Source organism: Equus quagga, chromosome 13, assembly GCF_021613505.1.
Source record: "Equus quagga isolate Etosha38 chromosome 13, UCLA_HA_Equagga_1.0, whole genome shotgun sequence".
NCBI classification, from domain to species: Eukaryota; Metazoa; Chordata; class Mammalia; order Perissodactyla; family Equidae; genus Equus; species Equus quagga.
Window position 1 is genome coordinate 5,322,132 of NC_060279.1, and position 72,089 is coordinate 5,394,220.

At 40.0% G+C, this 72,089-nt stretch overlaps 1 long non-coding RNA gene across 1 annotated transcript; it reads right to left on the reverse strand.

The window, feature by feature from the left end:
- Positions 1 to 33,515: 33,515 nt before the first annotated feature.
- LOC124249740 (uncharacterized) lies at positions 33,516 to 42,364 on the reverse strand. Its single transcript, XR_006891454.1, has 3 exons — positions 42,284 to 42,364; positions 34,677 to 34,807; positions 33,516 to 33,704 (listed from the first exon to the last, which is right to left on the reverse strand). It is a non-coding gene; the product is annotated as an uncharacterized LOC124249740 (long non-coding RNA).
- Between the last annotated feature and the right edge of the window lie 29,725 nt (positions 42,365 to 72,089).

The following is a 72,089-nucleotide window of genomic DNA, read 5'->3' on the forward strand; positions in this document are numbered from 1 at the left end:
TATGTATTTGACCTCACATGTCCCTTTATAAACTTAATCTAAAATTTAGCACTAAATTAGTTAAACATCAAGTATGACAAATGAAAGCCTTTGAGTAAGGAGACTTCAGGCATCCTTTAAGCTTTAAACTGAGAGGTGATCATGTAGCATTAGATTTAATTTAGTCATTTAGATGGTCAGAAACAGATTAGCCATTCATTTTCCTGTCTGATTGTCTTGGTCACCTCATCTGATGGCTATTTGATGATCCTCTCCATTTCTTTGCAAAGCATCAGCCTGCAGTCCATCCTGGAACTTATTGCAGTGGAATCAAGGTTCAAGTACTGGACTCACGCTTCCATGTGCAACAGAGCACAGCTTAATGAGACCCCAGCTGCTACATGACATCCACCAAATGTTAATTTCAAGTGGAAAAAAATAATCTATATATCGTTTAGTTCTTAGTTAGAAAAGGATTAGGAATAAACAGGATTTTCTAGATCAAATTGTCAAACTAAATGTAAATAAATCACTAAAACTAGATGGAATTCACCCAAGAACTTGAAGAAATTCAAGGGTTACATTGCGAAACTGTGGCCACTCCCCAAAAATCATTACCAACAGCTCCACAGCCAGAGATTGTCTCTCATCTATAGGACATTTTCCAACTAGGGACTGCAGAGTTGTGTCAGTTCCATACTGAGGAAGGATATAGCATTTCTGGTAGATGAAGAAGACTTTGGAGTCTTAAGCAAGCATAACCTCCTGAGAAAAAGGTAGCTGTCTTTTGCCAGGAAAAACCTTGGCTAACTGATTTACTTAAACTTTTTTTGGATGGTAAACTGAAACAGAGAAAAAGAGTAACCAAAAGGCATTTTCTAATGAAATTTTCCACCAAAAAAGTATTTTAATAGTTCTAAATCCTAAAAATCAATAAAATCAGTGGGATTATTGGAGAAGCTTAGGGAAAGTGTCCAGAAACATAGACAGAAATCACCCCAAATCCTCATTTGATCCCCCATGAGAATTGTCTCACTGAAACATGAGTCTGATCATGCCTCATCCCTGATTAAATCCTTTAGTAGTTTTTCATAGTTGACAGAAGAAAGGGTAAATATCTTAGCATGGCATGAAAGGATCTTCAACATTTGAGCTGTGTTTTCCAGCCACATCTCCTGCCACACTTCCAAAGCATTGAAATTGTTGTCTTTTGATAATTTTGCCATTTTCTTTCTTTCCTCCAAGATTTTACACATGTAGTTTCCTCTGCCCAGAATGTTCTCCTTCCCTTTTTCCTACTAACAAATTCCAGGTCATCTTTCAAAATCTGGTTCAGAAGTCAACTTTTTCATCAAGCCTTCACCACCTCGATTCCAGCTTCAGTGACCTTTAGCAAAATCTCCGTAGTCCAGCTGAACATATCTACTTAGAATTACAACATGAACGCTGGTCCGAAGAACCATCTAAAATTAAAATTCTAATAGGAGATTGTAAGAGAAAAGTGACAGAAGTGAGAGAGTCTTATGACCTTTGAAGAGGTCGTATTTTCCAACCATTCACACCCTGATTTATTAACCAACAGATAAGCAGCTTTCCTACAACCCCAGTAAGTGACTTGGGAGACAGAGTAATGCATCAAATCCATGAGCTCTGGAGCCAGGCGGGCCAGGGTTATAAAGACTGAAATATGGAGCAAATTTAATATGCTAACATTTATTTCATATAGTAAATGCATCCCCAAATTTAAAAATAAATTAAAAATCAGCTACATGAAAATTTAATGCATTTTGTGCTGTGTAATCCTCTTTTTTCTAGGTCCATAGATGGTGGCTAGGGGGTGAGAGAAAGTAAGAAAGAATGGGAAAACAAGAAAGGAAGTAATATCTATGGAATACTAGCATATCTATGTGCCACTTCTTCCTATTTGTTTCATTTAATTTTCAAAAGCATATGGTGAGGATAGTCTTGTGATCCTATTCCCATTTTATAGAGAGAGAGACTGAGGCTCAGTGATGATAAGATATTTACTCTCATTCTCGTGGCCAGTAACAAGAAGAGGAGCATGAATTCCAATCCAGGAGTGATTGCAGTACATATTTTTGGTATTGTCGTATACTGGTATCTCACAAAACCCCACTTCCGCCCAATAAGATGAGGGGAAGTCTGCTGCAGAGTGCCGGTGGGGCTTAAGAGAAATGTTTCATGTCATACATTCTTCCCTGGAGCTTTTTCTTCTGAAAATCCTATGTAGCAGACTCAGTTAGCTTCAGGTATCAGGAAATCAGAAAGTGAATCTGATTGGCAAGCCAACTAGGGTAATTCACCTTTCCAAGGATATATAAGAGTGGGCATGTGCCACTATTCTGACCAAAGAGACAGAGGGGAAGTCTGTTTGGAGGGAGCTAATGGTCCAGGGAAAGACTTTGTTTTGCTTTTTTAAAAGGAAGCATAAGGAAAAAACTACTCTTTGCTATTTTTAGATTTGTTATCAGTATGTGATACTTACAGCTGTGGCACCCCTCTTGAGACGAGGAGGTCAGTCACCCTAAGAAGATACACCAGCGTGCTGAGGAAGACATGGTAGAAACATAGAAGATTTTAGGTCCTCAGTGATATCGTTGAGCTGATGAATTCACCAACCTACAACTGTCCTAACCCTGGATTTCTTTTTATGTGAGATAATATATTTCCTTGTTTAAACCATTTGGATTTGGCCTTTTATTATCTCTGCCTGAAATGTTCTAACCAGTAAACCTCTTTATTGTCATATTTGCTGATAGTGGTGTCTTTTCCTTAATGTAATACATGTGTGCATGTATGTGTTGAAAGGACAATGAAGGAAGGAGAAATGCGTCTCTATTCATCAAGAATCAAGTTCCCTACAGGAATTCTTAGAAACTTAGTGGTTTCAGTGCAAATTTTAAAAGCATAGAGAAAACTTCAAATGAGTTTTGGGGACCAGAAGTTCAAAACAGAGAAAGGACAAGGACTATATAGTAGAATGGACATATTCTCATATGGAGTGTGTGTGTGTAAGTCTGTGTGTGCCCATGTGTGTGTGTTTTCTCCTTCTTTATATGTTTCATTTTCATTAACTGTCCAAAGACCAAAAGACCTTGAACCAAAAGGTTTTGGGGTAGTTTCCTGTCAGGGTTATGGTTAGGGCAAAATGCAAAGGCAGTAGGAACTTCCACGTGCAACTATCTTCAAATGATATCTCCTTTCATGCTCAAAGTCAACTTGCTTCTCGCAGAAAATGAAAATAGAATATGTCAGAACTGGAGAGACCCCAAAGTAGACATTTGTTGATTGTCTCCTCAGAATTCCCCACACCCCTTTCTCGGCTGTCTCTAATTTCCATTTAGAGATCCGTGTATTGCCAGGGAAAATGAATCCTGGCTCTGTCCCAGTTTTGGAGCATGTATGATCTACATTAAGTCAATAAGGACATTTTCTCCCCCAGGCCACTGTGATTGCTAAGGGGGTGGATTTGCTAGCTGAGCTGGTTCAACCAGGGTAAATTTCAGATTGCCTGTTGGGAATCCAGTGCAAATGCATCCCCTCTTTCCTGCCACGTGAGGTAACATGTGGGCCTAAGACTTTTGTCTGCCATCTTGGAACCAGCCTCAGGATGAACTGATATCAAAACTGGGTTCTTGGTGACGTTGCTGAGACATTACATTAAACCTTATCTGAAGCCAGCCCCACTTCTGGAATTTTCCACTTCATAATCCAATACATTTTCTTTATTTTTAAGCCAAGTTGAATTTTTTTTGTCATTTACAATATAAAAACTGCTAAGTGATGCAGTCTGTTAGAATTATCCAGTGCTCTCTTCTCATTTCACAAAGAGAAATGAGAGAATGAGGGCCCTAGAGGGGAACTGACTTACCCAAGCTCAAACAGGTACATAGTTGCCAATGTGATGCTAGGAGACAGACTTCCTATCTCTTGATCTGTTCTTTACTCATAAACTTCTTGGCCCACAAAACTATACATTGTTTGATGTTGTTTTCTAGCTAAAGTAGGATGCCAGGCAGACTTTCACTTATGAAACTAGCGAAAACAATCTATTCTTCTCTGTGGCTACCTGGACTCTTTGGATGTGTAGCATTAAGAATTTTTTGAGTCTGTGGCATGACATCATAATGGGCCATCCTGCTTTTCTGAGGAAGATTGTTCCTGAGCTAACATCTGTGCCAATCTTCCTTTATGTTATATGTGGGACACTGCCATAGCGTGGCTTGAAGAGCGGTGTACAGGTCTGTACCTGGGATCCGAACCTGTGAACCCCAGCCCCCGAAGTGGAGCACACATACTTAACCACTACACCACCAGCCATGCCCCTCATCCTGCTTTTCTAATCTCTTAAACTTGCATGCTATTCGCATTACTGAGTGTCTCCCTCGTGGGGCTAGACATAGGCATGTGGCAAGCTCCTCAGAGTATTTCCAAGCAACCAGCAGGCAAAAAGAATACTTTGCTGAAACACAGGGTTTAAGAGCCGGTACAAGGTCACAAATCTGATTTCCCCCTTCTGATTGCATGTTTTCCTTACTTGTACACCTGTGTGTGTGTGTACATGCGTGTACGGTGTGTGTGTGCGCGTGAGAGCGGTATGTATAGAGGAATATAATTTGGGCAGCTCTGTGACTAATCCAATTTTACTTATCCTGCCTTTTTCTTTTTTCTTTTTCATTGAGAAGACTCTTTGTACCTCTCACTCACATTCTTTCCCTCCCCACGCTTCCTTCCCTTTCTCTGTCCCTCTCATGCATCACTCTACCATGGAAAGATATGTTCAAGTCCCTCCTACTTGAAATATGTCACCATTATTTGAGAGGAGAAAATCCTCTGTTTCACCTAAGCTTGTGTGATACGTAGTGGTTGCTATGGAAATACTCAAAGAAAGTACTTGAAAAGAAATATCGAAGTGAAAACTAATCTTTTCTCCAAGCAAGGAGTATGAAATGAAATGGGTTACTCTATGAAACAATGCATTACCTGTCACTGAGGTGAATACCAGAAAACTTGCATTTTCTACCCAAAAGCTGAGATTTTATAACCATGCCAGAAAAATGCCTGCAGATTGGCACTCCACTTCCTGAAGCCCCAAAGACTCATCCGTGGTCCTGCTCTTTTCACAAGGAGCCATTTCCCCAGATAGCTTATCTTCCCCCACCTTATTCTCAGAAAAATAATAGCCTTCCCCATTTCCTCAAAGCACTTAAATGTAAACTATTTGGTGTTTTTTCGTTAATTTATTTCTTCAACAATATCTGTTGAGCACCTGTGTTCTGGGCACGGTACTAGGCCCTGGAGATACCGTGGTGAGCTGCACACAAACAGAGAGGCTGTATCTTAAATTCCTGATAATGCCTGCCCTGCGGACGGGAAGGAAGGGAATGGGACTGTGATGTTAGCAACAGCAATGTTTTATTTTTTGACAAAGTAGTTCTGAAGTAAATGTGAAAAATGTTGGCATTTTAAAAATTTTAGTTGATCACACAAGTATTTGTTGTAGTGTCGTTGGTTCTCTTTTGTATTCTTCAATATTAAAATGTTTGTAAAAATAAATAAGAGGAATTCTGAGTGGACGTCAGACTGAAGTGTGCTGAGCAGTGAGGTGAAGGAGAGAAAAGGTGGAGGGTGAGTTTGGACCATTGTTTCAAGACACTTGGCAGGAAAAGGGAGGAGAAAGATAGACTGGAAGATGGATGAGGGTTGAGTCAAGTGCTCTTTACCAGGAAAGACTTGAGCATGTTTAAAGGCTAATGGGAAAGATCAAACTGAGAGGGAAAGTCTAAATATGCAAGAGACAGAAGGGGAAATTGTTCATAAGAAGATAAAGTGAAAGCATCCGAAGCAGAGAAGGGCCTGTGTTAAGATGGATAGCTTCTCTTCTACAGGCAGAAAGGAAACGTGGGGAGATGCTGATGTAGGTAACTTTGTAGTCTTCATGGTTGAAAATTGAGGGTGTTCTTATTGATGGTTTCTTAAGGCAAACACACATACACACACATTCATACATATATAAAACTTCACAGGGGTCAGAGGTCATTGTGGTGGTTGGGTTAATTAGCTCCTCATTGCTAGGCCCACAGAAAAATGCCATCACACTACTGAAGTCCAGTTTTTCTTGACTTCTGCTCACCCCAGGAAAGCTACCTGCTGCTGTGCCCTACTTTCTCAAGGCCACTAGAATCCAAATTTGTTTTCATCTCTACAACCAACGTTGTGATTCAAGACATTTTCATCCCTTATTTAGATTATTCCAACAGCTTCCTAACTGACCTTCCTAGTTCCAACCCAGTTTCCACAGTGAAACAAGAATTCTATTGCTAAAACACAATTCTATTTTTAAAATTCTTGTGGTTAAAACCCCTCCATAGTTTTTCACTTTCTTTGAGATGAAAGTCAGCCTCCTACAGCCCACCTACAAGAAGCTTCATAATCTGGACCCAGCCTGACTCTCATCTCTCCTCATTGCATACTCTGTCTCTAAATCATACGGAAATGCTTATAGTTCCTCAAATTTCACCAATTCCTCTCTTGTCTGTGAGCTTTTGCCTTTGTTGTCTCCTCTGTCCTGTTCGCTTCCTCCCACTTCCTAACCTTTACCTGGATAACTGCGAATTTATTCCTCAGGTCTCCTCTTAGATGTCATTCTTCCAGAGAACTCTCCTGATCCTCCAGGACTTGAGTGATGGCCTCTCAAAAGGGCACCAAAACCATCCTGGCAGCATCCTGTCGCAGCATTCATCTATCTCTCTCTCACTCTGGGTTGTAGTTATATTTTAAGACAAAATCTGCATCGTGTTTACCACTGTATCCCCGACATCTTGCACAGTGTCTGGCTTATAGCAAGGATTTTAAAAACTATTTTCAACTGAATTAATGAGTGAATTTTTCACAGAAAGTAAAATTGTCACTCAGGATGATCAAAGGCCTTGCCTGAAGTCCCTCACCAAGTAAATAAACAGTAAATCTGTGTTTGGGCCCTCCTCTCTTCCCTTGCCTCTCTTCTCTTCTCCTGTCTTCTCTTCTTTTCTCCTCTCTCCTCCCCGTAATCTCTTACCCTGGAAGATGTCATCCACGTGGCTGACTATCTATATGATGATAATTCACAAATGTACATCTTTAGCCCACAGCGCTTTTCATCCAGTAGTCTAGTCAACATTTCCTCTTGAAGAAATTATGGGGATTTCAAGTTTAACATTACCTGACCAGTTCAGTTTCAATGTTCAAAGCCTTGTTGAAAGTCTGATTGGCCCGACATGGATCAGGTGACTATTCTTGTTCCCAAACAGTGTGTTACGTGCTAGGCAGAGATGAGCACAGAATGATGGGAACACAGAGGGACAGTGCCCAACCCTACCAGGAGGGTCAGATAAGACCTAAAGAAGGTATATAAAAGGAGAATATTTACGGCAGAATTCTCAACATTATTCCTCCATCTTTGGATCCAGGAAGTCAATTGGTCAATTAAGAGCACCATCTCTCCTTGGTTGGAAGATGTCCCTGACTTTTAATATAAACATCTGACATCCCAATTTAGACTCCTCCACAAGAGCTGGCCTGTCATCCTCTCTTGGCTCCCAGCTCAGCCCCTCTGCTCCAAGTTCTGACTCCAAAACCCTGTGGGATAATAAAGTATAAAATCAGAGCTTGAAAATAGAGCGTGCATCTGGTGTAGATTGTTGTTTTGGTTTAATTAGGACTTGCTGTTTCCTGAATTCCTATAATCTCATTTGATGAATTGTGTTAGTTACTTGCTGTGCAGACTTTGAACATGTGGCATTTATCAGGGGAAATGACTCCCTCTTTCCCCTTTGAAAATCATCTTTTGGTGTATAAAAAAAGGCAAATGTGGGTTTTTTTTCTTTTTGTCTTTTTTGGCTATCTATAGAAGTACAAATGCTGTGATAGACATTTGCTTCTCTGTAGCAAGAAGGGCCTGGCTCCAATACGCCTTCAGCACATTTGGTTCAACACATTCTAATGTGCACCTATGTGCGCACAGCGCAGTGGGAGTTACAAAGATGAGTAAAACCATCTTTACTCTCCCAAGATTTCTCAAACCAGTTCAGGTCACAGATCCAGGGACAAGTAACTACAATGCAAAGCAGAGCAAGATAAGAGCCATAATAGAGATAATTACCCCTTTCATTTGTTTATTCCAGCTCAGTTTACAAAGAAATTCCACATACATCCCCTCATTTGATCCTCACTAGGCTCTATGAGATAGGTGTCATTATCCTCATTTTAGAGATAACCAAGGCTCAGAGAGATTAAATGTCTGGCCCATGTTCCCACAGCTAGCAACTGACGTGTGAGTCTTTTAAATCCCAGTCCAGAACAACGGGCAGACAGGGGAGGGAGAGAGTAACTCGAGCTGAAGCAATAAGAGAAAGTCTCATGGAGGAGGTTCGTCTAAACTGAGCCTCCTCCTTCCGGAACAGAAGCGAGAGAAGGAAAGGAACTCCGAGAGAGAGGAGAAATCTATACGTAAAGAAACCTGTGGGGGTGGGGAACAGGAGGCAGTCTGGGTATCTATGACCTTCTGGGGGATACCACCAAAATTAATGGAACAAATATAAATTGAACACTGTTTTAAAAATTTTACATAATTCAGAAGAAAACTGCTCTTACCCTCAATGACTATGTAGCTTAATTACAAAACAAATGATATTAATACAAGCGAACACTTACATAGTAGCCTTGCTGTGAGGTCCACGTAATAAGTATGATAGGAGTAGGGCTTTCACCTTTATTTATTTGTATTGTATTTTATTGATGTATTGATTGGCTGCTGGGAAGGTTGTTTTAAAAAAAAGTGTGTGGAGATTAAATTGCTTTAAAGAAATCAATCTTTTAGGAAGATATTAGACATTGGGTTGGGATTTGAAAATGAGAAAATATTTAAAAGCTCTCAGTAAGCCGGGCTGCCATGCCTGGTGCCTGGCGGGTGTTCTGGGGGAGGATGTGGGGTGAGGGTGCTGCCCAGAAGAGAGATGGGCAGATTTAAGGAAAATGAGGTGAGCTCTCTGTGTGAGGTGCTGAGCTGTGCTGACTCATCTCACCTTGGAGCAAACTAACCCCTTGGAAGAAAGGGGAAGAGAGAAACTGGAGGAGGAGTGGGTCTCTGGAGCCAACACAGGCAGAAGTGCAGCAACTGGATATCGACTGAGTCTGATGCATTCCTGGCAGGATGCTGGCACACACAGAAGCATGATTTCACTGAATCCTTGCATCATGTTTTGAAATAGATCAAACAGCTCTCATAAAGGCATTTTACAGGTAGTCACCATTCTTAAGGGAGTTAAACAACCTACTCAAAATCACATTATTAGGCTGCAGCAGAGCTGGAATTCAAAACTAGGTCGATTTGATCTCTAAGTCCACCCCAATTGTGTATACCAGAGTAACCACTGTATATTTACTTTCCTCACGGTTCATTAGTTTAATAAGCTGCATGGCAGAGGTATCATGTCCAGACTCACGAAATCTGGAGAAAATATAAAGTGGGTTGTGATCAGATTTGGGTGACTGTGTGTGTACGTGTGTCTATGGGGCAGTTGCTAGCGGGATATATTTAGTTAAAGAAGGCTTTTATTTTGTTTTTAAAATGAAAGATAACAAGAGCATATTTGTGTTCTGGTGGGAATAAAATAAAAGCTTGGTGACAAGAAAAGCAGTGAAGGCTAAGAAGCCAAGTGCTGACAAAGGTCAAAGGGTGGGACTCGGAGCACGAGAAGGAGTCACTTCTTCCATCACAGAGGAGGGAACAAGGTGACGAGAGGGAGCTGCAGTCCCCTCTTTGTGACACTGCCAGTCTGCCTTTAATAATGTTTGTTGTTACTGTTGGTGTCTTTTTGTCTGTTTGCCACCACCTAACCTATTTTTGTTTGTCTTTACAGCTTTGTTGAGGCATACTTGACATACAATAAATTGTACATATTTAGTGTACAATTTGATAAGTTTTGACTTATATATACACCTCTCAAACCATCACTATAAGCAAGACAATGAACATAACCATCAACCATCTGAGTTGCTTTGTGCCCCTTTGTAATTTCTCCCTTCAGCCCCTCCCCACACCCCACCTACTCCGGCAAACACCCATCTGCTTTCTGTCACTATGAATTAGTTTGCATTTTCTAGACTTTTATATAAATGAAACCATATTACATGTACCATTTTTTGTCTGGCTTCTTTCACTTAGCGTACTTATTTTGAGGTTCATCCATTGCGTGTATCATTCCTTTTTATGGCTGCATAGTATTCTAATGTACGGATTTACCAAAATTCATTTATGCATTCACCTGTTGAAAGACATTTGAGCTATTTCCAGTTTGGGGCTATTACAAATAAAGCTGCTCTGAAGATATTCATGTACAACTCTTAGTCTGGATATAAGTTTTATTTCTCTTGAATAAGTACCTGAGAATGAAAGGACTGGAACAGATGATAGGGCTATGTTTAACTTTTTATGAAACTGCCAATTGTTTTCCAAAGTGGTTGTACAATTTTATACTTCCACCAGCCACATCCCCATTCTTCCACTCCTTGTGAACACATGATATGGACAGGTTTTTTTTTTTTTTTTTTTGAGGAAGATTAGCCCTGAGCTAACATCTGCCGCCAATCCTCCTCTTTGTGCTGAGGAAGCCTGGCCCTGAGCTAACATCCATGCCCATCTTCCTCTACTTTATATGTGGGACACCTACCACAGCTTGACTTGCCAAGTGGTGCCATGTCCACACCCAGGATTCAAACTGGCAAACCCTGGGCCGCCAAAGCGGAACGTGCACACTTAACCGCTGCGCCACCGAGCCGGCCCCAATATGGACAGTTTTTAAGAATTGTAACCGTTCTAACACATGTGCAGTGGGGTCTCACTGTGCTTTTAATTTGTAATTCCCAAGTGACTAATGATGTTGAACACATTTCGTGTGCTTTTTTGCCATCCACATATCTTTTGTGGTGAAATTTTGTTCAACTCTTTTGCCCATGGTTTTTATTTTCCCTATGACTGGGTTTTAAAATTTCTTTATACATTCTGAACACAAGGCCATTATCAAATATTTTATATGTAACTATTTGCTCTCAGATTGTGGCTTGTCTCTTTATTCTCTTAATAGTATCTTTCACAGAGTAAGAGGTTTTCATTTTTATGAAGCCTAAGGTATCAATTTTTTTCTCTTATGAATTGTGCTTTTGGTGTCATATATAAGAAAGCTTTGCCTAATCTATGTTCACAAAGATTTTCTCTTGTTTTCTTATAGAAGTTTTTATAGATTTGTTTATTTAGTTCTATAACCCAGTTTGAGTTGATTTTTGTATATGTTATGAGATGTGGATCTAAGTTCTTATTTTTACATTTGGATAAGCAATTGTTCCACTACAATTTATAGAAAAGATTACCCCTTTTCCATTGAACTATGTTTGTACTTTTGGCAACAATCAATTGACCATACATAAGTGGGTTTATTTCTGGACTCTGTTTCATTGATCTATTTATTTATCCTTTCATCAATACTCCTTTTTCTGGATGACTGTAGCTTTACAATAAGTCTTCAAACAAAGTATCAAGGTTCCGCCATGTCCTTTCGCAGCTTGACAGATCATTTCTTTTTAGCAATGAATAATATTCCATTGTTTGGTTGTGTCACAGTTTATCAATTCACCTACTGAAGGGCAATCTTCATGGTTTCCAAGATTTGGCAACTGTGAGTAAAGCTGCTATACACATCCATGTGCAGGTTTTCTTGTAGACAAGTTTTCAGCTCCTTTCGATAAGTACCAAGCAGCATGACTGCTGAGTCATACGGTATAGTATGTTTAGCTTTGGGAGAAACTGCCAAATTGTCTTCCAAAGTGGCTGTGCCATTTTGCATTCCCACAAGCAATGAATGAGAGTCGTTGCCACTCTGCATCCTTGTCAGCATTTGATGCTGTCAGTGTTCCAGATTTTGGCCATTCTAACAGACATATAGGGGTATCTCCTTCTTGTTATAATTTGCATTTCCCTGATGACATATGATGTGGAACATGTTTTCCTATGCTTATTTTCCATCTATATGTCTTTTTTGGGAGGTGTCTGTTCAGGTCTTTGGCCCATTTTACTTCATTCATTTTGAATCTCTGTTATTAGGTGCATAAATATTCACCATTTTTATGTCCTCTTGATAAACTGACTCTTTTACTATGAAATGGAACTTGTCATCTCAAGTAATAGTCTTTGCTCTGAAATCTAGTTTGTCTTATGTTACTATAGCCACTCCAGTTTCTTTTGAGCAGAGTTTGTAAGATATATTTTTATACATCCCTTTACTTTTAATCTAGTCATGTCTTTATATCTAAAGAGGATTTCTTATAGGAAGCATATGGTTGAGTTTTGCTTTTTAATACAACCTGAGAACCTCTGGTGTCTAGTTCGTTCACATTTACTGTAACTATTGACATAGTTGGTTTTAATTCTAACACAAAGTTATTTGATTTCTTTTTGTCTCCTTTGGTTTCTTCTCCTTTTCTCTCTTTTCTTACTTTCCTTTGGATTAATTTTTTGTGATTCTATCTTATCTCATTTATTGGCTTATTAGCTACAACTATTTGCTATTTTCTTAGTTGGTTGCTTTAGGTTTTTTAGTACCTATATTTAAATTGTCAGAGTAAACATTCAAGTAAACACCATTTCATGTAGAGTCTTAGAAGTGGAAGCATCCTCCCACTTCCCTCCCAGTCTTTGTTCTATTTTCACTTTGTACAATAAAGATCAACCATACTGCCTTCTCACTTGCATTCTTTCCGGATGGAAGTCAGCTGTTCTTATCTTTGTTTCTCTGCATATAATATGCCCCCTTTCCCCTCATGGGTGTTTCTACATTGTTCTCTATACCACAGGTTTGAAGCAATTTGATTACGATGTGCAGAGGGAAAGCCTGCACCTTATCAGAGAAACCTGCTAAGAGGCTGTGCATGATGTAGTCCACTTGTGACGCAGTGAAGGCCACATCGGTCATACAGAAGCATGATGGGAAATGCTGCCAGCAACGAGCTGGCATGAAGATAAAGAGAAGGAAGACAGAAGAAGGAAAACGGAGAATTATTTTTCCCCTCCAAAACATAGAAAAGATTGATACTGTGGTTCTCCATTGTATCAGAAGTGCAAACATGAGAAAACAGTCATAAATCAGAGTGGATTTTTATTTTACATAGAGAATAACTTTTTAATAAGGTATGACTAAAATATGTTAATCAAGAACTCAATACCTAAAACCCTCAATAAGGAAATGAGTCGCTTTGACAGGCTTGCAAATATTCACCTTCGCAGAGGTTGTAGATTACAGCAGATTATCCCCCAAACTCTTCTCTCTGGAATCTATATATTTATGAAGACAAATACATACGAAAAATATTTCTCACGGTGACGTAAAGGTTGTTAAAACTTGATATAAAGTAATAATGCAAATGAATTTCAAGAGAGTACAATCACAGTCATCATACTCCAAAGACAAGATTTTCATTTCAGCCCAGCTACATTCTATCTGTGTGACCTTGAGCAAGTCACTTAACCATTGAAGCCTTAATTTCTTCAACTATAAAATGAATGTAATAAAATTACTGTTCCTTATCCAACTAATTGGAGTATTACAAGGATTGGATAGCACAGTGATTGTGAAAATACTTTGTCAACTATAAAAGATTATGCAAATATTAATTCTAATGTTTCATAAATAATTTAATGTAGCTTAACGGGAAGTGGAGGTTCATAAATACACGGAATTTATAGCATACCACAGATATATAACTAAAATAAAATAGAAAAGAAATTAAATCAGAACTGGAAAGGATTGAATTCACCTGCAGCTTTCAAGTGGCAACCTATATAAACCATTTCACGAATGGGTATAGTCTTTGAATTGCCAGTGCTACGGCCAGCCATTTCTGGTAAGAGTGGAAACAGGACATAGGGCAAGAGAAAAACCACTCTCTTTAAAAACTTTGATTTACTCCTATTCCTCAAATTATAGTAGGAGATTGGTTGACTGCAATCCACACACAGAGAACAGCAATTTTCACTCAAGCCAAGAAGGAAGTGAAATTTTTCCCCTAGGCCTGCAATACTATTGCAATGAAATACGCTGTATATAAAAGTTTGACCCCTAGTGGATATATCAGGCATAAAATCTCAGTCATAAACTGAAGGAAGACTTTATGAATGCCAACGAGTTAGAAAGGAGATCCACCTTGAAGCAATGTCAGTATATCTTTTTCTTTGTATACTGAAAGAGCTTTCATGGAACCATTTGGTGAGACTGTCTGATTCTTCTGCAGTTCACTCTGAGTACTCTCTGTGAGCCCAATATAAAATATTCCTACTCTTGAAGATTCTTCATGAGGAGTTGCCCAAATCAGAGTTTTCCCCAATTCCTCTGGCAAATTCCAGCAATCATCCACCTACCATCTGACTCTTATTGAAGCATGATGTTCACCAGTCAGAAGAACACAGGATGGGGGCAGATCTTAAAGTTTATTTATTCATTCATTTCTTGGCATTCTTCATGTTCTGTACGCCAAGCACTGTTCTGTGCACTTCACACATATTAACTCATTTGATAATTAATTTAATCATCTAACGATTAATCATTTTATCATCCCAATAATATTCATCAAACTTTTGCAGAGCTCTTACCATATATCAGATCCTATGGTTGCTGTAACATAGTCCTTCCCTCAAGGAACTCACAGAAAATTAGGTGAAATAGACATAACACAATGTGTTATAATTATCTGTCTAAAGGCAGTGATTAAATATGCAGAGAGAAGTACAGAATCATGGAGAAAGGGTACCTAATCCAGGGGATAAGGAGCAGGGGAGGTGTCAGGGAGAGCCTCCTGAAGGAGTGCCCTGAGTGCCGAGCCTCAGTCGCAAGCCAGGCGATGGAGTGGGGCTGAGGACGGGGCAGGTGAGCCAATAGAGTGGAGTGGGGCTGAGGTGGCCGTGACGATGACAGTTCAGGCCCAGGGGAGAGCGGGAACAAATGCATAGAAGCGACAAGTAATATGAGATGTGTGGAAGCCACAACCAGCTCAAGGTTGCTGGAAGAAAAAGACCAAGACAGGTAGTGCGAAAGGTGAGGCTGAAGATCTGGGCAGGAGTAAGTGCCCCGCGTAGAAAAAGGAAGGCCGCTGAGAATTTCAATCGAGGCCGTAAAAGGTCAGATTTCTATTTTATATAATTCATGTAACTTAAATTACCTGGCAGCAATAGGGGGGACATGACTGGGAATGTACAACCACTTAGGCCATCTGCACTATTAGAATAAATACAAGCCCGATGGAGTGACTGTATTATCAGTGGAATAAACTACCGCAAAGTGTCCTATAGCTCATTTGAGTATGCAAATAGGGCATCAACTATGCTAAAGAAATCTTAACTTTTTTTTAACCTTCGTTAAACTTTAAAATGTCCTCCTTTGTTACATACTTGAAGGAAGCCATGGTTAGGCCTATTCTGGTTAAAGACTAAAGAGAATTGGAAAGAGTCAGACCTTCTCTCTCCAATTTTGTCTTGGCCATTGACTGGCTATGAATCACTGGAAAAAGCCTCAGGTTCCTCAATCATAAAATAAATGGATTGGAATAAATACTACTTGAGTTCTGTTTGAACTCAAAAGTTCTACGAAGCAATTTCTATTCTTTTTTACATTGTCTTAGTCTTCAAAGGGAATTGGAGACAAATATATAAGAACCTTCATATATCTTCTCTCTCCGTGCTTGTGAGTAGGACAAGTAGCGTGAATATGTATGACAATTAAACCTCACAGATCTGCAACACGAACACTGAAGATTTAAACACACATACGGTGCTCATACTAAATAGTACATAATACATTTCTGTCTATGCCAGGACACTAAACTAACTATCCGGGATACCCTTATGTGCCAACATAGTGAGTCAAGTCTAATTTTCTTAACTTGTGAGATTTTTTTGAATTCCTTCTTTATTTATCCTTGAAAGATGTTCTGATTGAATCTGTAATTTGGAAAGGATGAATACTGGCTAAAGGCTTTAGTCAAGAAAACAATTCAAATAGTTTTTAACTAAAATACTATCAATATATAAATTGTCAATAATCTCAGTAATAGGGGCAAGCCTGGTAGCGCAGCGGCTAAGTTCGCACATTCCACTTTGGTGCCTGGGGGTTCGCTGGTTCAGATCCTGGGTGCAGACATGGCACCGCTTGGCACACCATGCTGTGGTACGCATCCCACATATAAAGCAGAGGAAGATAGGCACGGATGTTAGCTCAGGGCCAGTCTTCCTCAGCAAAAAGAGGAGGATTGGTGGCAGATGTTAGCTCAGAGCTAATCTTCCTCAAAAAAAAAAATTTTGCCAATAATAATAATTTCCTAAAATGTTCTATTGGAATAGAAAACAAGCGGTCATTGCTATAAAATGACCGTGTGTTTCAGGAGCGTATCTAATTGTTATGACTACAAATTATCATAGCAGGTCGTAAGAGTGAGCATGCACTTTGCTTTGCTGAAATCTGGTAATAACGCAGAGACTTGCTTAAGCCAACAAATGATTATCCTCCATATTTGAATGCAAACGAGAGCCTGGTTTATGATGTGGATTGTTCTTTCTCTTCAAGGGTGTTCATAGAGGGGCTCTATTTACTTTACCTGGGAACTGAACCATCTGCAACAGTTCATTTTTATGATCTTTGGTCCTGCTATTGGATGATTTCAGCTCAGCTGACCAGATCTACTATCTATCACCCAAATCATTAAAATGGACAAAATAAATGACTAACCATAGCACTGTCCGATGATCAGGAATGTGAAGATTTGTCAATAACTTGGTGTATATGTTAGTCTTATAAAGAGGAATTCAATTATTCCATCACCAATTATCTAGACTGTCCCTTGTTTAAAATAAAGACATAATTATTTATTTCCTTCTCCAGGTGTCACCCCAACCTTTAAAGCAGTTTTCCTTGAACTGTATGTGGGCTCATATGGACTGAAATACACACACGCTCTCTCCATGAGAAAAGAGAGCAAATTCTATGTGAGGAAGCCATGGCGGGAAACCACCAAGTAGCGTGGACCCAGACGTGTGTACAGGCAGTCATAAGATCGCCTGTGGCTGGCCCAAGGCCGAGGCGAAATGCCTGCTGGAAGAGAGAATGCCTTGTGCAAACATCAAAGTGTTGCTTCTGAGAGGGACAATTTTTATATTAATCTTGGCAGGGATGGATACTCATTCAAATCGTTCAAAGGCCCTACAAAAGGCTTGGCATATTCTGAACTTGGGAGCTGTTTCAGACTGTGGCATTTATTCGCTTCCAGTCCTTTAAACTGACATGACGCCTCCCTGTCTCCAATCTCAGACTGACTGCTTGTGATGGTCGCTTTCAGGCCCCTGGAGTAGGAGTAGATGCAGTGGTTTTGCACTTGGTGAGGCGAGGCAGCAATCTGGAGCTGAAACACAGTGGAGACTAAGACAGAGAGGTGCCTTTAGCTGAAAAGTTCCTACAGCACTCAACAACTATGTTCAGTGGTCTGTCAAGTGGGGTACCTGCACTCCAGGGGTAAAGACGATCCATTAGGGTGAAGGATGAAATTAGTAGGATGCTATTTACATTAATTTACATTTAATTTCTGTTTTATGATATTTTATGATACATAATATATTAGTACAATTGCATATGTATTATAAACAAATACATACATTTATTGAAGGAAGAACCTAAAACATTTTTATTAATAAGGTTGCATAGTCAAATAAGGTTGCAGATCACTGGGGCTGTTTCTTAGGTTAATGTATGCATTTCTTTTTGTTTTTCTTTTTTTGCTGAGGAAGATTCACCCTGAACTAACATCTGTGCCAATCTTCCTCTATTTTGTACGTGGGTCATCACCTCAGCATGGCCACTGATGAGTGGTGGAGGTCGGCACCCAGGAGCTAAACCCAGGCCACTGAAGCCAAGAGCACCAAACTTAACCACGAGGGCACACGGCCAGCCCTGCATTTCTTGAAGAGAGTCTGTCTTTGCCTCTGAGGGTTCCTCAGATTCCAGATTCCTGTTTTTTGGACACTCTGTCTCATTGTTATTAGTCATATTTTTGTAAAAATACCACCTATATCTATAGTTATCTATAGTTATCAATTTGTTGCTGTTTTTCTAGGAGCTAGCTCTTCAAATATTCAGTTTTTAAAAATATAGAGAAAGGTACAATTTATCTGAGCCTTTAACCAATTTGAGCAATGTCAGGAATTTGTAGGGGAAGTGAAGAATGATAGGTATTGCAAGATCCAGATATCCAGGGCTATTTTAAGGGTTTTATTTTATCTATATATGCTATAAATATAAATCAAGAATGAAATGAGAATGTGTATGTACGAAGTCCTCAGAACAAAAAAGTAAACAAAGCTAAAGAGCAAAAATAAACAAAACAAACACCCAAAGCACATACACACAAACCCTCATTAACAGGTGCTATTATTGGAAGAAGTAATACTCAGGACAATAGATCTGCCGTCTACTTTTGAAAATTATTAAAACAGAATAATGTTTCAGTGGAATTCAGTTCTATTCATCTGCAGTGTTCACTCCAACTGCCCCGGTCACTGTGCTGGATCCTGCCACATTGTCCCCCAAAGGCCTCTCTGACTTCCCAGCGCAGTGAGGAGAGCCCTGTGCTTGAAAACTATCCTAATCGATGACTATACAAAATTGGAAAGGAATGGAAAAGGATGTGAAAACAAAATAAATAAAAAAGATGCCTTCGTAATAGAGGGACAAGATTATACATTATTTTTCCCTTAATAGTTTTCTTTGAATGTGCTGTCATAATAGTCTAACCAAATATAAAAAGCAAGTAAAACTGAGATCTTTGAGGTACTAATTGCGGTATTCTGACGGTCAGTAAACACCCACATGTGCATTTAACTGCAGCAGAGGCAAGACATTCCTCCCGTGACTACGTCATTGCACGTATTCTATGCAGACCTCTGTCTACAGTTGTTATAAGTGATCCTTAATGCCTTTTGCGGAATACCCAAGTCCCTTGTTCTTTCTGTTTACTGAGATTTCTTCTGGGAGTGAAACCAGAAACTAGAAGGTTTTAGAAGTGGGGAAAATTGCTATCTTTCATCAGGAGTAACTGTGCTGCGCACACTGGAGTAACTTGGCAGAGCTGATCCACTGTATGTGAGACACAGGAATACACGAGGAGGCTCTGAAGTCTCTCTTGGGATTATTGACTCAACATCTTGTATGTCAATAGATATCTCCAACTCAACGTGCCCAGAAAGGAACTTCCAATCTTCCCCACTCCTACCCCCAAACCTGCTGTACCCACGACCTTCCTCATTTAGGTTTTGACAACTCTCCTTCCAGTTGGGTAGACCAAACCTTGGAGTCATCTTGACTCCTCTTTGTCTCTCACACTTAAATAATTCATTAGGGAGCCCTGCGGACTCAACTGTCAAAGCACATCCAGACTCTGACCCTTTCTCACTCCCTCCAGTGCTGCTGCCCACCTGAGCCACCATCATCAATTGCCAGGAATATTATAATTAACTGCTAGCAGTTCTCGCTCCTTCTATTGTCTCTGTATAATCTCAACAGAGCAGTAGCAGTAAGTCTTTAAAAATGTCAATCAGATCGTGTGACTCCCCTGATCAAACTCTGCACTGGCTCCCCTTTCACTCAGAGCGAGAGTCTAAATCCTCGTCACAGCCTGCAGGCCCAGATGAGCTGCTCCACCATCACCTCATGGACTTTTCTCCTGGGACTTTTCTCCTTTGCTGTCCCTGTTCCAACAACTCTCACGTTCTTGCTTTCCTCAAAAACACAGGCACACTTGCTCCCTCCTTAGGGATTTGTGCTGGTTCTTCTATGTGCGGGAACCTTCTTTCCTGAGATGCCTACTTGGCCCACTCCTTTGTCTCACCTGCTCCATAAACCGTGATTTAGCCACCTTGTTAATACCACAACCTGCCACCCACACTCCCACACCCCTCTATACATTCAAGCCCCTTTACCTTGCTGTTATTTTTCTTCTTGTGTATGGTAAATTTATTTATTTATTTAGTGTATTGTATACAGTTTTCCCTCAGTATCCACAGAGAATTGGTCCCAGGAACCCGGGGACACCAAAAACCCAGATGCTCAAGTTCCTTATATAAATAAAATGGCATAGCATTTGCATATAATCTATATACATCCTCCCAAAAACTATAAATCATTTCTAGATTACTTATAAGACCTGATAAAACGTAAGTGCTTTGTAAGTAGTTGTTATACTGTATGGTTTAGGGAATAATGACAAAAAAAAAAAGTCTGCACATGGTCAGTACAGACACAACCACCACAGGCTCTTCACTTGGTGGTTGGTTGCATCCATGGATGCAGAACCGTGGATGCGGAGGGCCGACTGCATTGTCTGGCTCCCCCATTAGAATGTAAGCTCCGTGAGGACAGAGCTCACTGTCCATGTTGTTTTCTAATGTCTCCTAAGATCCTAGAGCAGTGCCTGTCAAGTAGCAAGTGTATCATATTTGCTGAATGAATTCATAATGAAACCCTATAACCAAGGCTTTATTCCAACCCCCTGTATTCTATAAAAGTGGTAGTTAAGCAAATATTCAATAAACTGATTAGCCCTGATTGGTCTTCATAATTCTAATTATTAGGGATATTTTCCAAATTTTCCCATTATAGAAAGAGCTGCCCCAATGCATTAACTAAATAATCTATTGCCCCAGATGATTTATTTGGGGCAGTCCTAAATGATTCCTCTTCAGTTAGTACAGATTTGTTCTTTTGAACTACTGTTTTGCATCTCCAGAAGCTTCTTCTTAAAATGCAAATGGCACTGGAGAGGCAACACATTTAGTCACAAATGTTCCTTATATTACTTTCCATTGCCAGGGAGTTGCAAGTTCTTATGCAAAGGACACGAGGAGAGAGAGTAAGGATAGTATACTCTGTTGCTGTTGACGGCATTGCAAATGGGATTGCTTTCTTAATTTCTCTTTCAGATAGTTCTTTGTTAGCGTATAGAAGTGCAGTTGATTTTTGTATGTTGGTTTTGTATCCTGCAACTTTACTGAATTTGTTTATCACTTTTAACAGTCTTGTGGAGGAGTCTTTAGGATTTTCTGTATATATGATCACGTCATCTGCAAACAGAGACAATTTCACTTCTTCCTGATTTGGATGCCTTTCATTTCTTTTTCTTGCCTAACTGCTCTGGCTAGGTCTTCCAGCATTACGGTGAATAGAAGTGGTGAGAGTGGGCACCCTCTCTTGTTCCTGATCTTAGAGGAAAAGCTTTCAGCTTTTCATCACTGAGTATGATGTTGGCTATAGGCTTGTCATCTATGGCCTTTATTATGTTGAGTTACATTCCCTCTACACCTAATTTGTTGAGAGTTTTCCTCATGAAACGATGTTGAATTTTATCAAATACTTTTTCTGCATCTGTTGAGATAGTCATGTGACTTTTATCCTTCATTCTGTTAATGTGGTGTGTCATACTTAATGATTTGCATGTGTTTATTTCTCTATATATACAGAGGGGCGTCTCCTTTAAAAACACATTTAATATCAAAAATTCTTATTTGCCAAACACCCCAACTGAACAGAGAATATTTGCTTTATATGTCTCTCCCCTAAAACTTTTCCTTTAAATATAGAGTGCTTCCTTCATATTATCCACTCATTTTATGCACCTAGTGTTTGAGGAACATAGTTTCTGAATAGATGTACAGAATCAAGATACTCTCACTGATTTTCCCCTTTGGCTCTGCTGGTTTATCACCACCTATCTAGAAATCTCCTTTCCAATTCTTCGTCAAAAATCCATATCCTTTTTCCTTCCCAATAATATCAATGTGACAACTGAAGGCTCATTTTATTCTTCCTTCAACTTGAGATACATAGACATAATTTTCTTCCTATAATTTTCTGCATGTTTGTTTATAGATATAAAGCTCACTTTTCATGCTTGTCTTTGCCAAAAAAAAACCAAGCTAATTCCTTTTCTTTATCCACATGATCAATGGACATGTGAGATTTTTGGAGCCCAATTCCGAGTGTTGGCTCTGATAAATTGAGATCTGTCATTCTTGTACAGGTAGATGGAAAAGATGGTTTCCCCAGGTTCATAACCAGTACCATTGTCAGGTGCCTTCATAGCTTTGGAAAGTAATGCAATTAAAATATGAGATCCAGATATGACTGTTTATTGATCAGCTACCATAACGCTGGATCCAATGCTAGGCATTTTCACATTTTCACCAGGGTTTAATCCTCACCAAAATCCTGGGAGGTGGTGTTAGTGCCATTATACTCATGAAGACATAGATGCCCACTCGACCATATGTAGCAAAATCAGGACTCAAACCCAGAGCTCTGACTCCACGTCTAAAGTTCTGGGTAGCCTGTCACATTCTCACTTGTAAACCGCCAGCCCAGGTGGGCTTCCGTGCCTTTCAAAGCCCCTCAGGCAGGGCTCCCTGTCAGTCTGTTGATAGAGCAAAGTCAATACAGATCATTTATTAGCAGCCTTGGGAGCTGACTGCATCAGATTGGGACTTTCTTATCATAAGCCTTAATTAATTGGACACCATTTCTCCCTCCACAGTGCTCCTGTATCACACTGATTATCGAACTCATTCACTTCCATTCACAAGTGTAACATTCATTCACTTCCACCGCTCAGAAAATACCTGCCTGCCCTAGGACTAGAAGTTTCTGAAAGTTGACTTAGGGTCATTGACAGCAGTTATTAAAAGTGGAAATGTGTCAGCATAAGAAGTTCAATAATACTGATGAATATAGTACAATAGTACATCAAACATATACAAATAGTGAATCAAATGAATAGAACTTTTAATTATGTTAATTATATAATTACCCCTTTAGCTATGTTATTACTTTACAAATTATATGAATAATATCTTAATTAAATTAATAAGCCAATTATCTAGCAAGGCTCAGAGGTAACGTCATATAAGATGTTTGGGTCATGTCATGCATTTGTTTTCAGTTTTTTGTTTTTTTTTAGAGAGAGAGATAGAGAGTTACCAAAACGGAGGAAACATGGGCCTCCCTGACGCATTTAGAAGCAGATGATGAGTTCTGAGAACCTTAGACCTTGTAAAGGAGGATCTAGGGGGGAAAAACCCAAAGTACCCACCAAAACCACCAGCAACAAAAATTTTAAAATCTAGTTGGGGTGAAGACGTATAATAACAAAAATGAATACATAAGTTATACATATACATAGTATATTAGAAGGTAAGAAGTCCCGCGGAGGAAAATAAAGTATAGAAAGAGAATAGGAGTGCTCTTGGGCGTTGCATCTAGCTCAGCCAGTGAAAAATTTAAAGAATTCTTAAACTGTCTTCTGAAGAAAAAATTGGTATTTTTTTTACAGACAATTGTCCATTTTGTTGAGATGTTCAGATTCATCATCATGCCAGTTTGCTCGAAGCGGGGAGAAAGTCTTGGGACGAGAAGAGGAGTGGGGGATACAATTTACAACTTATCAATCTATCAGTAGAGATTCCGTTATTTGATCTCTTCCCCCAAAATACTAGTTAAGGAAGTCACCGAATTTCACACAATCTAATAAGTGGGAGAGCTGAGATTCACACTCCAGCCCTCTGACGTCCCAGTTTTTCACTTTGTCCTCACCATGCTGACTTCTTGAGAGTGTTCCTGTAATTTTATCCTCCTTCCAACAATAACTGAGTAGAAAGAAGAGTTAGGGAAAAAAATTATCCCTCTTTATATAGCATGGATGTCAAATTACTTTGGCGCAGATACGCTCACTATGTCTGCTCTGCGCTCCATCCAGGCTGCGGTGGCCATAATCTCTGTCAGCATTCAGAGGAGACAGGAAGAAAGTGGTGACACTCTTTTGCAGAATTTCACCTGCCTGCATGCTTCCAACTGTTGTTTTTTTTTTTTTTTCAGTCAATAAATATTTTAAAGGCTTCCTTCTTTGAGAACTTCATCAACATGACCTGTGTTCATAGTCACTGCGTATGCGAATTTCGTCAGATGATAAATATTACTCCATTTCCTTGAAGCCAAGCACTCAGCTGTTAAGGACCCCCTGGAAAGCCTCACTCATGACCCCCCATGATGCCCTATGCCTTCGCTTGTTTCCGTGCTTTATGGACACAAGGATAAAGAGTATGTGTTGTCTACTCCCTTGGTTTGGGTAGCTAGACATGAATAAGTGATGGTCCTATCATCATCATAATAATAAAATAAACAGTCTGATGTCTGACACCTGAGCTCCCACAGAAATGCTTGCAATGGTGTGGCAGGTAATGGAGGAAGGTGGAATGGGCAGGAGAGAATCAAAGAGAGGGGTGTGTGTGATGTCAGGTGATGAAAGAAGTGCATTTACAGCCTCAGAGCCTGAGGGAGTATCACCTTTCTGTGCACAACAAAGAACCAAAGCACTTTAGGTAGTGAACCTGCCCTAAGACACTGGGGTGAATTTTTCAAGCTACGCAGAGGGTTTCTGCTCATAGAAATAGACTATAACCTTGAAATCAGGGAAAAGGAGACAGTTATGGCTTATCCACTTTAGAATGAAAATTTTAAGAAGGCAAGCCTGCTTGTAATAAGTGATGGGTAGAGTCTAAATGGTGGCCTTTATGCCACAAGTAGAAGGACCCACAACTAAGAATTCACAACTGTGTGCTGGGGGGAATTTGAGGAGAAAGAGAAAAGAAAAAAAAAGGAAGATTGGCAACAGTTGTTAGCTCAGGTGCCAATCTTTAAAACAATAAAAATAAATAAATAATTGATGGTCTTTGGGCAGAAGAGAGAGAGCACCTCAATCTCTGACCTCCATGGTTGGCATGGCAACAGAGAGAGGAAGTGCCCTCTGTCTGGCTGCAGAGCCAGATGCTGGCAGCTCAGACAAGAAGCCTTTTCCTTCAGTGATCCAGGGGGAGAGTTCCACTGCACACAGGGGTCTGTGGGTGGCTCCCTGGAGACTCTCAATCCCTGCCTTTATGTTTCCCACACAGAGCACATCAGCTCCTTCTGGCTGCTCTCCTGGAGCCTGATCCCCTTGCACTCACCTGCTGTATTAGCTTGGTAGGGCTGCCGTAACAAAGTACCACAGGCTGGGTAGCTTAGCCAAAAGAAATTTAATGTCTTATTGTTCTGAAGGCTAGAAGTCTGAGACCGAGGTGTTGGCAGGTTGCTTCCTTCTGAAGGCTGCGAGAGAAGGATCTGTTCCAGGTCTCTCTCCTTAGTTTGTAGATAGCCATTTTCTCCCTGTTTCTTCATATCGTCTTCTGTGTGTGTCTGTCTTTATCTCCAAATTTCCACCTTTTTATAAGGACACCAGTCATAGTAGATTAAGGTCCACCCTAATGACCTCATTTTAACTTGCTTATCTCTGTAAAGATCCTGTCTCCAAAGAAGGTCACATTCTTAGTTGAATTCAGGCGTCTTCAGAAGGTCAGTGTCTTCTCCAAGGCAGATTGCTGCCTTGAATGCCACAGACACCCTGACAGAGAAAATTCAGACACTCTGACTCTGATAATAAACAGACGGTGGGACTGTCCACACGGTAAGATGAAGGAACACGTGATAGAAAGTTCAGCCACAGAAACTTTATTCATTGACCTGCCAAGTGGTTGATATTCTCACTTTAAGGATTGCTTTGAATTGCAGATTGAGGACCTCAGCAAATGTGCAAATGTGTTATTTAGGAGAAGTTAATATTGTAAACCATTATCAATCATCAATTCCTTACAACAAATTAGTTTATTATGCTTGGTAATCAGTCAACTTATAAAGACTGAAAGAACAAATAGAAAACCATGAGAATCAATGGGGGACATAAGATGTGACAGATTGGCTGTTATTTTTGTAAGAAAAGAAGAGCAATGGCATTCATGTATGTATTGCAGTGAGCTTGGCAGATAAGCTTCATGTTGGGTTTAGGCAAGAAGTTCAATGAAGCAGCATTGAAAGAGGTAAGATCAGGATGTCAATTGCCTGTGTCACTGTAGGCAGGCTGAAAGTGTGTGAATAACCTATTTGAATGGAAATGCCACAACAGAAGGGGAATCCAACTCCTGGCTGCTGGAGGGGTGGCTCCCACCATCACACAAGGTGAGATGCAAGGTACTAGGGCTCACCGTAGAGGGTTTTGGAGTGACCTTCCCTGCTGAAAAGGCTTCAAGTGTTCCCTCTACCACTTGGATGACGTCGGCGCTCCTCAGCCTGGCGTGAATGGCCTTCCACGATGGGTGCCTGCTGACTTCTCTGGCCTCAGTGCTCATGGCATGTGATTTTTGCTTCAGCAACACTAACCTGTAATCCGTTGCTACCCTGTGCCCTTTCCTCCACTTCTGCTTGTTTAACTTCAGTTCATCCTTTAAGACTTAACTTAGACATCCCTTCTTTCAATGAAGCCTTTCCTGACTCTCCCAGGTCTCAGGAGCCCCTTCTTCCTCCTCCTGTAAATCCTGATGTCTATTTTGTATTATTACACCTACAGCATAGATTAGGTGTCCGTCTCTCCTATTATTCTATAAAGTCCTTGTGGAGAGAGACTATGCTTTATTCATCTTTGTGTTCTAGAGCCTAGGATAATAAATAAATGATTGGGTAGATGGATGAAAGGATTTGCCTGGCTGAATTCCAAACCTTTTTGGAGACTCTTGCATTATCATCATGACTTGGTTAGACTAAGACGTGGAAGGTGGGTGCAGATGGGTGTGCAGAACTTGTATCCACATTTTGATTGGCCCTAAATTACTACAGTTGAATATTAGAGTTTCTAAAACCATTCTTTTGGCTTAAAAACTTACTGGTCCCAGAAAGTATTTTTGGATTAACCATGTCTCTCTATTTCCTCTAGGGTTTTTTTTTTCCCCAACAATTATTTTAATAATTGATATACTTCGCATTTTTTAATATCCTGCTTGTTCGTTATCTTCCAGTTACATTTTTTGGTTTTCCATAACCATAAGATAAGCCTCTGAAGTTTTCCTTCTAATATTTTGGTCTCCTGTCATGGACACTGCATCCTAGTGATTACAAGCCTACCATGCTTCGTAGGCTAATGCTGCCATTTACTCATCGAATGACCTTTGGCAAGTTACTTAACTATTGGCAGCTCATTTTTTCCCATATATAAAATGGGAATAACACTAGTTCCTATCTCAGAGTGTTATTATAATAAATAAATAAATAATATTCCATTGTGTATGTATACCACATTCATCCATTGATGGACACTTAGGTTGCTTCCATATCTTGGCTACTGTAAATAATGCTGAAAGAACACGAAGGTGCATATTTCTTTTTGAGTTAGTGTTTTCTTTTCTTTCAGTTAAATACCCAGAAGTGCAATTGCTGGATCATATGATGGCTCTATTTTAATTTTTTTGTTAATTTTATTTGTTAATTTGTTATTTTAATTAATTTGTTTGCCATAGTGGCTGTACCAGTTTACCTCCCCACTAGCAGTGCACAAGGGTTCCTTTTTCTCCACATCCTCACAAACACTTGTTATTTCTTCTCTTTTTGATATTAGCCATTCTTACAAGTGGGAGGTGATATCTTATTGTGGCTTTGACTTGCATTTTCCTGATTATCAGTGGTGTTGAGCACCTTTTCATATATCTGTTGGCTATCTATATGTCTTCTCTGGAAAAATGTCTATTCAGATCCTCTGCCCGTTTTTTAATTGGATTTTTTTTTTTTTTTTTGCTATTGAGTTGTATGAGTTCTTTATATATTTTGGATATTAACCCCTTATCAGATGTGCTATTTGCAAATATTTTCTCCCATTCAGTAGGTTGCCTTTTCACTTTGTTGATGGTTTCCTTTGCTGTGCAGAAGCTTTTCAGTTTGATGTAGTCCCACTTGCTTATTTTTGCTTTTGTTGCCCTTGCTTTGGTGTTGAATCCAAACAATAATTGCCAAGACTAACGTCAAGGAGCGTACTGCCTGTGTTTTTTTCCAGGAGTTTTATGGTTTCAGGTCTTACATTCAAGTCTTTAATCCACTTTGAGTTAATTTTTGTGCATGATGTAAGATAGCGGTCCAGTTTCATTCTTTTACATGTGGCTGTCCAGTTTTTCCAACACCATTTATTGAAGAGACTGTCCTTTCCCCATTGTATATTCTTGGCTTCTTTGTTGTAAATTAATTGTGCCCATCAATGGAGGAATGCATAAGGAAAATGTGATATAAATGGAATAGTATTCAGCTATTAAAAAGGAAATCCTGCCATTTGCAACAACATAGATGGACCTTGAGGGCATTATGCTAAGTGAAATAAGTCAGACAGAGAAAGATAAATACCATATGATCTCAATTATATGTGGAATCTAAACAAAAAACAGAAGAAGAAAGAAAAAATCAAACTCATAGAAACAGAGAACAGATTGGTGCTTGCCAGAGGTGAGGGGCTAAGAGTTGGTGAAATGGGAGAAGGAACTCAAAAGGTACAAACTTCTAGTCATAAAATAAATAAGTCATCATGGGCTGTAATGTACAGCATGTGTGACTACAGTTAATAACACTGTATTGTATATTTGAAAGTTGCTAAGGAGTATATCTTAAAATCTCTCATCACAAGAAGGAATTGTAAGTATGTGTGGTGATGGATTTTTAAACACAGTTATTACAGTGATATTTCACAGTATATACAAGTATTGAATCACTATGTTGTACACCTGCAATTAATATAATGTTATGAGTCAATTATATCTCAATAAAAAAGGGGGAAAAAAGAAAGAAATGACAGCATGCTGTTATAACATGCTTAGAACAGTGCCTAGCATATGGTCAATTAAGGTTAAGTTATTTTATTACTGCCTTCACATGATGATTGGTAATGCCTTATACATGTTCAGTATTTTACTAAAAACCCTTCATAGATGAGTTAAAAAATCTCACATCAAAGCACATCTTTAGGGAATTTCAGAACACTGACTAAAAAAACGTCCTCATGCTTCTTGAGATAGAAAACAAATTAAAAAAACAAAAACAAAAAAGGTCATATACAAAGAACTTGAAATGGAATGGTACTGAATTTACTAATAGCAAATCTAGAATTTAGAAGATAATGGAAAAATGCTTTTCAAATACTGAAAAAAATTTAAGTTCCAACATACACTTGAATACCCAGATAAACTATTGCTAAAATAGGAAAGTAAAATAAAGACATTTTTATTTACATGCAAAGGGTCAAAATATTTTTCCTCCTTGGACCCTGTCTTTGTCCATTTGGGCTGCTATCACAGAAATACCTTAAGTCTGCGGCATGGGGTGCCTTAAACAACAGAAAGCTTTTTCTCACAGTTCTGGAAGCTGGAAAATCAAAGATCAAGATGTCCAGGGGCTGGCCCCATGGCTGAGTGGTTAAGTTGGCATGCTCCACTTCAGCGGCTCGGGGTTCATGGTTTGGATCCTGGGCGCAGACTTACACACTGCTCATCAGGTCACACTGTGGCAGCATCCCACAGAGGAGAACTAGAATGACTTAGAGTTAGGATGTACAACTATGTACGGGGGCTTTGGGGAGACAAAAAAGAAAGAGGAAGATTGGCAATAGGTGTTAGCTCCAGGCCAATCTTCCTCACTAAAAAAAAATGAGAAAGAGATCAAAGTGTCTCAGATTCAAGGTATGGTGAGGGCCTGCTCCCTGGATCATAGACAGTTGTCTTCTCGCCATGTCCTCACATGGTGAAAAGGGTAAGGGAGCTCTCTGAGGTCTCTTTAGAAGGGCACTAATCCCACCCAGATGACCTAATCACCTCCCAGAGGCCCCACTTCCAAATACCATCATATTGGGGATTAGGTTTCAATGTATGAATCTGGAAGAGACACAATTATTCAGTCAATAGCAGTGTCTTTCTTAGAAAGTTGCTAAAGAATATTTTCCATCAAAAAGGTGAATAAAATAAAATAAGGAAGGGCAGGAATTTAGAATGCAAGAGGCAAGATCAACAGGAAAAATGCAAAGGACCTTTATAGGATAATAATGAAGAGAAGGCCCAAGAAATCAGCTATTTGGCAGTCTAGTGAACAACCAGTACAGACAGAAGCAGGAGAGTAGAAGGCTCCAGAGGGGATGTCTTCATGAAAAAAGAAAAAAAAAGTCTAGATTTTGTGATATACTTGGCTGTGATGAGAGGAATCTTACAGATCTGATAGAAAATTTGAAACTGAATTCATGATAGGACACCGACAACTAAGCAAACAGCCACAAAAGTGATGATTAATCCCACGGACATAGAAAAGCTGGATGAGAAATATGATGCAATGAGGCCATGCAGCCCAGCTGCGAAGTCTATTAATATCACTATAAGTCCTGAATATTGATATAACCAAATAAACAGATTGGAATTAGGGGACAGGGGAAGCGTAAGTGTGTAGAGGGGACAGGCAGTAAGAGAGTGAAATCTTCGTTTTCTTTTGCAGGAAATCAACTAAGTAAAATTGAACAATCAAGAAATAGCAAGGCAAGTACTTATCTAGCAAGATGGAGATAAACGGCAGAAGAAAGAGCTAAAAGAAGTAAATGCTTACATACTTGGAGTAAAAATCAGGAGTAGGAAAAGGCAGAGCTGAGAGCTGCTGTTTTTCTTTACAAACCTTGTAGTACTACTTGAATTTTTAACTACGTACACATATTACTTTGAAACAAGTTAAAAAATTAGTTAAAACTTGAGAGGCAAATCAAATACACAAGAACTTAACAGTAGAGAGTTTTAAGAAGTTTTGATGCAAGATTTGTTTTCGTGTGGATCAATTTGGGCATGATCATGTAGAAATCGAAATCTAATTATATATTTGAGAAACATTTGTCTTCCTTTTATTTTTAAGCGAAATCATAAATCCTGATTCTTCTTCCTTCTATTGGGATGCTATGGATGGTTCCAGTAAATGCTTAGCTTGGGAAACTAGAACACCAAAGCTGTCCTCTTGGCAGTCATTAGGATATGAATCAACACAGAGCAGAATGTTCTGAGCTCACCCCGACCCCTCCACCAGCATTTAGCCTTCATTGACGCCATCCTTACTACGAAAACAACTGTAACCAAGAGACAGCATTAACTCAGAGCAAAACTGAGGAGTATTTGGAATGTTTTAATTAAGTTTATTGCCTGAAGACAACAAAACTTCCACCTCTGCCATCGGCACACTTTCTCAGAGTACATCTGATGAAAGGCTATCATGAAAGGAAGGCAATTTCTTACATTTGCTAAAAGAACTTTCTAAGTTTCGTAAATTCCCTGGGAATCCTGGGAAGGCAGGAGAAACAATATGCCAGAAATAGCAATATTCTATCAAACTAATTTTCAGGAAAACTAGGAGAAAGTAACAGTGACTCTGGTGTACAAGTGGATATTGTCATAGTATGGGGACTTCAAGTCACAAATAAGTAGAGAGAAAGAAAAACATGCAGCGGAGGCTGGAGGAAAAAAGAGTGAGGGAAAGGGTTATACAGAGGGAAGAGAGAAATAACAGGATGTGGGAAGGAGAAGAGAAGTGAATGAAGGAGAAGACTGGGAGAGATACAGGGTGGACCTGTATGGTATATGCGGCCATGTCCCCCAGCCTCAATCGTGTTACCTAAAAACCCAATAACTTTTCCTGACCTGGTGCCATTGGCTACAATGGTATTCCAAGTCCACCCCAGACCCTGAAATCTTTATTTATTCCTAGAAAATTCCCTTCATAGACTTTCTTTCAAGGACCTTTCTTCTACTTGTGTGGGACCACAGGACCCAGATGCCCAGGCAAATGGGCCCCCATTTTCATCTGTCCTTTGATAAACAAGTGGATCTGGTCCTTCTTTTATTCCCACTTTAGGGGAAGAGAGAGAATATACCACAAGCTCTGCTCCTTCTAGAATGGCTTAATGTGCTTAACGGACATCCCCGCTCCATGTGCACTAGGGCTGTGTACGGGGGTGAGGGAAATGCAAGCGTAGATGTGGGTGGGTGTGGTACGTAGATCTGTATGTGTGTGTGTGTTTGTCTGTACATTTATGTGTCTCTCTAACTTCTGAGTGGTCTCCTAATATCTGGTGGTCCTTGACTATGAGTTCATATATAAAGGTGAGGCTCTAAAAAGCCAATTGGGAGCTCTCTCTGTATGGGCAGAGCTTCCGAGCCAGTGGGCCTCACTCACAGGGTGATCAGACTGAGACACAAATGTTTCTTTGTGAACGGCTCCCAAAGAGATCTATGGCCTAATCCCGAACCTATGAATATGTTAGGTTACATGCAAGGAAGAAATAAATTTGTAGGTGGAATTAAGGTTGCTAATCAGTTGATTTTAAGGTAGGGAGATTATCCTGGATTATATGAGTGTGCCCAATGTAATCACAGGGGTCCTTAAAAGTGGAAGAATGAATTGGAAAAAAGAACCAGACAGATGGCAGCATAAGGACTTGGTCTGATGTCGCTGGCTTCCAAGACGGAAGAAGAGGGCCACAAGCTAAGGAATTTGTCAGGCTCTAGAAGCAGGATAAGGCAAGGAAACAGATTACCTTCTTGAGTCCCCAGAAGGCCAATGCTTTCAGTTTAGCCCAACAAGACCCATTCTGGACTTCAAACCTCTAGAATTGTAAGCTAATTTGTATTGTTTTAAGCTGCCATGTTTGTGGTCATTCGTTTCAGCAGCTGTAGGAAAGCAGCGTATCTCCAACAGCAATATGTATAGACCTTTTCTTTTGCCCAGAAATTTCTCCAGAGAGGAGAGAAAATAATCTTGACTTTTGAAATCTGGGAACCAAGCAGTGGAAGGAGGCAAGGAGTCTTACGCTCAGTTTGCTGTCTTCTTTAAGCCCCATAATGTGTGGCATTTCGTCCCTCCCTGGCTCCCAGGCTGTTCAGGTCAGTTCTGTTTTTAGTCCCACTCTATACTCCCTTTCTCAGAAGTACCCGGTACTTCCAAGCCTGGGACTTTATAGAGTTCTGTGGTGTAAATCAGTTTGCTGGTTTTTGGCTTTCCTCGCCTTCACCCTGCTTTGGAAAGTTTTATTTTCTTCATTATATGAAACCTGTTACCATTCATGAGTTCACAAGCCATCATCTGAAATTGTGTTGACATTTCTAATCTGCTGTCACTGTCCTTAAAGCTTTACAGATTATAACTTCTTTACATTTTTCACTCATTTCACTGGGATTTCAGGAGGAGCAGAGACAAGCAAGTCATTCAATTCATTATGCTTAACTGGAATTCTTTTTCTCTCTATTTTATATTTCATAGAGACAATGAGTAGCTAAGCAATTTGTGAGATTTTTAAATTCAGCCCTGACTGACTCCCGAGTCCATGTTCCCATGAATTTATGGCCTGAAGCAGTTGGCATCCGAAAAGCGATTGAAGCTGGGCTCCCAGATAGACAACAGCAGCTCTGTGCCTTCCTTATATGCATGAAGACTGCAAAAATACCTTGACTTGCTCAAAATGCATTTTATTAAATCATCAGGCACAAAATCTCCTTGGATCTGAAAAGTGGCCACCAGATATGAACCACACTTCCCAGTTCCTCCTTCATCTGTCACCTAGGTGGCTCCAAGAAACTGGCTCATATCAATGGAATATGAGCAGAAGTGAGGAGCGTTATCTCTAGGCTGAAGAGATTAAGCAGAGGTTGACTTCCCCATCCTCTATCTTCTCCCACGTTCCTGTTGGAGATTGATGAGTAATGTTAACGTGAACTAGAGGCAAACTTTCATGGCAAAATGCCACTGGTGATTTTGAGTTTGTTTATTACAGGGCTAATAGTAGCTTAACTACCACTTCTGTCCTTATTATACAAAGTCAAAGCACAGGCCTGGTGTAGGGCAATGTCTATTCAGAGGAAGGAATGCTTTCTGCTTCTCACAAAGTTGCCTTCTGCTGGCCAAGTTGTACAACTTTGGGCTGCTTCGACTCAAAGATGGGTATTTTGCCAAGCTGTACAAAGTTGCTATATATGTTAGTGGAGGCCCTACAGGAATTGACCATCAGTTATTCTCCACGAATGAGGAAGCTCAGTAAGTATGAACAATAAGCCTGCACTAAGTCTCTGCCGTTTGGACATATCATCCATAGATCCAAGAAAATGGATAGTTTAGAAAGGTCCAGGGTAATGCTCAAGAAGTGAATTTGATGATTAGACAAGTCAGAGATGTTTGAAAAATAGTTTAAAATCTTGGCGCTCAGTGTGAGAAAGAGAGATTTTTTTCCCCTTTGTTTAAAAGCTAACTCTCTGATAAAACACATGAGGGACAGGAAATGAATCTGGTCACAAACCAAAAGCTAAATTTTCCAGCCTGATGTAATTCTTTCAGGAAAAGCGCTATGCCAGGGGAAAGGAGGAGGGGCTGACAGAAAATTCAGTTCGTCTTTTGCAAACTAGTTTGCATATACTTTTTAAGCTAAAAGTAATCTTTAATTTTCCTTTTCCCCTTTTATCCAAAAGTATGGACTGCTGGCTAGGTGGCCAAAACACATTTTCAAATGGTTCTTCAGTTAATTGTGAATCAACCTGTTGGATGCTCAATGGATACTGAGAAAACATTGTAACTTAGAGAAAGAATATGAAGAGAAGGAGGAAGAAAGAAGGAAAGAGTGAAGAGAAGGATGTTGAGGCTATGATCCTATGATCTACTCACCCAATTTTTCTTGAATGCCCCTCCTGAGAATGTAGATGGGTGGGATCTTTGCTTGGCTGATCCAGGGGCTGAGTTCTCCATCACTGGAAGCATCCAAGCAGGCTTTGGAGAACTTTCCAGAGTTCACACTACTTCGAGAAGAAAGTTAGAGGAGATGATTGGTAAGGACTCTTCCAAACCTGACTCAGTGACAAATGAAGTGGTCAACAATGCGCCTGTTACATCTGGAGGCCCAAATGGGCAGCCAATTTTTCTGAGTTCTGGGAAATAAACCCACAGGAAGATGGTGGGTGTGATATAGTGTGAAAGATGGGGGAGGAGTTCCTCTTTAATCTGGAATTTGCCTGCCATAGAGGCACAAATAGTCTTTCTTTAATTTAAAGCAGTCACTTCTTCCTTGGCTTGCCCACATCAGGCTGTCAGCCTTTGAGCTCTGTTGCTGCTGTGCCATTGTCAGAATCAAATTACTAAAAAGGTCAGCATCATTAATAGGTAGTTTGAAAGGCATGAAAATGCCAGACAGAAAATCTGTGAGTATCCAAGGCCTTGAGTCAAAAGGTTTGCTGTGGTTTACTTATTCTGCTGTTACTATTATTTGCTCCAAGGTGTACAGATCAAGATCATAAGACTGAAACCACCTGTGGAAACTTACAAATCCTATGGTCGTCCAACTGCCTTGTTCGTGGACGGAACATGCCCCCTGAGACCCATCCCAGCCAGACGGAAACTCCTTGATGGCAGAGACCCTGCTTCTTTGTATCTCAGACAACAATTACCTTGGGACATTCATAAACTCTTGAGCATGGATTAATTATAATTTAAAACTTACACACCAGTGGGAACACTGGTTGAAATAAGTCCCCAGTGAAGACATTCTGGGACTCGAGGTGAGGACTTCAAGGAGAAGGCCAAGGCTCTGTGTCCTGATCCCAGCTAAACCACTGATGCTTTGCATGACCTTAGATCACGCACTTTCCCTAGAAACCACCAGGTTTTCTGTTTTGTAGAATGGAAATTGCTTTATCTTTGATGTAATGTGAGAGAAAATTGTAATAGGCAATTGGCTCATAATTAATATTCAGGTTTTTTTCTTTCATACATGAGACATTAACTATCAGTTTGACACTAGTTTTTAATTAGAGATTAAATTCTTTCAGAACAATAGATAAGTGATGATTCTTTAAGTTGCCGAGAACTCTGGCTTTCACATCCACAGACCTGAATTTTAGCCTCACGTAACTTGGTGCTGCTGGCTTGACTCTTGACTTTGGATAAGCTGTGTTTGTTTGCTTAGTTGCTTGCTTACTTCTTTGTTTTTACCTCTCAAGGCCTCAGTTTCCTTATTTCAAAATGAGAGAATCAGGGGCCGGCCCCGTGGTTGAGTGGTTAAGTTCGCACGCCCTGCTTCGGCTGCCCAGGGTTTCACTGGTTTGGATCCTGGGTGCAGACCCAGCACCGCTCATCAGGCCACGCTGGGGCGGTGTCCCACATAGCACAACCAGAGGCACTCACAACTAGAATATACAACTATGTATTGGGGGCTTTGAGGAGGAGAAGAAGAAGAAAAAAAGATTGGCAACAGATGTTAGCTCAGGTGCTAGTCTTAAAAAAAAAAAAAAGAAAGAGAGTGTCAGACTAGGTGATTTTCAAGTTCCCTTTCAACTTTAAAATTCTATGATTCCAACATGTAAATGTAGCAGCATGTAGTCTAATATATTTTGACTACCAGCTTGTCATGCTGAATAAAATTCATACCATTTGAATCACTGCTTATGACCACGAGTTTCAGATCAGCCCCATGCTGCCATCTTTAAGTATGTAACACCAGAGAAAAGCAACTTATTATGGTATAACTTTTTGGCTACTTGTTTATCAAGAAAATTCACTATGGATTAGCAGACAGTGGGCCCTTCAAGAGCCAAGACCCAAGAAAAGCCTATATTAATATAAATATTGTGATCCAGAACATAAGTGTTGCCTGGGAAGGAAAGCTAATGACAAACTCTCCTTAATTCACAGTTTTTCCTAGAGTGGCCTTGGTTCTCAACCTACTTTGAAAATGTAAAAAAGACATTAGTCATCATGAAAATTATTTCTTTGGAATAGAGAAGACAACAATGAGTAATGTGGTGATGCAGAAACTTCACTAATCAGTAATCATTACTGCTAGTAAGAATCACTAATATAATTACTAGTTCTATTTAGTAACAAAGCAGAGGAGAGAATAAAGTCATGACAAGTTGCTAGAAAGGGTCCAAAGGCAGAGAACTTCGTCTCTTCACTTTCGAATCCATTTGCTAAAATGTTGGCCTCTTTCCCAGAGATTTCGCACTGGCCTACCTGTTTCCCAAGATCGATATGAAATAACATTTCTTCTGTAAAACCATTGATCTTCCAAGCAAGATATGCTCTCTTTCCCTATTCAATTAAACAAGCACTTATGGAGGACTTATTCGAGATCAGGCCTGTGCTTGACGTTGTAAGAACTGAACCCACTCCTGATCATTCTGTTTTCAGAAACCTTCGTAGCGTTTTGTTTATACCAACACTTAATATTTTGTTTATACTCAAGGCATGCACTATGTTCTAACTTGATTAGGGCACACTTGTTTGCCCACTCTACTGCAAGCCTGCCACTATCCTGTGGATGTAATAGGTGTTCAATAGACCTTTCATTTAGAGAATGAAAATAGAGGCAGTAATCACTCCCAATTGCAGACCATTAAGCAATGAAAATAAATACTACTATCTCTAGAATTATAATGTAATTGAATGAGAAAGTACAATTTGACCTATCAAAATTCAGTTACACAAGATCGTTGGGGATAACATTTGTTGCATGTGCCTCTATTACTAATGCAAATAAATACCAATATCTCTTTAAAAACATACTTAGGTTAATTCAGGAAAAATAACAATCTAGGCTCACAAAGTGATCCTCTAGCGTTAGCCACAGCACTGCCCTGTGAATCAAATGTTCTCAAGACAGCTGAGGATCAGAGAGACACCAAAACAAGCTTGTAAATTCTCAGCCTTGCCTGTGCACAATGAAGACTCTCTGTAAATAACCTCACAAATAAAATAAAAACTCTGCAACACTTGGGCAAAAGTCAGAGATTACTCAAACTGGCTTTCTGTGTGCAAAACTGGAGAAATGGGAGATTTGAGATTGCGCCCACCCGTTGGGAATTTCCCTGAGCTAGGATACATAAGTGAGTCCTGGGTTAGGTCTTGGGATGCTTCACTGAAGGCATGTTCCCATCCATTGTGCTCTAGACAGTGACAGTGCCTAACGGAGAAACAGAGGCTATAGCACAGGTAGTGGCGGGGAGAGGTTGGGGCAGGGAGATCTCTTTATCAAGATATAAGCAAATGGCTGATTGTTGACTCTTTGAAAGAGTTTAGCTAAGGAACACATTTTACCCCACTTGCAAGCTAAAAGTGAACCTGCCACATTTTCCTGGATGCAAGAGTTATCAGCATTTTCTTGCACTGGGGTCACCATGTGGGAATTGAGACTTGGGGTATCAGATGACAGTTGCAATTTCAGTGGGCTGCATTACAGGAGAGGAATCCTGAGCTTAGGGAATCTGAATCTTTCCTAATGTGCTGTAAGCTTTCCTGATCTTTGCTCTAGAGGGAGACTCTATTTCTACCTTCCAGGGTGTTTACTAAACAGAGGTACTGGAAAAGATAGTCTGGACATGCAACAACATGAGAGACTCATGGAGAAATGTCTCCCAACACATGGATCTTACATTCCAGTGACAAAGACAAATATATAAATGAATGAATGGATGGATGGATGGAATTACATAGTAGTTAGTGATATGGAAGAAAAAAATCAGAGTACAACCGTAAAGATTGATAAGGAATGCTATTTTCAGTGGCTTTGCTAGGGAAGGCTTTTAGGAGAAGGTAGCATTTGAGCAGAAACTTAAATGAACTGAAAGACAGGGCCATGTAAATATCTGCCACAAGAGCATTCTAGAAGGAAAAAACAACTAGAGCTAAAGCCAAATGCAAGAGGAGAATGCTTATTGTATTTGAGAAATAGCAAGAAACCCAGTGTGAAGTGAGCAAAAGGATAAGTGACAGGAAATGAGGTTGGCAAGTGAGTCAAGAACCATATTATGCCCTAGTATGCCAAGCAAAAATCTTCTTTAGATTTTAAGTTTGATAGGCTTCCATTTGGGAAATGAATAAATGAATGAATGAATGAATGAATGAATGATTTCCCCTCATTTCCCTGAATTGACTGGTAATAAAAAGGCTATAGGATGGGGAGTGGTTGAGAAATCTTCATCCTAAACCATGGCTAGTCCTGGAGGGATCAGAGCCTCAAGAAGAAAGACAGAGAGTGGCAGCAGCAAAGATGAGAGATGATAGACCATATGTGTGGGGTCTGAAGAGGGAAGGCATGCATGGAAAGCTGGCTCAAGATCTTGAACTGGGCTTAAGTGTCTAAGCAACGGGAGGCCTCATGTTCCCCAAGAGGAACACACAACCTAGATACAATGAAGTCACTGATTCTCTACTCCTCTCTCTCCACTCACAGCATTTTCTCTAGTTCTAGCTGTCACTCCCTCTCTCTTCTCCAGTTTCCATATGTATATTTGTCTCTTCCCATCATCTTCTATTTTATTTCCTTTACACATTTCTTGTCTTGATCTCTTCTTCTTCCAATTCCCATTTTTCAAATCTCTTGTTTTACTGTACCTCTGCCCCATCTTCAGCACATGAGAGCCTCTTTTCTCTTTCTCCCTACCTTACAGGCTCCCCCTGATCCTGGAAGCCCTATTTTATTTTATTTTCTGAAACTCCGTGAAACCTCTCATCAGTCAGAGAGACAGTGGAAAGGGGGAAGAGCCCTCCCTCCTCCGCCTGGTCAGGTCAGGGTAAAAAGCCCTTCCCTTCTCAGGCTGAGGTCAGAGCGTGGTGCCCCCTGGGATGGTGGTAGAAGGCAGCAACACCAGAGTGGAAAATACCCATTGTCCCCAGGCCCCATGGTAAGAGCCGTGCCAGCATTTACTATCATTATATTGAATACACTGTTATAATTATTGTACTTATCCTGGAGTACTGGGCATGAACCTTACATCTAAATCAGGCAGCATCTCAAAGCTGGCGTTTCTTCTACAGGCTCAAGGAGAAAAGTTGCTTTATTTTGTTTTTTACAAGCAGTGATTGCCATGGTAGCATAGAAACTAGTTTCTGTGTTCTTACCACCAAACCCTAGAATTTGTGATAGACAAGATATAAACAGCATAATCTCAGATAACATCTCTAGACAAAAACAACAAAGTAAAGCACTGGGAGATCCAAAATAAGTGGCAAGTCAGTTTACATTTCCTAAAGTTGGCTGCAATGAATTCTCATTTTCCTCTGACTTCCATCATAATTTTAAACATACATTCCTACATGCTCCTTTCTTCCCACTGGTGTCATCACATGTCATTAGCCTGTCACTGGGACTGGAAAGTTGTAGTCAGATGTATGCCTTCATTCATCAAACACCTCTTGAGGACCTTCCAGGTGCCAGGGACCGGGAACACCCTCAGGCAACCTAAGTCTAGTGGAGAGACGACTGTGTCCAGATTGGCACAGTCCAGAGCCAGGCCTGTGATAGGCACATTCATGGGTGAAAGGGTCATCCAGAAGAATGGGGATCAGTTGTCCATAAAGGTGGGGGTTGGGGTTGAGAAGGGAGTCAAAAGGGCTTCGTGTAGTATGTGATGCCTTTGTGAGCGGCATCTTGAATGAGTTGTTTTCTAAGTGGACATGTGCAAAGGCACAGAGATGGGCAAGACAGCCTCATCAGGGAGTGTCAGATAATTCAGTATGGTGGGAGTGGAGGATGTAGGGACAATGATGGGGAGATGGGTCCAGCAAGAGACAAGACTGTAGAATTAATCAGCTGGGGGATCACTTCTGCAAATGTCCATAGAGGAATTACGTAATGCTATTGTTCTGGAAGACAGCATGGATATTCCCTGTCTTTCTTATTTGGTTATTTGGTTACAGTGAACTTTTGAAGAATGAGTATATAAAAATACATATGTACACATACACACGTGTACACATATGTGCACGTGTGTATATAAACCCACTCACAGCTCCAACCTTCCCAAACATTGTAGGAATTGAGTAGATAGCTGTCATTGCTTCAGAAAACAGATGGATGCCAACAAAATAATTTTACATTTTAAAGTTTGCTAAAGGTTTTTTTATTATTAAAGCCAACATCCTTCTTCATATAGAAAGTCAGAAAAAACAGAAAGTTAAAGAAAAGAACAGAGAGAAAGAAACTTATTCATACTCCCCATATTTTGATTATTTCCTTTTCTAGCCTTTTTTCCTGTGCATGAGTTTTATTCATTTGTTGACCTAAGTGTAAGTCTGAACGATTTTTAGAACGTAGAGAAGGAAATGGTTTAATGGGATTTCACCTCAAATAGATCATCACATAGGTCACTCAACAATATTTACTGATTTTGTCTTTTGTGTCAGGCACTGTGTGACGTGCTGTAATAGAGTAGTAAGCACAACAGACACAGGGCCTGCCCATGCAGGTTCCTGTGAACACAAAAGGCCTGGAAATAAAAGGGGTGTCATGGGGACAGACACAGGCTAAACAAACTTTTGGCTCTCTCAGCAAAAACTCCCCACTCCCACTCATTTGGCCCCCTTCTGGTCATGGTCATGAAGTCACTGAGTGCTCTCATTGGAAGGGCCTTTGAGTTCTTATAGTCCAAATAGTAACTCAAATAATAATAGTGTTTGTTGGTTGAAACAAACAGGACATGTTTAGGGATAGCTTTTTCTCCCCTAATTGCTGGAGTTATTGACTTCTTTAAGCTATCCTTCCTCTGGCATCCGGTGCTCCCCACTGCTACCTGCCCCCTGGCACCATGGCAGCCCAAAGAACAGGAAACCAGACGTGGGCCTGCCAAAGCCCTCAACCCCAGCAGGCTTCTTCCTTCCTGCCACAGGGGTGATGAGACACAAGGCCAAGGCGAGCAAGTTTCTCCGGGCTCCACACGCCATGTGTCGTCCTTGTCTTAGATAAACAAAGCCGTCACTCCTCCTTCCCCACCAACACAGTCAATCACCCCAGCACAGAAAACAAACAAGCAAGCGGGGCACAGTCAGGGTTCCTTCTGCTCTTGGGAGATCCGCCATCCTGTAGACACGGAGGTGGTGGTTTCTAACTCCCCGCTGCCAACCACAAATAGTATTTCCTCCCTCAGGCAGTACAACATCTCAAACTGCACCTGTAGAAAGCCATCTCTTCAAGTTAAGGAATTGTAGTTTCTATAAATCTCATGCCAAAATGGATTAAACATTACCTACATTAAATCACCTCAGATAATTATTAGTTATTGATCATGTCATGGTAACATGCACCCGATTCCATTGCAACCTGATAAGTATCATTACCAGCCACTGCTGGTCAGTGTTAATGGATAATTTGGGACTCAGGTTAAGGAACAGCCAGCCCTGCTTGTATTACCACAGTGGGGCCTCGGACAAGCCAGAGACAGTAAGAGGACGCAGGAACCCTGAAGGCTTTAGGGGAAAATGTCACAAAAGCAAACTTTACTTACTTCCCTGTTTTGCACCATCCACACCCTGATAAATGCAGGTTAATCTCACAGTGACTGGTGATCCCATGAACTTTAGAATCCATTCAGGCAATCACATTTCTCCACCAGCTGTGCTAACTATCTTTGAAGCCGAGCGATTCCTTTAACTCTGGTTAAACATTACACGACACATGCCTGCTTTGAATGGGCAAACCACAAACTGCACGGCAGAGTACGGAGAGAGAACCTTGGGCTCGGAGGCACCATATATGAGTTTGAGTCATTTCTAGTGGTTTGACCTTGAGTAAACACTGCTTCTCTGGGTTTTCATATCACTCACAATTGTACTTCATTGTAATCGCCTGTATGAAATATCCCCTCGCCCTTTTTTCAACCTGGCCCAGACAGAATTAGTTTACTCCTTCTATGGTCTTCCTGTCCTTTGGACAGATCTGTGTCGTGGAGATGTAGATACATATCATTTTTATCTCCCTCACTACACTATGACTCCTCTGGGACTCGTGGCTTTGATTTCCCATGGCCTGCCCATTATCCGGCTCTTAGTGCACACTCAGTAAATGATCTTCATACTTGCCTACCTGAACTACAAAATGGAGGCCATAATGAGCACGTCTCAAGGACTCCTAGGAGGCTCAAAGAAGACAGTATGCCAGCAAGTATTTCATTAACTATAAAGCCCTGTGTAATTCTAAGGTGTGGTCACTATTTGCATAGCAATGTTATTTCTCAGGGTAGCACAATTCACGAAAATCAAGGAACCAAAGGAAAGAAACAAGAAGCCGCCAACAGTGATTAACTCTGGGGGCTGACTAAGAGGCAACGGGGAAGGTGGAGTGGACAGTAGGGCAGGAGACTTTAAATTCTTACTTTACATCAATTTTCAATATCAGAAATATGGATGATTTTTATACTGATACGTCTTAGTGTCTTTTCAAATTAGAAAAATAAGTGCATACCATACCAGTCAACTCCTTCAGTATTTACCTGGGGGCCCATGGACATACATCAAATGTTAACTGAAACCAAAGCTTGCTGTGTTGTTTATTACATGATTATTGACAAGGATAATACTTTTCTCACTTTCATATTGCAATTTAGGTTTCCTGAGATATTGTTTATTATTTACTTTATTCTCACAGAAATCTTGATGTCACTAGGATAATTATTATTAGCTGAATTTAATGCATAGAAAAACTGAGGCCAGAGAGGTTTGATAAATTTTCCAAGATTCCAAACATGGTGGAGAAGACTGGAATTCAAGAGACCCAACTAGAGCCCTTTGCCGCAGGTGACGTCCATGGAATGGCCCCCAAAGACAGTTTTCTGTACTTCTGTCCTTGGCAGGGACTTGGGCTCCCAGAAAAGCTATTACCTACAGACAGATGGCTTCTAATATCTTATTTACTGCTACTCAGTATGTCATTCTCTAAGTTCCAATACGTGGCTAAGAGAACACTGAATTTGGAATCAGACAGCCTACTGGCTTGAATCTAGGCCCTGCCACTAAAAGAGCTATGTGACTTTGAGGAAAGTCACTTAACTTTTCTGAAAGTCATTATCATTACCAAGTGGGAATGACACCACGCCTCCCTCTCAGGGAGCCTGGGAGTGTCTCATGAGATGATATATGTGAAGCTGCTTTGGAAACTGTAAGACACTTTGTAAATGTTGGGTATGTTATTTGCTTACAGGCTTCTGAAGGCTACTTGGCAGAGGCACATATTCCCAAGGCCACCAAGAAGATAAGAAAATCTAAGAGGAAAAGGATAAAAATCACTCTCAAGAGGCGGAAAGAAATCTCGCCACTCTGTGAGTCACCTCAGTCTGTGGTAATTGGAACCCAGTGTTCTTTAATATCTACTTACTTCTTCTTCCTCCTGGGACAGTGTTGTTTTACCCCCTGCGGATTACCCCAGCTGTGACAGCCATTCGATCAGTGCAGCTATCAGAGCGAATAGCTTTCTCCCTCTGGGTCTTTGCCTGAAGCTTCACAGTAGGATAAAAACGTGCTGTGACCGTTTCCCCCACTATCCACAGTTCGCTTTACGCCACTTTGTTTCACGGAAGACCTACATTCGTGCCTGTTTTCGCTAACCGAAAAGAATCCGAAGAGTATTTTCGCTTTTACAATAAAAGGGGACAAGCCAAAATAGGATTCAGCGTTTGTTTGCAGCGACCCTTTATAAGGCAACGCGCAGTCCGACACCAAGCGCGGCGCCGCCAGGCTCCTTCCCCGGGGCTACACTGGGCATCTCAGCGTCAAGCCGCCATGGCTTTGAACTGTGTCTGTGAGCATCTTGCTTTATCTTGATTGATTTTGGTAGGTTATTTTTCGGATCTGGGAACGCTCAAAAATTTTTCCAATGTAAATTAGTGGTAATTGCTTCTTCGCTTTACGCCATTTCGGCTTACGAAAGGTTTCTTAGGAACGTTGTACTTTCAGATCATGGGGGAAGGCTTTAAATGCCTTTGTTCTTTTCACTGCAAGGGAATCATAAAAATATTGTTTCCTATTAAGTTCGGTAAAATTCTATTCACTGAAGAATATAGAGAACTAAAATCCTTCCGTGTGTTGACTGAAAGTATGGATTAGCTGGAACGTGAAATTCTGCTATTTGATGGTGCCTCAAAACACCTCCGGTAGCCCCACCACTATTACACTACACTTCTGTAAGGAGAAGAACAGAGAGAAGTGTTAAGGAAAGCTACAGTTCAGTGGGCAATGTAGGGAATCAGACCAAATAAAGAACCTATCACAGAAAATGACACATTGCATAGAGTAAGCACACTAAACCCAGATCTGGAGCAGGAACAGCAGGAAGGGGGAGTGTTCACGCCATTAGGCACCTGCACAAGGAAACCCACCTCCTGAAAACTGCTCTCTTCTCCTCACCCTCAAATAGATGTCCTGACATTATCTCATAACTTGCGAGGTATCTCACATAATTGTTCTAATAGCTTGTCTGCAGAGAGAATATTTTGTTTCTCCCAATCTGATCCTAACTCTTCCTATTTCCTTTTCTTGCCTCTGTGTATTGCCTAAGACCTCCAGTACAATGATGAATAGAAACAACAATAGTGGGTATCTCTGCCGTATTTCTGACTTTAAAGAAAAAAATTCTAAGGCTGTAAGTGTGGTGTGCACTGTATACATTTGTTGGAGTGTCCTAATCAAGTTAAGGAACTTCTCTTTCTTTTATAGTTTGCTAAGTACAAAGAGTAGTTGAATTTTTGTCAAATGCCTTCTCAGCATCTATTGAGATACTTATTTAATTTTTCTCCTTGAATTTATTAATGTGGTAAATTACATTACATATGCCTTAATGTTACGCTATCCCTGAATTTCTGGAGTAAACTCTCCTTGATCATGATAGATTTAAAAAATAAATAAATGGCTAGGTTCAGTTTCCTCATATTTTATGAAACTTGCATTTATGATAATAAAGGAGACTTTGCCTTCTATTATCCTTTCAGGGACTGTTTTTGTCTTGTTTTGCTATCAAAGTGAGGATAACTTCATGAATTGACTTGGGGAATTTTCCTTTGCTTCCTTTTCTCTGGAAAAGTGTTTATAAGATGAAGAGTATAGTTAAATTCTCTATTTGATGGGTAAAGTGTTCTATACATGTTTATTAATCCAGCTTATTAATACTAATATTAAAATATTTTTATTTTCAACAATTATTTGCTTGATCTTGTATTTGTCCTTTTTTCTTTGTAATATTTAATGATTATTATGTTTTCCTGATTAATTATTCTTTTAAAATCTTTGAGAAATAACTCTTTTTATGACTATTAATGGTTGTGTCTCAAAATCTAAATTTTCCCAATATTAATATTGGAACATTAGCTTTCTTTCTTCCTGATAGAGCTTTTATTTTAAAATTTTCTCTATTCTTACTTTTTGGTTATATGAATAATGGATCCTTATAATTTAATTTGAAATTCCTTGCCTTTTATCAGTGAGTTTAATCCCTTTATATTTATTGTGAATACTGACACATCTGGACTTATTCTTTTTTGTGTGTGTTTTCTATTTTCCATGCTGTTTATCAGCTTATTTATCTTCTCTTTTACTATATACTATCAAATTTTCTTTTCCCCCCTGTATTAGTCTACTCTTCTGAATATATATGTATTTTATTTCTATCCTTTAACATGGATACCCAGTAAAGTCCAATTTTAATCAATATCACTTATTGACCAATAGAAGAAATTTAGAATGCTTTAACTCCAATCCTCTGCCATTTTCATGTTATTCTACATTAGTTCCACCTTGTTTTTAAACTTCCCAAAATAATCTCTTTTTTGTTTGTTTGTTGATATAATCAATGATTACTTTGATTTAACAGCATGCTTACCAGCTTATTTACTTTCTATTGCTTTTTGTATCTCTAATCTTCCTTTTGCAATAATTTTCCTCTTTCTGAAGTCCACCTGTTAGTAGTTTTTTCAGTTAATGTGATTAATAAATTCAGTCTTTTTTTGGTATGAGAATAATTTTATTTTACCATACCTTTCAGTGATAATTTAGTTTAATATTTTGAGGATATTTTTCCATCTTACTCTGGCTTCTCTTGTTGCTGAAGTAGACTATGAGTCATTAGTTTTCCTTGTGGGTAATCTGTATTTTCACTCTGGTACTATAAAAAAATTATTTTTCCTTGTCTTTGTTATTCTGCAGTTTCACTATGGAATTCGTCATCCTTGGGATTGCTTGAGCAATTCTAATATGAGGACTCATATCTTTCTTGAATTCAGAAAAATTCCAAGCCAGTAGCTTTTTGAGTGTTATCTCATCTCCATTTTTTTTCTAACAGATGTGTATTAAATCTTCTCATTTTAACCTCCATATCTTTTCATCTCTTTATGGTATTCTCCATCTCAATCATTCTTTCCTGCATTCTAGATGGTTTACTTAGATCTATCTTCCATTAATTAATTAGGTCTTCAGTTGCATGTACTTTACTGTTTAACCCATATTTTGAGATTTTAATCTAATGACTAAAGCTTTTAATTCTAGAAATTCTATTTTTCTTCTTTTTCTTTTTTCTGCTATTTTCTTATTATCTCCTGACTTCTCTCTTTTTTTAATGTTCTAAAATGAACATTTTAAATACATTTATTTTCTCATTCTCTTTTTCCCAAGTGATTGTTTTTCCATTCATGCTGCTGCTAAGTCTTTCTCAGGTTTTGTTTGTGTTATTGGTACTTTTGTTCCTAAATTCATCTTTACTGGAGGTGGTTTTCAGTAGGGTTTCTGTTGTGCTTATTTGCAGAAGTGTACCTACAAAGTGCTTTCCCGTTTTCTTCTTCAGGGCTTCAGGGTTTTAACCAGAGCTCGACCAGTTTTGTACTAATTTCTAAATCCAGGGCTCCTGCACCACATAAGTTTGGTAAATTTAGAATCTACACCCACTCTATATAATTTTGAGATTGTGAATTCTTATGGTTGATGCTTTTCCATCCAGTGCCCTGGTGGGTAGCTGGTTTCCTGTCAGTTCCTCAGGTTAGTATCTGTAGTTCTTCTACTCAATCCTTTTTTCATCGACAGCACATGCTTTCAAAAATCTTAGCAATAAATAGGAGACTCCATTACAGCTGCTTATCTCACATGATTATAGATCACTTAGCCTATCCTCTGTGGGCATGAAAAACCCAATGTTCATCTCCCAAAACTTATATTCAGGACCAGTTGTCCCATGAGCCATGATAGCTTCAGGCTATCACTCCTCCTCTTGAGTTGGAGGTCCTTTTTATTTCGGCTACCTGTAGGTTTCCCCTTCTTTTGAGCTTAGCAATATATTTAACTTTTGTTGGCATATTGTATCCAAATTTTTGATGTTTGGAGAATAAAGACGTTCCCTCAATTGAATTTCCATTGCCTTCAACCTAGAGTTTGGGCCACACTCTACCTTAGCACATTGCCTATAGGTTTTAAGTACGTGCAAAGAAATATCTGCAGGACTCTTGAAGCTGTGCCCAGCTACTCAAATTGAAGCTTTAGCGTGAGTTTCCAGTGTGAACTTCCAGTTGGCTCAGTGAGCTTTATTTCCAGTCCTTATTGCAAAACTGATTTGGTTTCGTAAACCTTTTTTCCTTAAGATTATATCTCAAAGTTTCTGGATTTTTGAATAGAAAGACCAGGGGTTTTTATGAAAGAAAGACCTTTGGTAATTATGTTGTCAATGCCACCTAGTAACTGTGTGACCCTGAAAAATTCACATATGTCCTCTGAGCCTCCGTTTCCTCGTATGGGGTAAATAAGGATAAAAATATCTACATTGTAGAATTGTTGTGACATTAGTGTAGTTACTAGATAGGAAGATGTTCTACTTGATTCAGTTTGTATAATTATTTATTGAGCATATACTTTGAGAAGGCATTGTATTTATGATACTATTTACACTTCTATTCACACTATTTTCACTACTACTTTTATTTTGTACTATTTACATCATCCAGGACCAGCTGTTGATTTTAACTCACTTGATTATGGTTATTAGATTTAGCAAATAAAAATACAGGACACTAAATTAAATTTAAATGAAATTTGAATTTCAGATAAATAATAAATAATTTCCTAGTGTAAATATGGTCCATACAATATCTTATTTGGCACATCCTAAAAAGTCATTTGTTGTTTATCTGAAATTCAAATTTAATTGAGCATCTTGCATTTTATCTGGCAGTGCTGGGCTGGATCCACCTCTTCAAATTTGAACAATAACGGTCATTTGTGAAAGATCTCCCACACATGTGTTCCAACTTTGCCAGTTTCCTATCTTAAGGTAGAAAGTTAAGCTCAGCTAAATTTTCATAGAGAATCTCTGTTCAAGGCAGAAAGGATTTTTTAATCAAATGGTTCGCTCCTGCAATTGAATCCAGATATTATTTTTGTTTGATCTGTCTTTCTTTTTGATTTAATTATCCATGTTTGCAATGACATCAGTACAGTATAGGATTTTCAGACATCTTGTAAGTTAGCTGATTTTGCAAGAAGGGTGACGGAGCCTCGGCACGTGGTCGGTCAGGGAGTTAGTATTCAGAGAAGGACGTTTTCCTGTCTGTGTTTCCTGAGTGCTTGGTGGCCTGCGATGGTTACATGCTTTAAGTCACAGCTATGTTACTCACCGGTTGGAGAGCCCTGGAAAAATAATTTTCTCTTCCAAGGGACTGTTTCCCGTCAGAACATCTCTGGGTAATCATTCCCACCCACTTCAGGGATTGCTGTGCTGTGAAGTAGGACAGCATTGTATTTATAATGGATGGTTCTCCAGGACCACAATGAAACAACAAAGATTTCCAAAACACAGAAGCTGAACTGGGACATGTGCCACTAGAAGAGGTGAATTGAGTCTGTGCCCTCATGAAGGACTCTGAAGTGGGTCCTTTTTGGTCTGGAACTATGGCGACTTTGTCAGGCTGTTCATTAAGGTCTCCACCCAGCAGATGCCCCTCTCCTTATGCCCCCATCCCGGGCCTTCTTCCCTAAGGGGAACTCTTCGTTTCCTCCTTCTTTGGTGCCTGTACTTTGTCACTGGGAAGCACCACTTCCTTTCAGCCCAAGGCCATAGGGGGGCTGTTGTGTTCACATAAACAAGGAAAACACATACTTCCCTATCGATTTTTCCATTTCTCGTGTACACATCACCAAGACCCCTGCGGAGTTCTTACCCATTACCAGAAACAAATTAAATCTCTAGAAAGTGAGAGGAAAATGAGAGAGAACAATTTGCTGCTTGCTTTTCTTCCCTCTATTTTCTTATTCTCAGTAACTAGAGATTATCAATACTGACCTTGATCATAAAATTCAACACAGCTCAGTTAAGAAGCTATGGTCCCAGAGAAAAGCAATGCAACTATATAAAGGGGAAAAAGGAAGAAGGAAGGAAAATGTTTCTCTATGAAATTCCCTATTTTAGAGACTAGAATGGATTTGCATAGCACTAGCTTGCTGTATGTAGCAGAGTTATCCTTGAAAATTGTAAACGATGAACTGCTTGGAAAACCGATTTGCATCTCCCTGACTGCTGTTATAATTGAAGCCCTGCAGGTTCCACATTTCTGTCTTCGTTCACAGTGACTCCTGACACCTTTGCGTTTCTCTACCATGGTATTTAAAGTGAATCTCAATAAAATTCCTTTAATAGTGAGACTACTTGTCATTTCTGCCTTCCCAACATTTTCAACCCCCAGAGACAGTTGTGCAAAGTGGGAAAAGGGAACTTGGAAGAGATTACTTCACCATTCCCTGTGCCTCCAAGTCGCCTCTGCATGGGAGAATAATAGCACTTACCTGTAGATCAGGTTCTTCTCTTGCATGCTCCCATGGCATGCCGTGTTTCCCCTTTCATCATACTCATCCCTCTTGTAATGAGTAGAGTACCTACATTCCCTGTCAACTATAGACTCCTTGAGAGAAGGGACTGTGTCTCTTTCATTCTGTGTCCCTCACATCTAGCACAATGCCTGATACATAGTACATAGTAATTAAAGCTATTATCAGTACTATTGTCTAGGTCAGGGAGAACAAACACAGCTGATTCTCATTATTCACCATAGTTGTGTTCTACAAAGTCTCTGCAAACAATGAGTTACTGAATACTGACCCATTGCTCATAGGGGAAATACAAGGTGAGCTTTCTACGTGCCTCTGGTCACAACATTTTTGTCAACTGATCAATACATGACCTAGTTTATGTGTGTTTCTATTTAAAGAGCTCTTATTTAATACGTATTGTTGATTTATTAACATTGAGCTCAGCCAACAGCATCGTAACCCATGTCTATAAGAACTTATCCAACATGTGCACATTCTCTGTAAGGCACATCACAGGCTTCTTGTACTTAGGAACGTCAGACAGCACTGCAGCCCTGTGCCCGGGGGCCATTTTAAACAGTGAAATCACCAACAAAAATGCAAAAACCTTGGCACTAAATAGCATGGAAAAAGACATATTTACAGTATGAGAGTTGAAACAATAAGGTGCAGTGTCGCCTTATTTGACCTCAGCTGACAACGTGTGTGTTGAATGACTCAAATTTTGTTCTGTTCTGAATAGGTCCATGAATAGCCACAAAGAGCCATGAGTGCTGGTTCTGAAGTTACAAATAAATTCTAACAAACAGGGGAATTTGTAAATATAGAGTTCGTCGATAATAAAGATGGACCATACTTGTCAAACCTTCAGAGTCACGCCCCATCACTCTGCTATGCCTAAGGAAGACTGTTAAATGAGCAAAGCATTTCAGCATTCATTCGTTCATTCGTTTGTGCTGGGTGAAGTGGTGCATGTGGACGAGGCAATGAGGTGTAGTGCTTTCCAGCATAGGCTCTGAAGTCAGCCTGCCTGGTTTCAAATCTCACCTCTGCCATTTCCAACTTTGGGCCGTTTACTTGACTTCTCCGAGCATCAGTTTTCTTATCTGAAAAATGGGAGTATTAATAGAAATGAGTTGCTGTGAAGATTAATTAAGAAATTCTTAGAGGATTGAATGTATCACATGGTGAGTATAGTTGATAACACTGTATTATGTAATTGAAATTTGCTAAGAGAATAGAATTTAAATGTTCTCACCGAAAAAAACACGTAAATATGTGAGGCGTTGGATCTGTTAATTAACTCAGTTGGGGGACTCCTTTCACAATGTATACATATATCAAATCATCCTATTGTATGCTTTATGTATCTTACACTTTTATTTGTCAATTATGCCTCAATAAAGCTGGAAAATAAAACAATAAAATAATTTTTTAAAAAGCCACTTAGCATGGTGGCTGGCACATAGCAAGTGCTCAATAAGTATAACCTATAGTAATTTTTACTGGAATACCCACGAGTTTAAAGAGCATTTCTGGGCTACTGTTGTGCTTTAAGCTCAACCAAGCTTTGAAGGCCGTGCCACAAAGTTTGAAGTCTCATGGAATTTTGATTCTTTCTAGTTCTCTTTGCCTCTAAATTTTGTGTTCTTCTTACACTGGAAACACAGATAGATTATTTTTCCCCAAATTTTCTTATTTCTGCCTTTTGCCGAGAGTCGAAATGTTCCAGCCCCCTGGCCTGCCCTAAACAGAAGCAGCTGAAGTTGCATCTTCTCACCCTCTCCCTACACCCATCTGAGCTGGGCCTTGGAGCACAAGTTTCAGAACTTAAACTACTTAGCAAAGTCCTCCTCCTAGGATAGCTCAAACTGGAATGAGCTTGTTCCTGCCCTGGCTAATCCTTGCTTTCTTTGGCAGAGTGAGGACATGAAAGCTGGTCTCAGGGCTAAGAACATGGAAGTAAATAAAGTGATGGTTTAACCAAGGATCACAGCAGCATAGAATTTTGCCTCTTGAAAAATCCTTAGACATAGGCTAGCTTAATTTCCTCAGTGCACTGGACAGATCATCTCTTAAGGCCCCGTCTTTGTTTTTCTTCAACTGGGTAGTCTTGGCTGGACTCCACTGAGACTGATATTTGGAATTAAATTGGCCACAACCACAGGTAGGTCAAGCTTTTGCCTCATAATATTTCCTAAGATAAAGAAGAACAAAATTAAACACCAAAGAGTTGACACCAAGATGGGAAAGGGAAATGAATGGGAGAGAAGGTTGTTTTAAATGACTGAATATCAAACCGAACTCTCCCAGTGCTGGGAGATGATATGGTAGAAGGAGAGCCCTTTTGTATACCTGGGATCTGCCTGGAAGCCCCATTTTCATCTGTTCATGCCTCAGTTGGCCTTTTTATAAATTAAGGATACATTTTGAATTAGAAACTAACTTTCCAGGTCATGTGAAAAGTTAATATGAATAGTTGAACTCTTTGCTAAAACACATTACAATTTGGAACTGGGCCTCTTTGGTTCTCAGTTTCCCTGTCTGTAAAAATAAGGCAAAGACTGGATTATCTCTAAGACTGCATCAGCTCTCCTATTTCACAAAACAAGTCTGTGACTCTGGTTTATCAAATGTCAGAAACTAAAGATTAGACAAGCTAACTGCTGGCAGCCAGTCCTCTAGTCCTGTCAGCTCTATCTCTATGACGTTACTGAGACCCATGTCCCACTTTCCACTCATAACATCCAGCTGCTGTTCATGCTCCAGTCTTTCCATCTCTCCAGTTCCAGCCCACACACTTCTACCAGAACCACCTTCCCTAAACACAGCCTTGGTCCTATGACTTCCTTGATCAAAAACCTCACCGGCCCTGCTCTCCAGGAGGTTACCATTAAATAAAGGAGATAAGATGTAACAAATAGGCAAACACACACTAGGAGAGCTCATAGAAGAGAGGTTGTTCCAGAAGGGGAAACAGAGGAAGGTTACATGAGGACTCCCTACCATCTATGGCATAAACTCGAAACCATTTAGCTCAGCCTTCCACAGGCTGGCTTCTAACTATGTAATTCTGTCTCCTCCACCCCACTTAGTAAATTCATCTGAAATTACTCCATATTTCTCAAATAACGTCCTTCACTCTTCTTCTTTGGGCGTCAGTTCAAGTTTTAGCTCTTATAACAAATGTTTCCTCCTCCCTTGCTAATCTTCTCCATCACTTACTTATTTATTAAACTCCTCCATTTCCTTCAGGGCCCACTCAAATCTCATATCTTCCAAGAGGCCTTCTCGGACTCACAGAGAAAGAACTAATTCTTCTCTCTCCCATAAAGGATATTTGTAACCATATTTTAACATTCATCACAGAGTTGTTTCAAAGTTATTTAGATGTGTTATTCATTTCAATCAGCTTATGAAATCTTCCAGTCAGAAACCATGTACTTTTCACCCCTGAATCCCTAATAGCTTCAGAAGCGAGTTTTACACATAGGTGATCAATAGTTGCTTTTTAAAAGTGAATGCAATTGATTTTCTCTTAGTCACTCCAGGGCTGAAAGTAGGCAGTTAAAGCAGAGATCCCAAAATTGCATGCCCTCTCAGCTATCCAGCCAGCTTATCTCCTCTCAACAGAGCCAAGGATGCTGGGAAGCCTGGGCCTCAGACTTTGCTTCACCTCTGCTCAGAGTCCTTCTCACTTTCGGGACAGGAACAGAATGGTTGCAATCCTGTGGAAACCAAGGCTTGCCCTTTGTAAAGCATGAAATCAAATAGTAAGTCCCTTCCTTATTGAAAATTCCTGTTAAACCAGTTCTCTCAGCTGCACATAATCCTTTCACTTTGGAAGGAATAGGCTCAGAGAATTAATGTTGGCCATTCAAAACCTCCTCCCTCCAGCCTTCACTTGATTGGTGACAGTATGGCAGCCTGGATCTCTGGACAATGAGCTCAGCCTTCTGAGTGCAGTGGCTCTGGCCTCCAGGGTGCGCCTGCCTGTAGGAGAGAAGAGGACTTCCCGAGACGGCTTCAGCCAGAGCCGCCTGGGAAGCAGCAACACGATGCTCTTGTCCAAACCATACTGCTTTGACTGGTTTGGGATATTTGAGACACTGTATTCTCAGTCTGCTTTTTCCCTCACTTGGCAAGACTATGGAGAGGTGGAGTGAGTAGGGGAAGTGGTGCCAGTAAATAAGAACAAGATTAGCGGGAGATTCTTCAAGATGGTTGATCATATCACACAGAGATGCCTCTGATTCATAAGTAATTATCTCCAAAATACTCCCATGTGAATGCACAAGAGTGATGAGACTCTCACATAAAGCAATCAAGCCTCAGGCACGGCTTATGGACTCAGTTTCACCGCTTTCCAGCTGGTAGTTTACTTAAAGCCGCAGTGTAGACAGACATGTCAGCCCATAATCACAGGTGGGTTTTTCAGGCATACAAGGTGGCACGGGGAGGACAGGCATCCTCTCTGTACAGCACAAGAAAACCTTAAGCGTCCTTCAAGAGTTCCTCAGCCCGTTGCCTGGCAGGTTCTCCTCATGACCCCTCATTCATCAGTGCTCATGAATGGAGAAGTCAATCTTCATTTCTGGGGGTTGAATTCCATGCAGCCCCATTCCCGGAACCAGTGAGATTCAGGACTGAAAGAGATCGTAATTACAATGTAGTGGAGTTTAAAAATTAGACCTTTGTGAATGTACCCAGAGGCATTACCCAGAGTGAATTACCCAGAGGCATACAGCCAAGGTTAGCGCTCAGATAGCCCAACATCCAAACCTGCATTTTCTCTACCACACCACCAGCCACTGAGCTCGTGTGCTGGATTGTCTGTTTTGGCTCTGTGTTATTCTTGCCCTGTTCCCTACTCCCTGCCTCCCCCACTGCCCCCACTGTCCCCCACCTGCCTGCCCCAATGCTGCCTCTGTTTTCCAGAGGCTGGAAGTCTGAAATCTATAATTCTCAGAATCCCATCCAGTGAGGTTCTGGGTTAGGCTCCAACAATGAAAAACAAGTGCAAAATCTGGAAAGCAGAGGAGAAGCAGAGCCATTAAGTTTCCTGCAGCAGTAACAGGCAGTTGTGTGAGTTGCGTGGACTTCAGGAGAAAGTGGATGTGGCGCTGTCCAGCAGCTCCCGGGTGTCCTTTGAATCATGCCCCTTGGTGTTACAGCAGCTAAGAATATCAGTGATGGTTTCCAGCAGTTCCTTAAGCTTCCTGACTTCCAGAAAACCAGTGGTAGCTTTCCCTGACTTTTGCTCCTCCAGCCCCAGCCTCTATTTCCCCGTATTAGATCCCTTCCTACTTGAAATACCCAGAATGGTTTCTGACTCCTGACTCTACCCTGACTGATACTTCATTCTATAGGGTTGTCTCTAAATTATCAATTACACACATGGCTTCCAAAGGCAGTGAAGAGAGTGCAGACAGTGTCCCAGGTGCTGGTGAATCAACACTAATATCATCTTCAAAAAGACCATCAGCTCTCAAAAAGTGCCAGGGCTTCCTCGACAAGGTCCAAATCATGCTGCTGAGAAACATGGCTCAGTGTTTGGGTGATCTTAATAAATGAATGGAGATGGGTCGAAATGCTTCCTTAAGACACAGCTAGTCACAGATACAGAGATGGTAATACTAGAGCACAAACACTCAGATAAGAAGTTGTTGAATTTTCATGTACCGAGGACCTCTTTGGCAATCTGGAAAACCCACAGACCTCCTTCTCAGAAAAATGTTTCTAAATGCATAAAATAAAATATAATTTACTACAAAGGAAAGAAATTTAAATACAGTTCTCAAAATGCTAAAAATAAAATTTGTGATGTGAGTGAATACATATATTCTTTATTAACTCAAGAAGCAAAAAGAGTGGATGGTACCGTATATCTAATAGCTACCATAATTTCAAAGAAGTGGTGAGTACGCACAAAATTTTGATATAACTTTCAACAATTGTGATGTGGTGGGGTTTCTTGGGCTGACTTGTTGTTTGCTACCTACAATCATAATGGAACAAAAATCTCAGTTAGAAGTTAGCAAAAATAATGATGTCATTTTTTTTCCATCTAAGTTCTTGGACCCAAGGTTAAGAGCACCTTGTCTAGATGTGTGAGAGATCCATTCTCACACTTCAGTGTGCTTGAAAGGAATCTGGAGGTTGGGATAAGATTCAGAACCTCGGATGTTAAAATAGATACATGTTTGCAATCCACAGTCTATAATATGTATATGCAATATTCTTGAGGGAAAAAAAAAAGAATACACAGACACAGTAAATGCAGTTTCTACAATTTCTCTAATGTAAGGAAAGGTCAAAAGATTTAACAAAAGCCGTATTTCAATGCCAGCATTGTCTGGAGAAAGTTAGACGTGAGAGGGATGGTACTTCTTTATTGTAAGATTGAAGAAGAGTATCTCTTTATGCATCTTCATTTCTCAAGGAGGGAAGAAATGAGCTCCCCATCCTCATTGTCTGGAATACTCATGGTTAAGATCTTTTAAAAAAAGTTTGGTGGGGTGGGTAAAACATAATAGAATTATTCCTTATTCTCTTTCTGAAAGGGATTACCATGTTGGATGTAAACGTTAATCCTGACCTCCATCCCAACCCTGGAGAAGTGTGAACACTGTAAACTAAAGGAGAGAAAATTCAATTTCTCTCATATGGTCTAAATAATATGCCTGTGAAATCTCAGTTACTTTGAACAACGGAAAATTGCTTAAATATTTAAACATGCATTTGTTCTTGGGAAACAAAATGTTCAGCTCTAGTGGTTGCCACAGCAACTGCCTGGGCTAAAAATACAGAATCCACCATAAGAAGAAAAAGTATGTACCAAGCGGGAAAGAGAGAGAAATTGGGAAGTCTCCCAAAGGAAGATCATTGGCAGGAATCAACCTGCAAAGACAAGGAAGGAGGTTGATCTTGTGGAAAACTTTTTCCCGTGGGGCAATGTGCTCAGGTAGGCACCTACCTCCCCTCCACCCCCAAACATTCCTTCTCTTCTCTCCCACCTCCCTACAGCTACGCCTCCCCCTTTAAAAATATCACATCCACACTGAGTGTGGGCAGCCCACCACTCTGAGAACCATCCTGGTCAACATTATAGATACAGCTGGGAGGGGGCGGAGTCCCTGCTACCCCATCACCAAAGCCAATCCTCTTCTTGTTGCTCCTGCCTCTGGTTTGGCCTGGCCTTCAGTGTTTCTCCTCCCAAAAAGAGATTGAGTGGGTGAGTTGCCCTCCTGCCTCAGTGAAGATGGCTTCTTTGCTATCTCATACCCATACGCTAGCTATTCCTACCTCTAAGCTTTTGCTCATGCTGTCCCTCCACTTGGAAATATGTGCCTCCCCCTTAAGTTTATTTAATTCCCTATCTCCGTCTGGCTTGCTTTAAATGACACCTCCTTCCTACAGCTTCCTGCAGCTCCCGGTGGTCTCACTGGTCTCTCCTGGCTCTGAAACGCTGTTTCAGGGAGGACTGGTACCGCACAATGTTTTGTGTGTGCATTTGTTTAGTCTAGATTTCAGGCTCTGGGGAGCAAGGATCTTGTAGTAAACTTCTACTCTATTCCCAGTGGTGCCCAGCACAGTGCCCAAAGCACACTTGTTGACAAGATCTGTTCCACCACCGTGGGGCTGAATCACGGGGCAGCGTTTGCCTCTGTGTGAAGTCTGCAGTTCAGGGCTTTGCGATTTACCTACAATCCCAGTTTCTTGATTGAATACAATCCCAGGGATGACTCTTTGTGACTTTACACAAGAACTTTAAGTCAATTGCAAAAGCCCTGCCACCTGACACAACTGCACTGACCACACTGCGCTCCCGCTTTTGTCTAAGGGGTAGCATAATGGAAAGAAAACTGATTTAATAATAAAATCACATTCCAAGTAGAGTGGCGGCTTTTAGATCAAGATTCCACACTATAGGAGAAAGACTAGGGGTTTGGAACCAGAAGAACAGGTTTCAGGGCCCAGCCTCACCTGACTCCCCACGGACAATGGACAAACACTTGGATATCTATTTCCTCATTGGCACAAAAGGGTTGTATTGCTATCCTCTTCATATGGTTACTGTACAGATCAAATCAGCTGAGGCACGCGTTAAAGCGCTTTGAAAAATACGGCCTGTTGTGCAAATTGTAGGTTTCGCCATGCATTGACTCCCTCCAACAAATAAAAACCAAAAGGCTTTCTTCCTAATCTCCCAAACCTATTTTTATTCCCATTTCCTTTAGGTTCTGTCTCAATTTCTGAATTCTCTTAATCCCTGTTAAATTAACCAGGCCAATTCGCTTGGTTCATTTTGTCTCAGGTGTCATTCCAGGCAGCCATGTGTCATTTCTTCGCAATTTAACATTTACCCCTCAAATAATAATATACAATATAGCGATGTTTTATATTTGCATAGCATCTCTCCATGTATAAAGCACTCCCACCTTCACACCCACTGAGGAAAAGCTGCACCACTCACTGACAGACAGCAGTTCCCACCTGTACCATCCTTCTCCTGCCCTTCTGCTTGAGGAGAATAGTACTCCAGGGAGAGAGGAGTTAGAAATGAAAGGAATTGAATATGGAAGGAGTAACCTATGAAAACAAGGACACACCTGAAGGATATCATACAGTAGCCCCTCCCACCTTCACCCCCCTCCCCCCTTTTGCAACTGAAGCCAAGGAGTGTGTTTCCGGGCTGCAGGATGAGACTGCATCCCAAAGGCTGCCCAAGAACAGAGTGTGGGTGCCCCTGCTGAGCCACAGATGCATATCACACAACCACGTATGTGCTTTCCAGCGGTGAGAGGGTGAGAGTTCCACTCAGCACTGAGAAGGCCTCTGAGACATACATGACCCAGTGCATCCCCCGTGGCCCGTAGTGCAAAACACAACGCCTGGAGGAAGGAAATGCTGCCCCAGGACTCAGCAGCCTCTTGGGGCTACTTGGCACTCTGGTCGCAAATCAGCTTTCTCTGGAAGATTCTTTAACTCCTTCAGACCACAGTGAGCTTGTGGGTAGACGATTTTGTTCATATTATCCTTTCAGAAGAGGGAGACCACCATGTTTAGGACATTTGCTCTTTTTGTACCTATAGAATACACATAATTATGTTCAATCAGCAGTCTGAAGAATTCACTTAAAACTTCCCACGTAAATGGCCTAAAATAGTCCAGGTTCTGTCTCCAAGAGTCTAATTCACACCTAGATCTTGAGGAGAGTTTGAATTAACATTTCTTTATGTTAATTCTCCTAATGCCCCAGGGATATCGGATGACTCAGACATAAGCCTGCTAAATTCAGACGTGAAAATTTCATTTTTTCATTTATTCTTTTAAAGATTTGATAACCATTTATTGAGAAAGAGCTTTGTATTGGCGACAACATAGTAACTAGTGTTCAGATCTAGGGAATTGTTTGTGAGGCTAGGAGTCTGGGTGCTATTCTCAGAAGTTAGCAATTGGGGCCGGCCCCGGGGCCGAGTGGTTAAGTTCACGCACTCCGCCTCAGTGGCCCAGGGTTTTACTGGTTCAGATCCTGGGCGCAGACATGGCACTGCTCATCAAGCCACGTTGAGGTGGCGTCCCACATGTCACAACTACAAGAACCCACAACTAAAGATATACAACTACGTACTGGGGGAATTGGAGGAGAAAAAGCAGGGGAAAAAAAAAAAAAGAAGATTGGCAACAGTGGTTAGCTCAGGTGCCAATCTTTAGAAGAAAAAAGTTAGCAATTGAGAAGGTCAGTCAGTCTGCATTTTTCTGGGTAACGCTTCATGTTCTGGAGTTACACAGGCTTAGATTTGAAACAGCTTTGTCATTTACCATCTGTGTAATTTTGAGCAAAATATATGACATCTCTGAACCTCAGCTTCCTCATCTGTAAGATGAGGATAATTAGAGCACCTGTCTCACGGATCTCTGTGGAAGGTTAAAGGACATAAGGGGTAGAGACCTCTCAGCTCAGTGCCAAGTGCACAGGAAGGACTCAACAAAGCTGAGAAGAAGTTAGTATATGTTGGAGCCTAGTTATTTTGATCTTATCTAACTTACTCCACAGATATTTGTTTACACTGTGACAGCCCTGGGTTAAGCGCTGGGCATTGGAAGGTAAGCAGTCTCTGGTTCTCACTTCTGAATCGCTTAGTCTCTTGTGTGGTCAGTGAGGAGGCGACTCCCTAAAACGGCAACTTCAATTCCGAGCAGGAAGAGCTGCCGTGGAGGTCAGTGCAGGCAACACAGGGACAGTCCAGGCTGGGGCTACAGAGAAGTTTCCTGGAAGAGCTGGTATCTAAGATAAATTTTGCAGGATGATTAGTGGTTATCTGGATTCAGATGTGTGTGTGGGTAGAGATAAGGAGAGGCTATTTCAAATACAGAGAATAGCAAAAGCAAAGACATAGAGGTATGAAAGTTTGCAGAGGAGGATTAATATATTTGTCATTGTTGGTCAAGGGGAAGGCTAGATTGAGGAGGACGAATGAGGATGCAAATATAAGTAGGTCATGGAGGCCTTTAGATTGGGGTAAGGAGCCGAGGCTTTATCTCACATGTGCTTGAAAGACCTGACAGGCAATAACATGGTTAAGTTTGCATTTTTGATAGATAATCTGTTTACAAACCCGAGAAGGGACAAGACTTGTAGGCCACTTCAGTAGCAATACTGAAAGCACACTACCAAGAACCACTTCAGAACCCAAAGAGGAAACACACACACACACACACACACACACACACACACACGGAGGCATATCATACTAAAACTGCTGAAAACAAGAGATTAAGAGGAAATCTTAAAGTAGCCAGAGAATAAAGACATATTACTTTTTAAAAAACAATGATAAAACTGACAGTTGACTTTTCAACCAAAATAATAGATGCCATATTTAAAGCACCAAGAGAAAATAACTACTAATCTAGAATTCTATGCCCAGTGAATACATCCTCCAAAAGTGAAGATGAAATAAAAATCTTTGGATTCATCTCCTGCCTCACCTCCAAGTCTCAGATTATTTATGGCCAGGACATATGCGTGAAAACATACACTGAATAAGTTCTTTAGGATAAAGAAATATGGTCCTAGATATAAATGTGGAAATGCATAAAAGAATGAAGAGGAATACAAAGGGGAAATATGTGAGTGAATATAATGAATATTGACTATATCAAACAATAAATATCATGTCTTATAGAGTTTAAAATATGTATATAATATATAAAACTAAAACCATGACATCAATAACATAAAAGAGGAAAAAGTTAAATATACCTAAACTATTCTGAGATCTTTGAATTCTCCGAGAAGTAGGAAAACTACTCATTTATATTAGTCATAGATGTATACTGTAATCTCTATAAATCACCAAAAAAATAGTAAAAAAGCATAACTAGCAACATTAAGGAGGGGAAAAATGGCAGTAATAAAAATGCTTGATTGATCCAAAAAGAAAGTAAAAAGAAGAATATGAAAGCACAGAACAAATAAGGAAATATAGAAAATTCATATTAAGATAAAAGATTTTACCCTAAATTACACTAAATGTACATAGATTTTTTATGGAGGTATAATTGACATATAACATTATATTAGTTTTAGGTGTACAATATAATGGTTCAATATTCATGTATATTGAAAAGTGACTGCCATAAGTCTAGCTAACATCTGTCACCATACACAGTTATAATTTTTTTCCTTGTGATGAGAAATTTTAAGACTTATTTCTTAGCAACTTTCAAATATGCACTACAGTGTTATTAACTATAGTCACCATGCTGTACAATACATCCCCCTGACTTATTTATTTTATAACTGGAAGTTGTGCATTTTGACCTCCTTCACTCATTTCACAGCCTCACTAAAAAACTGAGACTTAATCACAGGATTGTAGAATACTCCCCCCGCCTCCACCATACCACTCCATTGCTAAATGCCTATCATCTCAGATCCTTTTATCCAGTATACCATGTTCACTTTTCAATAAAAAAATTACAAGTCATACTGAAAGCAAAAAACACAGTTTGAAGAAACAGAATAAACTTCAGAACCAGAATCAGATATGTCAGGAATGTCAGAATTATCGGACCAGGAATTTTTAAAGGCTATGATTAATGTGCTAAGGGTTTTAATGAAAAAAAGTAGACAATGTGCAAAAACATATGGCTAATGTAAGCAGAGAGATGGAAATTCTAAGAAAGAACAAAAGGAAATGCTAGAGATAGAAAACAGTATATGAGAAAAGAAGAATAATTTTGATGGACTCAGTAGACTGTCCATGGCTGAGGAAAGAATCACTGGTCTTAAAGATGTGACAATAGGAATTTCCAAAACTGAAAAGCAAAGAGGATAAAAGATTGAAAAAAAGAATAGAATATCCAAGAACCGTGAGACAACTACAAAAGGTGTAATACACATGCAATGAGAATACCAGATGGTGAAGAAAGAGAGAAAAGAACAGAAGGGATATTTGAAACAATGACAGAGAACTGCCCTCAAATTAATGTTGGACTCCAAATCACAGATCCAGAAAGGTCAGAGAACACCAAGCAAGGTAAATGCCAAAAAAACCTCCACATTGGTATATCATAGTCGAACTTCAGAAAATCAGAGATAAAGAGAAAATCCTGAAAGAAGCCAGAACATATAGAGGAGCAAAATAAAAAAGTCTGATTTCTCCTCAGAAAGCAAGAAGAGAATGCAGTTAAATATTTAAAGCGTTGAGAGAAAAAAAGCACAACTTACAATTCTGTACCCTGCGAAATTATCCTTCAAAAGTGAAGGAGAAACAAAGACTTCTCAGACAAACACAAGTTGAGGGGATTTCTTGCCATTAGTCATGCCTTGCAAGAAATGTTGAAAAGAAGTTCTTCAGAGAGAAAGAAAATGATATAAGTTAAAAACTCAGATCTATATAAAGAAAGGAAGAGCATTGGAGAATGGATACATGAAAGTAAAATAAAAACTTTTTTTCTTGATCTTAACTAATCTAACAGATAACAGTTTGTTCAAAGTAATAACAACAATGCATTCAATTATGTATGTTTACATGTAAGTGAAATGAATGACAGCAGTGATATAAGGGATGGGAGGGAGGAATTAGAAATATTTTGTTATTATAAGATATTTGTACTACCCATGAAGTGGGAAAGTGTTATTTGAAAGTGGACTTGGATTAGTTATAAATGTGTATTACAAACTCTAGGAAAACCACTAAAAACAGTAAAAAAAGAACTGATACACTAAAAAATGAGAGGAAATGGAATCATATAAAGTGCTAAATTAAAACCACAAAAGGAAAATAAAAGTATGGAAAACAAAAATAGGAACAAAGAAAAAGGGCAACAGGTGAAAACTCTGACAATTATGATAGATATTAATCCAACTATATCAACAATCACTTTACACAGAATGGTGTAAATGCACCAGTTAAAAGACAGAGATTGTTAGAGATCAAAAAAAAGACCAAACCTTATATTGTCTATAAGAAACCAAATTTAAATATAAAGACGCATATAGATTAAAATTAAATGGATGGAGAAAGATATACCATGCTGACACTAATCAAAAGAAAGCAGGAGTAGCTAAATTATTTTAAGACAGAGAAGACCTCAGAGGAAGGAAAGTTGTCAGGGATAAAGAGAGGTATTTCACATTGATAAAGGAGTCAATACTGCAAGAAGACATACCAGTCTTTAATGTATATGCACCAAATAACAGTATCAAAACACATGAGGCAAAAACTCATAGAGCTATAAGGACGTAAAGACGAATCCACTATCAACATCCCTTTATCAAAAATGGATATATCCAACAGGCAGATAATCAGTAAGGGCCTTAGTCGAACTCAACACCACCACCAACAACTGGATATAATTGACATCTACAGACTACTTTATCCAACTACAGCAGATTACACATTCTTTTCAAGATCACATGGAATATTCACCAAGATAGACAACATTTGGGCCCATAAAACACAGCTTAACAAATTTAAAACAATAGAAATCATACAAAGTCTGCACTCAGAGCACAGTGAAGTTAAACTAGAAATCAATAAAAGAAAGATAGCTGGAAAATCCCAAAATATCTGAAGATTAAGCAACATACTTCTAAATAACACATGGGTCAAAGAAAAAAATCTCAAGAAAAATTAAAAATATTTTCAACTAAATGAAAATAAACATGCAATGTCACTTTTAGGGAGTACAGCATAAGCAGTGCTTGGAGGGAAGTTTATAGCATTAAATGAATTTATTACAAAAAAAGAAAGACCTAAAATCAATCATCTCAGCTTCCACTTTAGGAAACTAGAAAAAGAAGAGCAATTTAAATCAGAAGTAAACAGAAGACAAGAAATAATACAAATTACAGCAGAAATCAATGAAATTAAAAACAGGGCATTAGTAGAGAAAAACAACGAAACCAAAAGCTCTTTCTGTGAAGACATCAATAAAACTGATAAGTCTCTAGCCAGGGTAACTACGAAAAAAGAGAGGATACAAATTACTAATATCAGAAATGAAAGAGGGGACATCACTACAGATCCCATGGAAATTCAAAGGATAATGAAAGAATACTAGGAACAACTCTATGCCCACAAATTTAATAACATAGATGAAATGGACCAATTCCTTGAAAGATATAATCTGCAAAACTCACACAAGAAGAAATAGATAGTCTGAATAATCTTGAAGATAAACAAAGTTGGAGCACTTATACCACCAGAAATTGAGACATATTGTAAAGACAGATATAATTTGTACAGTTGATTACATGATATTAATTTTTAAAGTTTTAAAGTAGAGATCAGGAGAAATTAGGAATAAGAAAAGATAATGGACTTCAACAATTAATATGTCAACAGTTACCTTTAAGAGAACCATTTTCAGGAGAGGGGAGAGGTAAGAAGATTGCTGAAGATTAAGATATTAACTTGTGGTAAAATACACAATGCAGCAATTTTTTTGGAAAAAAATGATGCGAAAAGAAAAGAGAAGATAGAATATTTTTCTAAGGGGCAGTAGGATCAGGAGAAGGGCTTGCTTTTCTAGAATAGAGGATACTAAGCCATAATTTTAGTTAGAGTCACTCAGAAACGAACATGCAGAATGGAACATGAAAAGTGTGTAGGACTTGGTCTACAGAGATAAAAGAGAATGAGATTAAATGTGCCAGCCTACAAAAGAAGGGGGAATTCTCCATCCTCTGAGGCAACAGAAGGGAGCAGAGAGAGGTAAGGAGACACAGAGACATTATGAAATCAAGAACAAGTTGAGATTCTCATATTAGATGGTCTGAAAAAATTAAATTCGAGGCATAATACAGTGCATAATAGTTTCTCAGTAAACATGCATTGAATTAATGAGTGAATCATTTAAATTACTTATATATGAATAAATTAAAAGTCATCTACAGTGAATAAGGAAAGAGTGGTAGGTGAAGGACAAATATAGATAGAAGAAAATTACAAACTTTAGGTATACAGCAGAGTGTCAACTGGAGATAAATGAAAGAGTTGCTAAGTACCTGGGGGCCCAGCTGTGGGTGCAGAGTAGGAATACTTAGTGAAAGCAGTTATCCTGTACATTATTTTACTTTATTTTGCAACACTCACTAACTTAGGAATAGAAGTGAAGCATACATATAGAGACATTGTTTAACCAGATGTGGAGATAACCACAAAGACTTTGGTGGGAGTCCTTGAGTGTCAGGAAGAAGTAGTTGACATAAGTGGTCACTGAGTCCAGGCTTAGTAGGATGGCAAGTGAAGAGAGAACAAGAGAGAGAGAGAGATTGAAAGAGGCAGAGAAAGACAGATAGAGACACCTGGGGCCTGAAGATTATGATAAAGGCAAAGACCAGCGAGTGTTTGGGAAGAAGGGGTTAGATAGAATAATAAGAAATTGTTGTCAGAGAGAAGAATTTAGAAGTTTGAGTTGTAGAGGTGGAGCAGAAGGGAATAATTCCTATGTGCAACCACAGTGTGCCTGCTCTGAGTGGAAAGAACACTAAGAGAGAGTAAGTCAGAATGGAGAACTATGTTAAAATCACCATAGAAAGGCAAAGAGAAGAGTTTTAGGAACCATAAGATTAGAAAGATCCAAAAATAGCAAGTTGTCTGAATGAGATAGTACAGAGAGTGAACTCATGAGGTGTGTTACAAAGGGGTCCACAGAGAAGGGAGGAGTCAGTCTGGTGATCTTTAGGGATGGGGAGGATTGGGTCAGGGGTGAAAGCTCGGGAAGCAAGGTGTGTGGGTTGCATTGAGAGAAGTTTACTTTTAGGATGGAATGGCAATACTATCTTATGATTACTAAAATCTATGACTTTTCCTCCTGGGCATACGCTAGACCACATTTCCCAGCCTGCCTTGAGGGTGAGTATGGCCATTTGACTGAGTTCTGGCCAAAGGAACATGGTGGGAATAATGCACACCATTTCCAGAACTGACCTTCAAAACTCTCCCATGTGACCCTTCCCTTCTGCCATTCCTCCATTTGATGGTCCCAAGCAGAGGATCCAGCAGAGGAGTCTGCTCCAAGGCCCTGGGAAAGAGGTTGACGCACTTCTTCTTAAAGAACAACATACTAAATATTTTAGGGTTTGTTGGCCAAGAAGCAAATCCAGGATATTATGTATGTATTTTTATAGCTATTTAAAATATAACCATTTAAACAGGTAAAAGCCATTCTTATCTCATGGGCTGTATAAAAACAGACAGCAGGATGATTTGCCCATAGGCCATCACTTGCTGCTCCCTGCCCAAGGTGATCATGGAGACCCAAGATGGAGGAGCCTGGGTCTCTGAGTGACTGTGTGGAGCAGAGCTTCTCCCTTCCCTACTGACAGGAACTTACATAGGTGAGAAAGAAACTTCTGTTATGCTGAGCCCCTGAAATTTAGGTGTTGTTCGTCATAGCAGTTAGCCAGTCCTGACTGATAAAGAGATGAGAGAAATTTGGAAGAGGAGAGGAAGAAGCGCACTGAAATAAGGTGTAATATTTGCTATATGCCAGGCACTGTGCTATACATGCCTCATCGCATTTCATTTTCACAAAAATAAGAGGTAGGTACTGTTATCATGTGCATTTTACAGATGAAGAAAATAGAGGCTAAGTGAATTGTCCAAGTCATGAAGCTAAAAAGTGGTGAACTTGAACTCAAACCTAAGTCGCTCGGGCTCGGAAGCTCGTTCTCTCTAACATACATACTACTGGGCATCTCAGAAATGGAATGGGCTGTGGGAGAATGTGCTGTGTAGGGCTGAATTCTGTTTACTTATTAATCCACTCGTTCATAATTCATAACCTGTCTAGATCCAAGGACAACGCAAGTAAATTTTTGTTATTTATGAGAATGTAAACAAACTGACCCAAAGTTCCAATTAGGAAACTAATATATGGTTGTAAGCCCTGGAGAAAATGTCTCCCAGAATCTAATAATTGTGAAAGAAAATAGAGGAGAGCTTTGAGCAGTAAAATTCAATGCACTAAAGTCCCACAAACCTCTCTCACATTCTTATCTCTCTCATTCTTCCCATGCTTCTAACAAATTTGGTCATCTGGTTTCAAAACCCAAAGCACTATGTTCTCAGGTAAGTGAGGGGCTACTACATATCATTATGCTCTCCATTGTAGGACCCGATAGGTGACAGACCATTAGTACAAGGATCGCAAAAATACAGATGTGCACTTGCCTGCATCTAAGCACAGGGGCAAGTGGCCCCATGCACTTCAATAGCTCCTGAGGTGATCAGTGTATTATCAGGGGTGGTGTAATAATTGATGTTCACGATGAAACAGATCATTTAGAAAATGTAAAAACATCTATAATTATGCTCGTGTTAGAAAAATATATACTTTATCAAATAGTATCAATCTAAAACTAGGATTGTGCTTTTATAAAGATACTAATTACCTGAAAATTCATGTATATGACACTTTTCATTCCCCTAAATGTGGGGAAAACAAGATATTATCAGGAAGAGTAGATATTTACTTGCCGGCAAACTCTGAAGCTAACGTGACTACTGCTCAGATCTGATCAAATGTCCTCACTGTCTGAGGAATACTGCAAATGGATCATTTTGTGTACAAAATAAAGCCTGTGCTCTTGTATTTCCTAATGTAGTATATAAACTATATAAACTTCCCAAAGCCAACAATCCTGATTATGCATTTTCCAAAATAAATTTGGACTTTGGCTATCTAGATACCTTGAGTAAAGGTAGTCTTTGGAAAATTGTGGCAAGAAAGTATTTTTCAGGCTTGTATGTGTGAGATGATTGGTATATATGGAACCAACGAAAAGGCTGAAAGATATGAATTCATGTGTCCTCACACAAGGTGGTATTTTAAATTCCTCTGTTAGTGTTCAAATCCCTGGGACATATGTTCCACATGTCAACTTCCACCGTGTCCCTTGGTATACAGTTACAATCCTAATGGGGAAGAGAAAGAATGGTCTAATGGGTTTGCTCTTAACAGAAAGAGTTTTTAAAAACTGGAGCTATTTACAACACAATACTAACAACATTTCTTATAAAGAACACCTCTGAGTAGCAGTAAGAGTCCAGGTAGTGTAAAGTAAAAGCAACGAAGACAGAATCCAGGGTGGCTTTTTCAGCCAGCATTAGGCAAGTCACTGCTCCTGGTCATGCCTCAGTTTCCTCATCTAAAAGGGAACGGATTTGATCTGACAACCTCTGAGATCCATTCCAGCTCTGACATGTTAAAAGTTCTCTATTGCTCCCTAAGATCCCTCTAGTCCTGATAACTCAAGAAGTACTCCTTGCTATTAACCAGGTAGAAAATTGTGAGATCTAAAATAAATCTAATATTTATCTTTTGATTTATTTAGGGGCCTTGGATTTCCACTAAGTTTACATCAACTGCATCATTAAATCTTGGAGTTTACAGAAAACTTAACTATTATCTAGCTCCCAATTTACTGAGATAAGGACCCGAGGGTTTAGGAATTTGCCCAAAGTCACACGTAGTGGCACAGTCAGGACCAGAACCCAGGGTTCCTCACCTCCAGTCCTCTGTTGTCCATGTTATGATGCTCCCTCCTTATCATATGTTTGAGACAATGTCTACATTAAAATTGTAGAATGTGTCGAAAGTCCACAAGCTTCTGGAGTCAGCATTAGAAGAAGGGGAGCCAATTTATTTATGATGAAGTAGAAGTTCTTTGAAAAAAATTAAGAAAACCTCCTCTAAGAGGTTAAGCGCCTCCGGGGATAAGCATCTGGCCTCCTTTGCCAACACAGAACTCAGTGAAAACTAAGTCTTATGTGTAGATGTATTTTTGTTGAAGTTTTTCCATTGAGATTGAGGGAGTGCAAGCTGATTTAGATAAAATGAGAACTGACCTCAGCTGACCCAAACTTTTGCCCAAAACACAAAACAAAGCCCCAATCAAACTCTGGTCTCTGTTCAGAAAAAGGGCAGCAAAGGGGAGGTGGGGTGAGGATGTTGACTGAGAAATAAAAACATTCGTATGATTCTCCTCTTCCTGACCAGAGGTCCTGCTGCCAAACTGCCCTAAGAAAGGCTGTTTATATAGACGTACCAGCCCAGCTAGAATAAAAGTAGGAGTCAACTCATCAGATTTTTTGCTTGGCTCCCAAAGAAAGAATACCTGAGTGAAGCCTCTGAATTTCTGGCTTCCTAGATAAACAGGTTTCTCCTACATGGAGATTCATTCATCTTGAGTGAAAAAGGTTTGTGCCTCTTTCCCAGGGATTCAAGATCTGAAAAAGCTATTTAATGGTTAAGCATTAGTTATTAGCACTATTGAGTCAATTCCAACTCCTAGCGCCCCTGTGTCGAGCAGAGTAGAACCCTGTCTGGTCTTTTTGTGCCATCTTCTCACCTTCTGGTGCTGTATCAGACAATACTCTACTGCTGTTCATAGGGTTTTCATGGCCAATTTTTTCAGAAGTAGGTGGCTAAGCCCTTCTTCCTATTCTGTCTTAGTCTGAAAGCTCTGCTGAAACCCATCCACCATGGGTGGCCCTGCTGGTATTTGAAATTCCAGTGGCACAGCTTTCAGCATCACAGCAACATGCAGCCACCACCCTATGACAACCAACAGATGGGTGGTGTGGTTCCATGACTGGGAAAAGGACTCGGGCCATGGTGGTGAGAGCACCGAATCTTAACCACTAGACCACCTGGGTTGGCCAGTGTTCAAGTGTACCAAAGATTAAAAGCAGGGGACACACAAAGCCAAGTCCAGCCACTGTGTAGACCAGGCCCCTTAGGTCAGCTAAGATGGAGGCTGGAAGTAGATCAGCATCTATGAGACCATAGAGAGCACACAAACTTGATCCCAAGAACTAGGGACAGACCTTGATGTTTGCTGAGAGAAACTCAAGAAAGATTAAGATTAATCCATGATGGTGAATCCGTAAAAGGTTATGAAGTATTGTTCTTGTGTTTTCAATTTATGCCGTGAAATTCTTAGGCTCTGCTCCAGTCCTCACCTGGAGACAGCCCCAGGGACAGAAGATTGGGTTGAATGGATCCCTGTTTTGCTTTAATGTGTCATAAAACACATTCCATATGGAATTCAGGTTACCATTTGAAGGGCAAGAAAAAATGATTTGGGTAAAACATGGTTCGGGGCAGCAGTCATCAAGTTTTGACTTTAGTTAATCCACTTACAGTGCAATTTCCATGACCCCAAACTGCATGGTAAACTGAAAAGCTGGCCCCAGCCAGGGCGAGGAACAGCTGGAAGCAGGTCCTTGAGACATTCGGTCCTCCCTGCCCTTGTCGGGCTAGTCTCTGTGGGTAGGCCTCACTTCTCGGGAGAGGAAAGTAAACCCCAGACGTTCTGGCTAGGGAGAAAAGGAAGTAGGTGCTGCAGACGTCCGCAATGGTTGTATCCTCCACTAGCCTCCACCCCATTACCTGCATGGACAATTGAATTTGTTATATAATAATGATGTCAATAGCTAATGTTTATTGAGCACTTAATGTGAGTATGGTGCTTACAGACAGTCACAGTGAAAAGTTCATTGCTATAAATATGTGTTGAGCACTGATTTTGTGCCAGGAATTGCGCACTGCAGGTAACAAGATGAATAAGATTTGGCCCTGTCCTTGAGGAGCTTACGGTCAATGACCCGGAGACACGAACAGTCGTGAGCCTGAGCCCTGAGGGCAGCAGACTTGCTGTCGCAGAAACACGGGAGCCACGGGGAGGGCGGGGGCTCGCCTGCCCTGTGAACTTCGCCCTGCTGGCTTGGTGGGGAAAGGGCACGAGAGGGGCAGACAGTATTCCCAGGGCACCTCCTAACTTCTGGGCAGGCATTGGGCAAGTGAAGTAGGAAAGAAGATTAACCTTTTTTGAATTCTCTGTCTTCACAGTCTCATTTAATCATTATAACAAATGACTCAACCTCATTAAGCAGATGCCACTTTAGGACTCATTTTGCAGAAAAGAAAACTGAGGCACAAGGTGTGGAGGTATGAGTT